This window comes from Triticum aestivum, chromosome 6A, assembly GCF_018294505.1.
Source record: "Triticum aestivum cultivar Chinese Spring chromosome 6A, IWGSC CS RefSeq v2.1, whole genome shotgun sequence".
Taxonomy (NCBI): domain Eukaryota; kingdom Viridiplantae; phylum Streptophyta; class Magnoliopsida; order Poales; family Poaceae; genus Triticum; species Triticum aestivum.
The window spans coordinates 572,704,407-572,776,495 of NC_057809.1; the positions used below are offsets into that span (position 1 = coordinate 572,704,407).

The window sequence follows — 72,089 nt, forward strand, 5'->3', positions numbered from 1 at the left end:
GAACTCGTCTCCCGGCTCTACCCAAACAAGATAACCAAGCAACAAGGATACAATCAACCACGTGCAAGACCAAGCAATATGATGAAATGATGATATGCTATGCGGGATGCGCTACGGGATGCAAAATGCAAGATATGACAGGAAATGCATGAACCTGGCCTCAACTTGGAATTCCAAGTGTGCCACTAGAAAGAGGGGATGAAATCACGTGAAAACGATATAAAGATCATCGGAATCGGAGTTACGGTTTGGAAATGGCAAGCGTTTCAAAAATGACACCGGTCTGCGATTTACAGCAAGTAGGCATCTAAATGCAATGAGATGAACATGCTACAGCACCCAAACATGACAACAAAATACATGGCAGGGATGCACACAAGATGCTTAACAAAAGACTAGCACTGAGCCACGGCCAATTCATCCATTATGGTGTTCAAACAAGCATGGCAAAAACGCAAATGCAAAACAGATTCCAGACTTAGTGAAATTAACACTTGTCTGAAATTTCAGATCACGAAGCCCTCTTCGGAGCAGCAAAACAACATGATACATGACCTGATTAAGAGAATTAAGAACATGGCATGGAGCTACTGAACAAGCTTAACAAAAGACCCAAAGTGACCTGGGGCCAAAAGGGTTCACAAAATATACTAACGGGCACACGAACATAGCTAAATCACAATCAGTTTTCAGACTTAGTGAAAACTGAGACATGCTGAAATATAACTCATGAAGGCATGTAAACGAGCTCGATGCACTCACTACGATGGAAGTCATGGCAAGGCAAGCATACATCCATTAATAAGGCACAAAATGCTAGCTAGACATGGCAAGAACAATGGCATAGCATGCACGGATCAACTACAACAACGCCGGCAAAATCGCAAACGAGTTGACGATCTTCCTAGATTCACCACGAAGCAAAAGTAGAGCTCGATTGAATCAAGCTAGCGTGCTCCATAATTGCAAACAAAGACATGGATGGATAGAGCATAACAAGATTAACAAAACTCCTTTACTGATCATCCTCAAAAGAGGCACGGATCACTAGGAAACAGCAAGAACATATGGCATCATGAACTAAATAATCCCAGACTTAGTGAAAACTACTAAGTCCCTGAAAACAGATTTACCGGGTGCCTTACTTTGCAAGCTTGCACAAGTCACCACACACATCCTAAAAATGCATGGGTTTCACCTCTGGAAATAAGACAAAATCCTTAACAAAATATATGAAGGACTCACAGGCATATCATGCACACATTAATCATGGCAAAAATGACAAAAGTCTAAGATGAACTAGCAGATCTGACAATTAACTCACGAAGCCTCCTTCTAACAGCATTTTGGGTATCAAGATGAACTCAAATGAAAATGATGCAATGGAATGAAATGATGTACTCGTTGAGGTGAACATTTTGATACACTATATGTCCAAAACGGAGCTACGGATTCAAAGTTACGGCAGGTCAAAGTATGCATAAAAAATTAGGGTTCAGGGAGGCAAAAGTCAACCGAGATTCAAAATATCTCAGATCTGAGATCCGGCACTGTTCACGGGCACGGACTTCGAGGTTCGTCGCCGGGGTTGAGGTCGCCGGCATGAGGGGAGGAGGAGGAGGACGGCGGGGCCGGCCGAATCCGGCGATGGGCGGCGGTGGAGCGGCTCTAGGCGACGAGGCGAGGTCCGGGCGAGGTCGGGGCGGCCGGCGGGCCTTGGCGTCGGCGGCGGAGGTCGGCTGCACCGGGCGGCAGTGACCGGCGACGCAGGCGGCGGCGGATGGCGATGGGCGGCGAGGGCGGCGGCCGGGCGCGGGGAAGAAGCTCCCGGGCGGCGGCGGCGGCGATTGGCCCAGTCGGGCGCGGGAGCGGGCCCGCCTCGGGCCTGGGCGGGCCGGCGGGAGCGGCGGCAGGGAAGTGGTCCGCCCGCCACGTGGCGCTTGGTGGTTGGAGGCGGCGGATCCGGACGGTGTCCGGCGCGGGTGGACACGTCCGGCGGCGGCGGGGATCTGTTTTTTTTTTAAACTAGGGTTTCGTGGGGGAGGAGATCCGAAAACGGAGGGGGTGTATTTATAGGCATAAGTGGAGCTAGGAGAGTCCAAATGAGGTGCGGTTTTCGGCCACGCGATCGTGATCGAACGCTCTAGGACATGGAGCAGAGTTTGGTGGGTTTTGGGCCAAAATGGAGGGGTGTTGGGATGCAACACACACGAGGCCTTTTCGGTCCCTCGGTTAACCGTTGGAGTATCAAACAAAGTCCAAATGATACGAAACTTGACAGGTGGTCTACCGGTAGTAAACCAAGGCCGCTTGGCAAGTCTCGGTCCAATCCGGAAATGTTTAATCCCCACACACGAAAGAAAGCTGGAAATGACCACCGGAGGAGAACGAAGCGCCGGAATGCAAAACGGACAACGGGGAAAATGCTCGAATGCATGAGATGAACACGTATGCAAATGCAATGCACATGGTGACATGATATGAGATGCATGAAAACGAAAACAACACACGGAGACAAAGACCCGAACCCGAGAAATAAATATAACTTAACGCCAGAAACGGCAACAGTTGGAGTACAAATTGGGAAAGTTATATCTGGGGCGTTACAAATACGGTGAGGACTAAGTATCCTAAGCTGCGTGTTCAGGACTGGGTGTCCGGGACTGTGTGTCCTTAGGTTTAAATACCTAGCCACCCTAACCAGACGTACAACTGTCACAACACTTGGAACTGGTCTACCAAATCATTGTCTTCACCAAGCTAACTGGTTCCATTTCCTCAATGAAAGTGTGTTATATCGACTAGAGGGGGGGTGAATAGGCGATTTTTATGAAAGTCTTCAAAACATGGAAGTTATGAAGACAAACGATAGAAATAAACCTATTACCCTGCAGCGGAAGGTAGACTACACTAGGCAAGCCATAGTCAAGTATTCAATAGAGTGAAAGCACAATGACTAATAGCAGCAATGTAGTAAGGATCAGGTAGGAAGATATTGTGAAGCCGCACAGAACACGCAGTCACTCAGTGAAGACAAAAGATAGTGCGAACATACAATGACTTCACAAGGAGTAACAATAAGTAAAGGGAAGGGAAGATGAAACCAGTGACTCGCTGAAGACAATGATTTGTTGGACCAGTTCCAGTTGCTGTGACAACTGTACGTCTGGTTAGGGCGGCTAGGTATTTAAACCTTAGGACACACAGTCCCGGACACCCAGTCCTGAACACGCAGCTCAGGACACCCAGTCCTCACCGTATTCCCCTTGAGCTAAGGTCACACAGACCTCGCCCAATCACTCTGGTAAGTCTTCAAGGTAGACTCCCAAACCTTCACAGACTTCGTTCACCGGCAATCCACAATGTCTCTTGGATGCTCAGAACGCGACGCCTAACCGGCTGGAGGATGCACAGTCCTCAAGTGTAATAAGTCTTCAGATCACACAGACAAGAAGACTTAAGTGATGCCTAATTCTCTTTGGCTCTGGGTGGTTAGGGCTTTATCCTCGCAAGGAATTCTCTCTCAAAGGCTTCGAGGTGGGTTGCTCTCAAACGACAAAAGCCGTACTCTGAATCTGAGCAGCCAACCGTTTATGGTTGTAGGGGGTGGGCTATTTATAGCCACTTGGCAACCCGACCTGATTTGTCCGAAATGACCCTGGGTCACTAAGGAACTGACACGTGTTCCAACGGTCAGATTTCAAACTCACACGGCAACTTTACTTGGGCTACAAGCAAAGCTGACTTGTCCGACTCTGGACAAGATTCGCTCTCATAGTCTTCACTCGAAGACATAGGTTTTGGTTAGGCATCACTTCAGTCATTCTGACTGGTTCTCTTGGACCCCACTTAACAGTACGGTGGTTCCTATGACTCAACACAGAAGAAAGAGAACTACGAAAGATCTAAGTCTTCGAGCTCCATAGGCTTCATGTGGTGTCTTCTCTTGTCATAGTCTTCAATGTGAATATCTTCATATACCACCTTTGACTTCAATGTCTTCATACATTTTTAGGGGTCATCTCTGGTAGGAAAACCGAATCAATGAGGGACTTCTACCTGTGTTATCCTGCAATTCTCACAAACACATTAGTCCCTCAACTAGGTTTGTCGTCAATACTCCAAAACCAACTAGGGGTGGCACTAGATGCACTTACAATCTCCCCCTTTTTGGTGATTGATGACAAACTAGTTGAAGTTTTCAACGGGGAATATAATCTGTGAAATTGTAAAGGATAAGGAATTGTCTTCATAAGTTGCAAGGGCTCCCCCTGAAGATGTGCATATAAGTAATTTGCTTTTGGAATGCAAATGCACATGGCAGGTTGTACTTGTGGAGATCCACTTCAACTTATGATGACAATCCACTATGCATGTGAAAGTATATGAAGATAATGACATGCATAATGGAAAATGGACGTCTGCAGAATGATCTAAGTGCGGAATTTATCATCGCAACACAAGGTGGCAGATAAGTAGCAGACGACCATCGAGTTTAAGTGTTACAACTCAAAGAACCAAATGTAGCAAAACGAGAGTTGTAAGCACGAAGCAAAATATAAAGCACCCGCCCATATGGACCCGCTTGAAGACTATCAACCTCATATGCTTCTCCCCCTTTTGTCAGTAAGGACCAAAAAGGTTTGAAGACATAGAGCATCTACTCGTTCCCATGAGGAGTAGGTGAAGCAGCAGGATCGTTGGTGGTGTTTGGCGGTGCTAAAGAGCTTGGAGCAGAGTCGAAGCGTGCTGAAGGAGGTGGCGGTGAAGTAGCATCGTCTTCATCCTCGATCACTCTGGCATTCACAGTTGCAGCAGAGGAAGAGAACTCAGAGTCTTCAAGGGATGGAGTTCGTCGCAGCACTGCCCTTCGAGGAGGTGTGGAGTCAAACTTGAATCGCTCAGTGAAGCCATCCTCTTGAAGATCATCTTCAGAACACATCAGCGTGGGCCCTTTCCATGTGCAGCAAGAGGTTTCATGGGCAACAAAAGCATTCTTGGTGGCAAGATTTCAAATGCGATTAACATCCACCAAGAGGCTTTGCATCTGATGCTTCAGCCAGTCATGATGCCTATCCTATTTCTGATGAAGAGCCACAAGAAGCTCTCGGTCGTTAAGAACATGAGTGCGCTTCTTGGGTCGTGGAGCAGTTGTACTGTCAGTCTTCAGTGAGAGCAGGCTGCGGTGCACGTGTAGTGCTAGCCAAAGGATACACACGTGCGACTGCTTCAACTCCTTCAATGTTCTGAGAAAAACTTTGATGCTCTGCATTCTGAAGACTTAGAGGTTCCTTGGCAGGCTCTGGATAGATGGCTTCAATAGACATATCCACATCAGGCAGAAAAATACGATGATTGCGAGCAGATGGCTGATATGAGATAGTGGAGTGAAGTTTGATCAGCCGCATGACCCATGGGGCGTAGAACTTCAAGCCAAACAAATCAGAGCCTGATGCAGCAAGTTGGCGAATGAAGAAGTCCTGTGCATTGAAGCATTTTCCATGAAGAATATAGAAGACCAAAGTCTTCATTGCACCCTCAAGCTTGGCATGTGGAGAGTGCCCTTTGATGGGCCAGAGAGTTCGCCTGATGATGTGATAAATGGTTCTTGGCAGATACTCAAGGTCTTCAACGAAGAACTCCGTGGGATAAGCAGCATCTTGGGGCAATGGCTTCATCATACTGAGCATCTGACTCATATCAGGTTCAGTCTTCTGAAAGATGCTCTCAATAGCTTCACTATGAAGCTGACAGCCATGCTCGTAGAGATCGCCAGGAGTGGGCAAACCAGTGAGCTCAATGATGTCAAAGGCTTTGGCTTCGTGATGAACGTTTCCTGTCATCCACTCCAGGACCCAAGTCTTCGGATCTCTGCTATACCCGCGGATGTGAAGTGTGGCATAGAATTGGAGCAGCAACTCTTCATCCAATGCTCTTGGTCAGTGACGAATGGCAGCAATCCAACTTCCTTGAAGCAATCCAGAGCTTCTTCCAGACAGGGCAGACCAGCTATAGCTTCAATGTCAAGACGCTTGTGGGGGAAGATGCGACCTTGATTGTATAGAATGCAGGAATAATAGCTTCACTGCGGATAACTCCAGAACCGATCAGATGATATTCTTTCCCTGGAGTAGGGGTTCCTGGAGCTGTTGAAGAATGTGTTGTCTGCTCTGAAGCCATTGATATTGAAGGAGCCAGGTGCTGATGCAGGACCTGGGAACCTTGGCAATCTTGGGATTGGCTTCTGTACCTAAGGCCTGTGCTCAACATGATAGTCGAACTGAGGACCGGCAGCAGACGCAGGAACAGAAGCGGCGGGATCAGTGGCTTCACTGTCTTCTGGTGCTTTTGTTGGTGAGGGCTCCACATTAGCTTCAGCCATGACAGCGTCAGTGGCTTCAGTGGTGTTGGTGGTGGCAGCCTCAAGATGTTCATGGACATATTCTTGGTGGGACAGGGGAGTAGCAGCTTGTGGGACTTCTTCTTCATCGGCTGATGCAGCCGGAATGTCTTCAGCAGTTTCAGCTTCAGACGCAGAGACTGGAGGCCTAGGTCCTTTGCGAAGCCTGCGCAACGCAGGTGAGCCTGTGTAGTTGGAGTTGGCTGGGCCTCAAAGTCTTCTTCCTCCTGTGGGCGATCAGCCCATGAAGCATCCTGAGCGATTGGCGTCAGAGGACGACCAATGCTGATGAGTTCGCTGTGCTCGAGCTGAGGAAGGACTGCACCATCTTCTACATGGTCATGGTGACCAATGTCTTCAGCAGCGATGGGATCAGCTGCTGGAAAGTCTTCAGCTTCATGAGCCTCTGTGAAAGCAGGCTCATGGATTGTCAGTTGGCATTCAGCGTCAGGACGAACCATGGAAATAGGTTCAACTATCAAAGGCTCTGTGGGAGCAGCTCGATCTTTCTTGGTCTTCCGCTTCTTCTTGGAGGGAGTAGTAGCAGAGGCTTCAGGATGTTTCCTCTTTCCTGGCTTCAGCCTCAGCAGTCCTCGTCTTCTTGAGCTCTGAAGCGGTTGACCTGGCCTTTTGGCTTCGAGCCAGTCATTCTAGTTGGGAAGACAATGGGATCTGCTTCCTGCCTTGGTGCGTCGGGTTCAGCCGTAGCGGGCTTCTTCTTCTTCTTTGCGGCCATCCTGGGGTCGATGCCAGGACGCCCAAGGGCCTTGCGCTTCTCAGCCTCATTGTAGGCTTGCACACATCTGTCAGCCAGAACCTTCATGCGCTCACGCGAACCCTGAGCTTCTGCATGTTTCTTTAGAAAGGCTTCCTTGAGCTCATGCAGCATAATCTTGAAGTTCTTCACTTCTTGCACGCTGAGCTTGGCCATATGCTTCTTGAACTGAGCCTTTTCAAAGTCAATCTTCTGCTTCAGTTCAACAATGCGCTGGGCGATAGCTAGTTCTGAAGCAATGGCGCCATGGAACGCGACACTGAGGCCAATGGGTAGTTGCAGATCTTCGAAGTTGATGTTTGGCGTGTCAAACCACTCATCAATGAAGTTGTGGATGATTGTTACATCAAAGAGAGGCAGATCATTGAAGATTTCTGCTTCTTCTTTGCTCTTGATGAGTTGCTCAAGAGCATCATCTGCAAGATCTTCATCACTTGACAAATCAATGGCATCATTGCGCAGAATGGCAGCAGCTGTTAGCTCTTGGCCGGTGTGTGGCAGAGTCATCTTGACCTTCTGTGGCTTGGAGATGCGTGACAAATCTTCAGACTGCACACTGTCTTCAGGAGGTGCAGTTGCTAGTGGCTTCGCCCGTGAGATTTTTGGAGCAGAGGCAGGCTTTGAAGCTTTAGGCTGCTTCTTTGGCTTCGGCGCTGCAGGCGCTTCATCTGATTCAGCGTCATCTGCAGGCTCATTCACGGCTGTCCCTTGAACCAAGATATGGGTGATGAGACCTTCAAGGTTGTAGAAAGGACCGATGACATTGGGTTCTGCATCTCGTGTGCCATCAGCCCTTGGAGCTGAGGGACCAGGGTTGAAGTCTAGTCCCAATGTCTTCTTGTTTTGCTTCGCTGAGTTCTGGGCAAACTGGAAGTTGCGCTTGAACAGAATGTCGTCACGACACCATAGTAGTGACGATGGGTGTGCATCAGCAGGCTGTGGCCCACGGACCATGCAGGGATAGAAGCCTTGTTCAATGGCTTCATCTCTGGACCTGGGTAGAAGATTCTTGTATAGGATGTCTCCCCACGGTCTCTTGATGGCATTTTTCTCAGCATATTCCTGGGTTACAAATCGGTATTTGAACCATTGTTCTGCCCAATATCTTCGAATCCATTGGATTCAGGTCTTGCGTTGATTGTAATCCTCTTCAGGATCTGTCTTGTACAGTTCTGAGAGGTCATCTGGCAGATCTCTAGATGTTTCTCCATGACGCTTTCTGCCACCCTTCCTTGCTGATTTCTCTGAAGCCATGAACTTTAAACTGAAAGGCTTCAACACGTTCAAAGGCTTCAAAGGTTTTCGCTTGCTGGACAAACAGGAACTGGCTTCGGGAGAATTTATGTGATGCTGTAAGAATTCTGCAAATGAATGCAGACTATGAGAACCAAAGGATTCTCCCACGGACATGTACCTGTGACAGCATTAAGGTGCGAGGGAAGGGGAAGAGGTCATATGCATTCTCAGAAGATTTTGAAGATAAATCAGTTTAGAAGACATTGACCTCATCGTGCGAAGACATTCACTCATAGATAAGGAGTTGGTTCCAGATTTGTACGAATCCAGAGATCAGTACAAGTGAGGAATCTAACTACTTTGTGAAGCATAAGTGAATATACTAGGCATGTTATGAGATGCAGTATGAGAGAGATCTAACTTGTGTGAATAGAAACTGCTTGTGGTGGAAAGTGACAAGGCCATAGGATCAACGGTGCCGTAAAAAGGAAGTTTTATTTACCACACTAAGAACTGCTAGACGGAGTGGAAGATGAGGCCGAGCAGTTCGATCTTCCGTGCCCTAACTTGGCGACGGAGGACACCTACGGCGACGGCGGAGAGGATGATGTCCGCAGTCGGCGTGAAGACGGCGTCGGAGAGGTTGCGGCAGCGAAGCGCTTCGTCGCCGGCGTCATCGAGGGCTAGCGGTGGCGCTAGGGTTCGTGCGAGAGTGGAAGAAGAGATAATGACTGTGGTGAGGCGTGTATTTATAGGTACAGGGCGGCACTGCGTTATTACACAGGTGCCCCTGGCGATTCGCATCTGAGGGGTACGTGGCTGTCATGTAGCATATCGGGGGTTGTTCCGCGTCCCACGCACGCCTCGATTGTCGGGTGGTCGTTCCCACTTCTCTGGGTTTCAGGTGAAGGAATGAGCATTGAAAACGGACTTAATGTTTGTCTCTGTATCTTCTGCTGACAAGGACGCAGAGAAGACATTCGACAGTTTCAATAGAATGCATATGATTTGGAGAGATAGAGTTTGAGATAGAAAGCATAGAGAGGTTAGGGTCCGATCAACTTCACTTAGTTCAAAAGATTCAACAAGAAGACATAGCTATAAGTGAATGTTGTAGAGGACAAACACTAGTATATATATATATATATATATATATATATATATATATATATATATATAATCAACATAGTGAAGATAATCATGAAGATATGTTGAGATTGAAGCCAAACCAAATGTGAAGACATAGCAAATGTAACGCCATGAGTGAAACACTTCAAACCAGAACATTTGGTGGTGGCGTTACCCACCGTATAGGAAGTATTAGACCCAGACACGGCGCACAATTATCGTGGCGCTCCGAAGTCAAATTCCACATTAATGTATTCACACTTAGAATGTATGTCTTCATTGATTGAAGATATACTTTACTTCGTGTGTTGCACATCTAAGTCATCAATATGCATAAGGGTTAGGATGAGTGCCTGATCACAGGACATTTGAGGATTCCAAGATATTTAGCTCACACCGTAACTTGCAAAATCTCTTCTCATCCAAGGGCTTGGTGAAGATATCTGCCAATTGCTCTTCAGTGTTGACGTGTATGATATCAATATCTTCCTTCACAACATGATCTCTGAGAAAGTGATGACGAATTTCAATGTGCTTTGTCTTCGAGTGCTGAACTGGGTTGTTGGCAATCTTGATGGCGCTTTCGTTGTCGCAGTAGAGTGGCACTTGCTTCAGATGAATGCCATAGTCTTTGAGCGTTTGCTTCATCCACAGAAGCTGAGCGCAGCAAGATCCAGCAGCAATGTATTCAGATTCAGCAGTGGAGAGAGATACACAGTTCTGCTTCTTTGAAGACCAACATACAAGTGATCGTCCCAGAAAGTGACATGTGCCTGATGTAGACTTGCGATCAACTTTGTCACCAGCATAATCAGCATCCGAGAATCCAACCAGATCAAACTCTGAGCCCTTTGGATACCATAATCCTAGAGTTGGGGTGTGAGCCAAATATCGAAGAATTCGCTTCACAGCTAAGTGATGCGACTCCTTTGGTGCCGCTTGAAATCGAGCACACATGCAAACACTAAGCATAATATCTGGCCTAGATGCACATAGATAAAGTAAAGAACCAATCATGGAGCGGTATACCTTTTGATCGAACTCTTTACCATTGTCGTCAGGACCCAGATGATGCTTGGCTGGCATTGGCATCGTGAAGCCTTTGCAGTCTTGCATACCGAACTTCTTCAGGCAATCTTTGAGATACTTCTCTTGAGATATGAAGATGCCGTTGCGTTGCTGTCGTATTTGAAGACCGAGAAAGAACTTCAGCTCTCCCATCATAGACATTTGATATTGCTCTTGCATCATATATCCAAACTCTTCAATGTACTTCTGATTGGTGCAGCCGAAGATAATGTCATCCACATATATTTGGCACACAAACAGTTCACCATCATATGTCTTCGTGAAGATAGTGGGGTCGAGAGAACCAGGTACGAAGCCTTTGCTCTTCAGGAAGTATTTGAGTGTGTCATACCAGGCCCGAGGGGCTTGTTTGAGGCCATACAGTGCCTTGTTGAGCTTGTATACCATGTCAGGATGTTTTGGATCTTCAAAGCCAGGAGGTTGTGCAACATACACTTCTTCTTCAATCTTGCCATTGAGGAAGGCGCTCTTCACATCCATTTGATAAAGAAGTATGTTGTGATGATTTGCATAGGCCAGCAGTATGTGTATGGCTTCAAGTCTAGCCATAGGAGCAAATGTTTCATCGAAGTCAATGCCTTCCACTTGAGTATATCCTTGAGCAACGAGACGAGATTTGTTTCTGACAACTTGACCATGCTCATCTTGATTGTTGCGGTATATCCATTTGGTGCCTATTATGTTGTGCTTCCGAGGATCGGGACGCTTGACCAGTTCCCGTACATTATTCATCTCAAACTGTTGAAGCTCGTCTTGCATAGCTTGAATCCATTCAGGTTCCATGAAGGCTTCTTCAACTTTCTTGGGTTCTGTTATTGAGACGAATGCGAAGTGCCCACAGAAATTTGCCAGCTGAGTCACCCTTGAACAAGTGAGTGGACCGGGTGCATTGATGCTATCAATTATTCTTTCAATCTGCACTTCATTGGCAACGCGAGGATGTACAGGGCGAAGATTTTGCTCTTGCTGATCATTGTCATTGTTAGAAGGAATGTCTTCAGACTAAGCATTGTCTTCATGTTGATCAGGTGCTGAGATGATAAGTTCTTCTTCAGGATGAGCTTCGGAAGGTATAATTTCTCCAGTTCCCATTAACTTGATTGATTCACTGGATGGAACTTCATCTAGCACATTTGGCAGTTGCTCTCTTTGTGAACCGTTGGTCTCATCGAACCGCACATCCACTGTTTCAACCACTTTGTAATGAAAGAGATTGAAGACTCTGTAGGAGTGCGAATCCTTTCCATATCCAAGCATAAAACCCTCATGTGCTTTTGGTGCAAACTTTGAGGTGTGATGTGGGTCCTTGATCCACCACCTGGCGCCAAATACTCTGAAGTAACTGACATTTGGCTTCTTGCCAGTAAGGAGCTCATAAGATGTCTTGTTCAAAAGCTTGTGAAGATAAACATGATTGATTGTATGGCATGCAGTATCAATGGCTTCAGGCCAGAATTTTCTTGGAGTCTTGTATTCATCTAGCATTGTTCTGGCCATCTCAATGAGTGTTCTGTTCTTGCGTTCGACGACCCCATTCTGCTATGGCGTGTACGGGGCTGAGAATTCATGTGTGATGCCCAAGGTATCAAGATATGTATCAAGGCCAGTGTTCTTGAATTCAGTGCCATTGTCACTTCTGATATGCTTTATCTTGGCACCATAGTTGTTCATTGCTCGATTGGCGAAGCGTCTGAAGATGTCCTGCACTTCAGTCTTGTAAAGGATTATGTGCACCCAAGTATATCTAGAATAATCATCAACAATGACAAAGCCATAGAGACAAGAAGTAGTAGTAAGAGTTGAGTAATGAGTGGGACCGAAAAGATCCATGTGAAGCAGCTCGAAGGGTCGAGTAGTGGTCATGATTGTCTTCAAGGGATGTTTGGCCCTCGTCATCTTTCTTGCCTCACAGGCACCGCATAAGTGATCTTTCTTGAACTTGACACCCTCGATGCCTATGACATGCTTCTTCTTTGCCAGGGTGTGGAGGTTCCTCATGCCAGCATGCCCAAGCCTCCGATGCCAGAGCCAGCATTCTGAAGCTTTTGCTAGAATACATACGGCAAGCTGTGGTCCTACTGAGAAATCTACCACGTATAAATCATCTTTTCGATACCCTTCAAATACTAGAGACTTGTCATATTCCATTAGAACAAGGCAACGATATTTTCCAAATATTACGATCATGTTTAAATCGCAAAGCATTGAGACAGACATTAAGTTGAAGCCAAGGGATTCAACAAGCATGACTTTATCCATGTGTTGATCCCTTGAGATTGCAACTCTACCTAGACCCAATACCTTACTTTTACCAGTGTAAGAAAATGTGATGTGGCTCTTGTCGGATGGACGTAAGGTTGAGTCCATAAGAAGGCTTCTTTTGCCAGTCATGTGATTTGTACACCCACTATCAATAATCCATTCTGAAGACGCTGGTGTCGTACCCTATAGTGCAGTTAGGGGGATAGGCTTCACGAAGAGCATTGTGAAGCAAAAACATTTGACGAACCAGTGGGTTATGAAAGCTTAGATCCAGATTAGGACTAATAGGGAGAGTAGCAAGCGATTCAGGAATGAAGTACATAGTAAGACCATTCGGGCATTTGATCTTGGTTTTCTGCTGGAGACCTTTCCCTGCAAAAGGGAGTTAAGCTTTCCCTGCAAGATGTCCTACAAGATGTTTAAGGTCCCCAGCAATAGCGTCAGACGATTTTGGTTTTCTGCTGGAGACCTTTCCCTGCAAAAGGGAGTTAAGCTTTCTTAGCCACCCACATCTTCAAGGGTGGCTTAGAAGCAATAAGTCTAAGTGCAGCATCTGAGAACTTTGGCTTTGGAGCCCTAGCAAATAGTCTTGCAGGCCGACAATAGTACTCATAAGAATAAGCAGAATAGTTCTTGGTCTTATGAACATGGCGGTTTGATGAACCACTCTCATATTCATATGCCTGAGTATGGTTTCCCTGCAAAACATTTGCGTTAGTGCAACTCAGGTGAGTCATCTGTCTGTATGAAGCCTTTGGACCATATGAATCCTTTGGTCTGAGGTTTGTCTTCTTCACGTGAGGTGTCATGATGACATTCACAGGAAGATTCTCCAGACACCTTTTCGGAACCCAGATCTTCTTCATAGGCGGTCCATTCCTGCATTTAGTACCAATGTACCTGGCAAACACTTCACCATTCTGATTCTTAAACAGTTTATAGTTTGCATCAAGGGATTCATCAATGATAATGGGGTTATCACAAGTGAAGCCAGATAGATTGGATGGATCTGCTGAAGGTTCCTTTGCAGCAACCCACGTGGTTTTGGGGTACTGCTCAGGTTTCCAGTAAAAGCCATCAGCATTCATTTTCCTTACGAACCCAACACCCTCTTTCCTCGGGTTTCGGTTCCGAATCTGATTTTTGAGGACATCACATAGTGTCTGATGCCCTTTAAGACTTTTGTACATCCCTGTTTCAAGCAATGTCTTCAACCTAGCATTCTCATCAGCAATAGCAGTGGTATCCTCAGCAGAGGGGTTAGTTACCACATCAACAGTTGAAGATATTGCAACAGTAGTAGCAGTAGAACATTCAGCAACAGAAGTAGCATTATCATGCTCAATGCATTTAAGACATGGTGGTTCAAATCCGTCCTGAGCGGAACTGATCTGTTTGGCGCGAAGTGACTCATTTTCCTTTTGAAGATCTTCATGAGCCGCTGTCAATTTCTCAAGATCTTGCTTCCTTTGAAGATAATCATAGGAAAGCTTTTCATGAGTTGTTGAGAGAGTTTCATGACGACTTTCAAGTTCCTAATACTTCACGTGAAGATTTTTTATGTCTTCAATTAAGGATTCAGATCGAGTCATTTCAGCACCTAACAGATCATCGCTTCTGTCTAACAGTTTTTGAATATGTTCCATAGCTTTCTGTTGTTCAGTTGCAATTTTAGCAAGTGTTTTGTAGCTAGGTTTTGAACCACAATCAGAGTCATCGTCACTAGATGTTTGATAGTGAGTAGTGCGTGTGTTTACCTTGGCACCGCGTGCCATGAAGCAGTAGGTAGAAGTGGAGTAGTCCTTGTCATTTGCATCGGTGTCGGTGATGAAGTCATTGTCTTCAGTGTTGAAGATGGACTTGGCAACGTATGCTGTAGCCAGACTTGCGACGCCTGAATCGGACTCCTCCTCAGACTCCACCTCCGCCTCCTCAGAAGCGGACTCCTCCTCTGAATCCATTTCCTTGCCAACAAACGCACGTGCCTTGCCAGATGAGCTCTTCTTGTGTGATGAAGACTTTGAGGAAGACCTGGAAGAAGACTTTGAGTATTTATTCTTCTTCTTGTCGTCAGAGTCATATTCCTTGCTCTTCTTCTTCTTTTTGTTCTCATTGTCCCATTGTGGACACTCAGAGATGAAGTGGTCAGGTTTCTTGCACTTGTGACATGTTTTCTTCTTGTAGTCGTGAGCAGAAGCTTCATCATTCCTTGATCTCGATCGGGAAGACTTTCTGAAACCTTTCTTCTTGGTGAATTTTTGGAACTTCTTCACAAGCATAGCAAGTTCCCTTCCAATGTCTTCAGGATCATCCGAACTACTGTCAGATTCTTCTTCAGATGAGGAGACAGCTTTTGCCTTCAAGGCACGAGCTCGCCCATAGTTTGGACCATAGATATCTCTTTTCTCAGAAAGCTGAAACTCACGTGTGTTGAGCCTCTCAAGTATGTCAGACGGATCGAGTGTCTTGAAATCAGGACGTTCTTGAATCATCAGGGCTAGGGTGTCAAACGAACTATCAAGTGATCTCAGTAGTGTCTTGACGACTTCATGTTTGGTGATCTCAGTAGCGCCGAGGGCTTGAAGCTCATTTGTGATGTCAGTGGGTCGGTCAAATGTGAGCTGGACATTCTCATTGTCATTTCTCTTGAAGCGGTTGAAGAGGTTGCGAAGGACACTGATTCTCTGATCTCTCTGGGTTGAGACGCCTTCATTGACCTTGGAGAGCCAGTCCCAGACCAGCTTAGATGTTTCCAAAGCACTCACACGGCCATACTGTCCTTTGGTCAGATGACCACAGATGATATTCTTGGTAGTAGAGTCCAGTTGAACGAACTTCTTGACATCAGCAGCAGTGACACCTTCTCCAGCCTTGGGAACGCCGTTCATGACGACATACCATAGGTCAACGTCAATGGCTTCAAGATGCATGCGCATCTTATTCTTCTAGTAGGGATATTCAGTTCCATTGAAGACGGGCATGCAGCGGAGACTTTAATTATCCCTGTAGTCGACATAGCTAAAACTCCAGGTGGTTAAACCGAATCACACAGAACAAGGGAGCACCTCGCTCTGATATCAATTGAAAGTGCGTTATATCGACTAGAGGGGGGTGAATAGGCGATTTTTATGAAAGTCTTCAAAACATGGAAGTTATGAAGACAAACGATAGAAATAAACCTATTACCCTGTTGTAGGATTGAAAGTATGTCTAGAGGGGGGGTGATTAGACTACTTAACATTTTCCCAATTTTAGTTCTTGGCAGATTTTAGCTATTGTAGAACAAGTCAAGCAATCATCACACAATTCAAGCAAGCATGCAAAGAGTATATTGGCAGCGGAAAGTAAAGCATGCAACTTGCAAGAATGTAAAGGGAAGGGTTTGGAGAATTCAAACGCAATTGGAGACACGGATGTTTTTCCCGTGGTTCGGATAGGTGGTGCTATCCTACATCCACGTTGATGGAGACTTCAACCCACGAAGGGTAACGGTTGCGCGAGTCCACGGAGGGCTCCACCCACGAAGGGTAATGGTTGCGCGAGTCCACGGAGGGCTCCACCCACGAAGGGTCCACGAAGAAGCAACCACCCACAAAGGGTCCACGAAGAAGCAACCTTGTCTATCCCACCATGGCCATCGCCCACGAAGGACTTGCCTCACTAGCGGTAGATCTTCACAAAGTAGGCGATCTCCTTGCCCTTACAAACTCCTTGGTTCAACTCCGCAATCTTGTCGGAGGCTCCCAAGTGACACCTAGCCAATCTAGGAGACACCACTCTCCAAGAAGTAACAAATGGTGTGTTGATGATGAACTCCTTGCTCTTGTGCTTCAAATGATAGTCTCCCCAACACTCAACTCTCTCTCATAGGATTTGGATTTTGTGGAAAGAATATTTGAGTGGAAAGCAACTTGGGGAAGGCTAGAGATCAAGATTCATATGGTAGGAATGGAATATCTTGGTCTCAACACATGAGTAGGTGGTTCTCTCTCAGAACATATGAGTTGGAATTGTGTATGTGTTCTGATGGCTCTCTCCACGAATGAAGAGGAGGTGGAGGGGTATATATAGCCTCCACACAAAATCCAACCGTTACACACAGTTTTCCAATCTCGGTGGGACCGAATCAACAAACTCGGTCGGACCGAAAAGGTAAACCTAGTGACCGTTAGAGATTTTCGGTGGGACTGACATGCAACTCGGTAGGACCGATATGGTTAGGGTTTGGGCATAACGTAATCTCGGTGAGACTGATTACACAAACTCGGTGAGACCGAGTTTGGTAATAAGCTAACCAGAGAGTTGGTCAGGCAAACTCGGTGGGACCGATTTGCTCTTTTAGTGAGACTGAAAAGTTACAAAAAGGAAACAAAGAGTTTACATTGCAATCTCGGTGGGACCGATTCGCTCTTTCGGTGAGACCGAAAAGTTACGAAAGGGAAACAGAGAGTTTGCAATCCCATCTCGGTGAGACCGAGATCCCTATCGGTAGAACCGAATTGCTAGGGTTTGGCAGTGGCTTATGACAAGTGAAACTCGGTGGCGCCGGATAGAAAGAATCGGTAGGACCGAGTTTGGCTTAGGGTTTAGGTCATATGTGGATATGGGAAAGTAGTTGAGGGTTTTGGAGCATATCACTAAGCACATGAAGCAAGAGGCTCATTAAGCAACACCTCATCCCTCCTTGATAGTATTGGCTTTTCCTAAAGACTCAATGTGATCTTGGATCACTAAAATATAAAACGAAGAGTCTTGAGCTTTTGAGCTTGAGCCAATCCTTTGTCCTTAGCATTTTGAGGGTTCCACTTTCACATCCATGCCATGCCAATCATTGAGCTTTCCTGAAATAGTCATCTTGGAATAGCATTAGCTCAGTGAGCTATATGTTGTTATGAATTACCAAAACCACCTAGGGATAGTTGCACTTTCACCTGCAGCGGAAGGTAGACTACACTAGGCAAGCCATAGTCAAGTATTCAATAGAGTGAAAGCACAATGACTAATAGCAGCAATGTAGTAAGGATCAGGTAGGAAGATATTGTGAAGCCACACAGAACACGCGGTCACTCAGTGAAGACAAAAGATAGTGCGAACATACAATGACTTCACAAGGAGTAACAGTAAGTAAAGGGAAGGGAAGATGAAACCAGTGACTCGCTGAAGACAATGATTTGTAGGACCAGTTCCAGTTGCTGTGACAACTGTACGTCTGGTTAGGGCGGCTAGGTATTTAAACCTTAGGACACACAGTCCCGGACACCCAGTCCTGAACACGCAGCTCAGGACACCCAGTCCTCACCGTATTCCCCTTGAGCTAAGGTCACACAGACCTCGCCCAATCACTCTGGTAAGTCTTCAAGGTAGACTCCCAAACCTTCACAGACTTCGTTTACCGGCAATCCACAATGTCTCTTGGATGCTCAGAACGCGACGCCTAACCGGCTGGAGGATGCACAGTCCTCAAGTGTAATAAGTCTTCAGATCACACAGACAAGAAGACTTAAGTGATGCCTAATTCTCTTTGGCTCTGGGTGGTTAGGGCTTTATCCTCGCAAGGAATTCTCTCAAAGGCTTTGAGGTAGGTTGCTCTCAAACGACAAAAGCCGTACTCTAAATCTGAGCAGCCAACCGTTTATGGTTGTAGGGGGTGGGCTATTTATAGCCACTTGGCAACCCGACCTGATTTGTCCGAAATGACCCTGGGTCACTAAGGAACTGACACGTGTTCCAACGGTCAGATTTCAAACTCACACGGTAACTTTACTTGGGCTACAAGCAAAGCTGACTTGTCCGACTTTGGACAAGATTCGCTCTCAAAGTCTTCACTCAAAGACATAGGTTTTGTTTAAGCATCACTTCAGTCATTCTGACTGGTTCTCTTGGACCTCACTTAACAGTACGGTGGTTCCTATGACTCAACACAGAAGAAAGAGAACTACAAAAGATCTAAGTCTTCGAGCTCCATAGGCTTCATGTGGTGTCTTCTCATGTCATAGTCTTCAATGTGAATATCTTCATATACCACCTTTGACTTCAATGTCTTCATACATTTTTAGGGGTCATCTCTGGTAGGAAAACCGAATCAATGAGGGACTTCTACCTGTGTTATCCTGCAATTCTCACAAACACATTAGTCCCTCAACTAGGTTTGTCGTCAATACTCCAAAACCAACTAGGGGTGGCACTAGATGCACTTACACTCAACCCTTCCATTTCCTCATTTCTGTGTTGTGTGCTTGTTCATATCTGTTTGAAGACTTTGACTGAAGACTTTCTCTATTTCCTCAGCTCAATTTCTTCAGTCTGTTGGTCTTCATTCTGTTTATCCTGTGTTTACGCTTTCTGTACTCTATGTTTGATTTCATTTCATCATGAAGACCATGCTCATGTTTTGTTATGTTTACTTCTGAGTACTTATTCTGTTGCAAGTAGTTCTTCATTCAGGAATTTCCACACCTGCAAATTCCTCAGTGAAGACTTCATAAAAATCGCCTATTCACCCCCCCTCTAGTCGATATAACGCACTTTCAATTGGTATCAGAGCAAGGTACTCCCTTGTTCTGTGTGATTTTGGTTTAACCGCCTGGAGTTTTAGTTATGTCGACCGCAGGTATGATCAAGGTTTCTGCTGGGTGTCCTACCTTCGATGGGATGGACTACCCCTACTGGAAGAATAAGATGCGCATGCATCTTAAGGCAATTGATAACGATCTCTGATACGTTGTGGAGAATGGTGTTCCCTCTGTCACTCCCACCATCAACGCTGCTGATGTGAAGAGATTCAAGCAACTCGACTCTCAAGCGAAGAATATCATATATGGCCATCTGAGCAAAGGGCAGTATGGCAGAGTGAGTGCTTTGGAGACAGCAAAGCTTATCTGGGACAGCATGTCCAAGGTCAATGAGGGAGTCTCAACACAGCGTGACTCTCGAGTTGACGTTCTTCGCAATCTCTTCAACCACTTCAAAAGACTCGACAGTGAAAATGTTCAGCAAACCTTCGATCACCTCACTGACATCTCAAATGAGCTTCAAGCACTTGGTGCCACTGATATCACCGGCCATGAGGAGGTGAAGAAATTGCTGAGATCGCTTGATTCCTCATTTGATACCTTGGCATTGATGATACAAGAACGTGGAGACTACAAGTCACTTGATCCCGCTGATATCCTCAAGAGACTAAACACTCATGAGTTCTAGCTTGCTGAGAAGAGAGATCTCTATGGACCAAGTTATGGTAGATCACGGGCTCTGAAGGCCAAGGCAATGTCTGAGTCTGATGGTGAAAATTCTGGCAGCAGCCTTGGTGACCCTGAAGAACTGAGCCAGGACCTAGTAATGCTCGTGAGGAAGTTCCAGAAGTTCTCAAGACGTGGTCGCTTTGGTAAACCCCCAAGAAGTGGTGACTTGAGATCACATTCCTCATCCCATGATTACAAGAAGAGACTCTGTCACAAATGCAAGAAACCTGGACACTATATTCAAGATTGTCCTTAGTGGGAAAAGGAATCAAAGAAGAAGAAGTACAAGGATTACAGTTCAGATGATTCAAAGAAGAAGAAGAAATCTTCAAAGTCCTCGTCATCAAAACCTTCAAGGTCCTCATGTCACAAGAGCAGCTCCAAGAAGGCTCGGGCATTCATTGGCAAGGAAATGGACTCTGAGGATGAATCTAAGGAAAATGAGGAAGAGGAGGAATATGAGGAGTCAGATTCTGGTGTGGCAAGCCTAGTCCTCGCTACCGCGTTCGTCAGCAAGTCCATCTTCAACTCTGAAGAAAAGGACCTCCCCAACACTACTAATGATGGTGATGAGGACTATGCTCCCACTTATTGCTTCATGGCAAAAGGCTCAAAGGTACTCAAATATCCCTCCTCTGAATCTAGTGAGGATGAATATGATGAAAACCTCAAACCCAACTATTCTAAACCTGCTAAGATTGTTGTGAAACTGCAAAAGGCTCTTGAAAAGGTTCAAAACATGCTAGATAAAAGCGACGATATGTTGGGCGAGGAAATGGATCGCACTAAAATTTTGACTGAAAATCTTCAGAGACTTCAGTCCAAGTTTGACAATCTCCAAGGTCATCATAACACTCTCCTATCTGATAATGAGAAGCTTTCTTATGAATTTCTTCAAAGAAAGAAAGATCTTGAGAAATTAAGAGTGAGTTATGAAGATCTTCAGAAGGAGCGTGATTCATTACTTGCTCAACAGATCAGCGCTACTCAGGATGAATTTGTTCCTCCATGTTTGAAGTGCATTGAACGTGAAACTGCTAATTCTTCACCTGAATGCTCAAATACTTCCATTGCTGCAAATTCTTCAACTGCCTCTGCTATCACTAATTCCTCATCTGAGGACATTGCTAGTATCACTGATGATGCAGGGCTGAAGGAATTGTATATGACAGGCATGTACAAAAGCCTCAAAGGGCATCAGGCTCTTTGTGACGTGCTTAAAAAGCAGATCCTCAACAGGAACCCTAGGAAAGAGGGTATTGCCTTTGAGAGGAAACTCAATGCTGATGGGACCTACTGGAAACCTGAGCAGTATCCCAAAACCTCATGGGTTGCTGCAAAGGGACCTTCAGTGGATCCATCTACTTTATCTGGCTTTACATGTGAATCTTCATATTCTTCTGATGAGTCATTTGACTCCAATTATAAACTGTTCAAAAATCAGAATGGTGAAGTATTTGCTAGATATGTTGGCACTAACTGCAGGAACGGTTCTCCTATGAAGAAAATCTGGGTTCCCAAAAGGTGCCTTGAAAATCTTCAGGTGAATGTCATCATGACACCACCTGTGAAGAATAGGAACCCCAGATCAAATTCTTCATATGGACCAAATTCTTCATATGGATCCAAGTCCTCATACGGACCAAACTCCTCACATGGATCAAATTCCTCAAAAGGATCAAAGTCCTCATATGAACATCATCGTGCTAACCCGTCTGTTTCGCAGGGAAGATCTAAGGATTATGGATATGTGCATTATTCTTCAAATCATTATGTTCATAAGTCCTCGAAGAATTTCTCTGCTTACTCCTATGCTTACCCTAACCCCTCTTATGTGAAACGAAGTGGATTGGCATCTATGCCACCTTTCTCTTATGGAGCTCGCAGAATGATGAACTCTTTGCCACCCCTTCAGATGTGGGTGGTGAAGAAAAAGAACTAACCTCTTATGCAGGGTCAAGTCTCTAGATGAACTTAATCGTCTGAAGAATTTGCTGGAGACCTGAATTTGCTTGAAAGGACGCAAGCTAATCATGAAGAAATGAATTTTCATTTCTCACGTCCTCATACTGCTTTATCTGTTCTATTGCTTGATGAAATTGATCTGATGAAATTGATACCATATTCTTCACTGCTGAAGTATATGAGTTCGTAAGTTGCACTAATTCATCTGCAGGATGATCAACCCAAAGCCACTGAGTGGGTCCTCGATAGTGGATGTACAAATCACATGACTGGTGACATGAGCTTATTGATGGACTCTGCTTTATCTCCATCACATCCGAAGCATATCACCTTCGCTGACAAAGGCAAAAGCAAGGTATTGGGTCTAGGTAAGGTTGCAATCTCAAAGGATCGACACATGGACAAAGTCATGCTTGTCGAGTCCTTAGGGTTCAACCTCATGTCTGTCTCAATGCTTTGTGATCTTGATATGGTTGTTGTATTTGGCAAGTATCATTGTGTTGTGATCATGGAAGCTGACAATTCCAAAGTCTTCGAAGGCTTTAGGAGAGGAGATTTGTATATTGTTGATTTCTCTACAGGACCACAACCTGCTACATGTCTACTTGCAAAAGCTTCAGAAGGCTGGCTATGGCATCGACGACTTGGTCATGCTGGCATGAGGAATCTGCACACGCTCGCGAAGAAGAAGCATGTCATTGGCATCGAGGGTGTCAAATTCCTCAAGGACCATTTGTGTGGAGCTTGTGAAGCTGGAAAGATGACCAAGGCCAAGCATCCAGCGAAGACTATCATGACTACTACTCAACCATTTGAATTGCTTCACATGGATCTCTTTGGCCCTACTCACTATGCCACTTTTACTAATGATGCATCTTTATATGGCTTTGTCATTGTTGATGGTTATTCTCGATATACATGGGTGCATATCATCACTTAAAAAACTAAAGTGCAGGAAGTCTTCAAACGATTTTCATCGAGGGCTTCAACCAACTTTGGTGTGAAAATCAAGCACATCAGAAGTGATAATGGAACTGAGTTCAAGAACACTGGTCTTGATGACTATCTTGATGAACTTGGTATTACTCATGAGTTATCTGCTCCTTATACTCCTCAGCAAAATGGTGTCGTGGAGCGCAAGAACAGGACTCTTATTGAGATGGCCCGCACTATGCTTGATGAGTACAAGACGCATCCTCTCTTTTGGCCTGAGGCAATTGATACTGCGTGCCACATCATCAACAGGGTATATCTTCACAAACTCTTCAAGAAGACTGCATATGAACTCCTCACCGACAAGAAACCCAATGTGAGTTATTTCAAAGTCTTCGGTGCTAAATGTTGGATTAGAGATCCTCATCACAATTCTAAATTTGCACCGAAAGCACATGAAGGTTTTATGCTCGGTTATGGTAAGGACTCGCACACCTACAGAGTCTTCAACACCTATCACCACAAGGTTGTTGAAACTGTAGATGTGCGGTTCGATGAGACTAATGGCTCGCAAAGAGAGCACCTACCTCCTGTGACAGATGAAATACCTCCTGAGGAATCTATTAAGTTCAAGGCTACTGAGGATGTCATTCCTACCGAAGAATCTGCTGAAGAAGTCATTCCAGAACATGAAGAACGTCATGCTGATGCACCTGAGGAAAATGGTGCTGAAGAAAATACTGATCAAATTCCTCAACGACAACCCGCTCATCCTCGCGTTGCAAATGAAGTGCAAATTGAGAAAATCATCAGCGACATCAACATTCCAGGTCCTCTCACACGCTCAAGAGCTTCACATTTATCTAACTTTTGTGGGCACTTTGCTTTCGTCTCTATCACAGAGCCCACTAAGGTAGATGAAGCATTTCTGGAGCCTGAGTGGATTCAAGCTATGCAAGAGGAATTACATCAATTCGAGCTCAACAACGTCTGGGAACTGGTCAAACGTCCAGATCCTCGCAAGCACAACATCATCGGCACAAAGTGGATCTACCGCAACAAGCAAGATGAAAATGGCCTTGTGGTGAGGAATAAGGCACGGCTTGTAGCTCAAGGCTACACACAGGTTGAAGGAATTGATTTCGATGAAACTTTTGCACCTGTTGCTAGACTTGAAGCTATTCGCATATTACTTGCTTATGCTAACCATCATGATATCATCTTATATAAAAAAGATGTGAAAAGTGCATTCCTCAATGGTAAGCTTGAGGAAGAAGTATATGTTTCTCTACCCCCCAGGTTTTGAAGATCCAAAGCATCCTGACAAAGTCTTCAGTCTCAATAAGGCTCTCTATGGCCTCAAGCAGGCCCCACGGGCGTGGTATGATACTTTGAAGGAATTCCTCATGAAGAAAGGCTTCAAACCCGATTCACTTGACCTAACTCTTTTCACTAAATCTTATGATGGTAAACTGTTTGTGTGCCAAATTTATGTTGATGACAACATTTTTGGCTGTACTGACCAACGTTACAGTGATGAATTTGCCTATATGATGAGTGAAGAATATCAAATGTCTATGATGGGAGAATTGAAATCTTCTTAGGTCTTCAGATTCGTCAACAGCGCAATGGCATATTCATATCTCAGGAGAAATACCTCAAGGATGTACTGAGAAAATTCGGCATGCAAGATTGCAAAGGAGTCAAAATCCCTATGCCCACAAATGGCCATCTATGCACTGATGAAATGGTATTGACTTCGATCAAAAGGTATACCGCTCCATGATTGGTTCTTTATTGTACTTATGTGCATCTAGGGCAGATATTATGCTTAGTGCTTGCATGTGTGCCCGATTTCAAGCTACACCGAAGGAATCACACCACAAGGCTGTGAAGCATATTCTTCGATATCTAGCTCACACACCAACACTTGGATTATGGTATCCCAAGGGCTCACATTTTGATCTCATTGGATATTCAGACTCTCACTATGATGGTGATCGTGTGGACTGCAAGTCAACATCTGGCACACGCCATTTCCTCGGACGATCCTTGGTCTATTGGTCCTCGAAGAAACAGAACTGCGTATCATAGTCTATTGTTGAAGCTGAGTACATTGATGCTGGTTCTTGCTGTGCTCAACTGCTATGGATGAAGCAAACTCTCAAGGACTACGATGTCAACATGAAGAATGTGCCACCCTACTGTGACAATGAGAGTGCCATCAAGATTGCTCATAACCCAGTTCAGCACTCGAAGACAAAGCACATTCAGATTCGTCATCATTTTCTTCATGATCATGTGTTGAAGGGCGACATCTGTATTGAGCATGTGAAGACTGAAGAACAACTAGCCGATATCTTCACTAAGCCCTTGGATGAGAAGAGATTTAGCAAGTTGCGGTGTGAGCTAAATATCCTAGAATCTTTGAATGTTCTTTGAAAAGGACTCTCATCCTAACACTTATGCAAAATTAATGACTTAGATGTGCAACACATGAAGAAACATTTTTCTTCAATCAATGAAGAATAACACTCTAAGTGTGAAGAAATTAACGAAGAATTTGATTTTCAGAACCCTACGACAATTTTACGCGGTGTTTGAAATCATCATTCTTATACGGTGGGTCACGCCACCACCAAAAGTTGAAAATCTTCAATTTGAGTTTTTCCTCAGCTTTGAAATTCCTCTGTTGTTTTTCAACTTGCATTGTCTTCACCATTTCCATCGTTTTTCTTCATTGGCTATATGTGTGTGTGTGTGAGAGAGAGTTTATGTCCTCTACAGCATTCACTTATTGCTATTTCTTCAAGTTGCTTGTTCTGCTAAGTGAATGTGATTGGACCCTTTCCCCCTCTATGCTAAACTCAACCCAGTCTATTCACAAATTCTTCATGTGCTTTCTATTTGAAACTCGTTCAAAATCTTCATTGTGTCCTTGTCAGCTGAAGAAATTGCGAACGGAACTTTAAACTTATCTTATCTGAATTTTCGGCCTTTGCCGCTCAAACTGTTACACATTCTACGATAATACTTATCCTATTCACCCACAATCGCACAGGGTTGTCACCTCTCAGTACGTGGGTGACACATGTCAAGCGAATGAGAAGGGTGAGGGGCACGTTCGTCCTATTTCTTCGGGCGAGCAGTTTTTCACTTCGGGTATAAATACCCCTCTCCCTTCCTCACTTCACTTTTACTCCGCTCGACCTCACTCCCTCGCTCGAGCTCTCAAACCCTAGCGCCGCCGCTACTTCCATCGTCGCCGGTGAGGAAGAGCTTCACTGCCTCGACCTCGTCGCCGCCGTACTCACGCTGGACGCGGATTTCTTCACTCCGCCGCCGCCGTAGCTGTCTTCCTCAGCCAAGTTAGGGCGTGGAAGATCTGAACCGATGAGCTTCAAATCTACACTTCCCAGTTCCTCGTGTTCTTCGTCCAGGGTAATTAAAAGTTACTTTTACTACCCTTGTTGATTTGGATGTTTTTCTTCAAATCTTCAAAAGGTGTTTTCTTCAAATCCTCACACACTGGACATCTCACATATCATCTGTTCTTGATCTGTTTCTCTAAGCAACATTTTTCTTCAAGATTCCTCAATTGTGTGGATTTTCAAATCTGTACAACTCTGGAACCTAAGACAAAGAACACTTAGTGAAATTCTTCAAGACTCAACTGGTCAAATCCCTCAAACTTGTTCTTATTGAAAAAACCTTCTGAGAACGCATATGACCTCTCCAAATTCCTCGCAACTATACTCTGTTCACGGGTACACATGTCCGCTACTGAATCATTAGGTTCTCATCAACTTAACTCATTTGCAGCGTTCCTCGAAGAAAAGTTGCATACCTCTTCAGAGAACTCAATCGTTCAAAACCCTCAGCTGAAGAAAATGGAAGATGGCAAGAAGCCACGGAAGGGAGGAAAGAGGCCTGAGGTCAACACTGCGTTTGAAATCCCTGAGGATATCTACAAGGATTACTGCACTCCTGATGAGGCCAAACATGGCAAGAAGGACAAAAATCAACGCAAGGTGCGCATACAAAGGATAGAGAGGAGATGAGAACGGGAATGGAGGGTGTACAGATATGTTACTCCCAAATATATGAAGAAATTCGCTCTTAATCCTCCATGCCCAGGACCTCCGTTGGCACCTGGACAAGAAGCTGATCCCACCAGCCTCAAGCGTGGTGAGGATTACCCTGATGAATGGGCCAAGCGCCAGGCCAAGCTAGCCACAGTAGCTAAGGAAGCAGTGAGGAAGTTTAATGAAGACTCTACTACTGCTGCTGCCACTGCTAAGGCCTCTTCAAGCAAGACAAAGAAGGTCATGCCAAAGAAGCCTGCTCATAAGCCAAGTGCTTCAACCCCAATGCCCTCACGGCCAAGTTCCTCAGCTATGCCCTCACGGCCAGATTCTTCAAAGCCCTCATGACCAATTCCTCAAGCCGCACCAGCTCCTCCAAAGTCCTCAGCTCCTCCGTCAAAATCCTCAGCACCTGTGCATCTCGCCACGTGCCAAAGGACAACAGGCATCTCTATTGCCTTAGGAGCTTCTGCTAGTACTTCGGCTGCACCGAATTCATCAAATGGCCCCTCTCTGCTGAAGACAAAGGCCACTGCTGGACGAGGCTCTCGACCAAGTCCTCACAAGAAGCAGGTCGCCTTTCAAGTGTCGTCTGATGAAGACGAAGCTGATGATGAAGAACTTGTTGAAATCATCATGGGCATGCAACTCAGGGCCGCTAGAGCCAAAGGCACAAGTGTGCCTCTGCTTTTGGATTCAAAATTGATCCTTGATTACATTGATCTCTGGCACAAGGACCCCAACACTCCTATGCCTGACTTCAAGTTGACTCCTGGCCAAAGTCATATGTTGACTCACTTCATTTAGGAAGAAAAATGGAAATTTGACAAGGCCAGGCAATTGAAGAAAGCGCAGTACAAAAGGAGCGTTTCCTAAAGAAAAATGTTGTCTCTATAACAACTGAAGAACTTGTCACTATTCAATCTGAGATCAAGAAACTCAGTGATAAATTTGATGCATACTGTGCTGATTGGCTGGGAGCCAAGGTCTGTTTTGTGAAACTAACTGAACAGTTCACTTCCAATGTTGCAGCCCCAACGCAACAAGAAAATCCTCAGGATGAAGCATCTGCTCAGCCTACTGAAGAAAATGCCAGCACCGCTGATGATACTCATGCTGCTGAAGAAAATGCTAGTACCAGGGCTGATGACTGCATTCCAGCCGCTGAAGAAATTGCCAGGGCAACCACTAGTGTTACACCTGAAGAAAATGCAGAAGTCAGGGCAACTGCATCAGTTGTGCCTGAAGATCTTAAACCAAATTCCTCTGCTCCTCCTGCGCCTACACCAACTCCGATCATTCCATCTGCATCATATGTGAAAAAGACCAAGGCTGCAGAGCGTACAGCTGTGAAGAAAAGGAAGGCATCAACTGCATCAGATTCTTCAGCTCCGAAGAAAATGAAGCCACCGACCAGCTCATTTGAAAATCCAATTGATGTTGTTCCTGTCTCATCTATGCCATCAAAGGACCTTGTTCCTTTTGAGGAAGAATGCGTGATCCCAAGCGGATCCGATGAAGACATTTCTTCTGCTGCTTCCTCAGAGCAGTTGGATGAAGAAATTGAAGCGGATGCGATCGCTTCAACCCCAATAGTCTCATCGCCCACACCTCAGTTCATTGCTGAAGAGGCCGGCGTTGAAGAAATGAATGAATAAGAAGATGTGGATATTGGGTGCACCACTCCAGTGTTGAACGATGACTTTTGGGAAAGTCAGCATCCCAACTCTCCTCTGTTCACACCCCTACAACAAATTCCTCAGTCCCCTGTCACTACTGAAGTACAAATGGGATCTGAAGAACCTCATGCAACCTCGTCTATCCATAAAGAGATTCCAGCCACTAGTGCTGAAGAAAATGTAAATGAAGAATTGAAGTCCCAGGCTGCCACTAAAGAAGAACCTGAAATTCCTCAGCCTGCGGAACCTGAGATCGAGATCCCTGAGGTTGTGATGCAATTGACTGACACTCCTCACCCCAAGCCAAAGGACCCTTTCTCAAAGAAGCAAAAATTCAATGTTGATGACTTCTTTGGCGAGCATGTATTCTTCACGGACTACAATCCTTATGACTTTGCTCGTCTTAGGAGGAAGCGCTTCTGGACTGCCAGCTAGGCCAATTTCTATTCTTCACTGCTCTTCAACAAGGATAAAGTCTTCTACCACGAGCATATTCCTCACGTGGATATGGAATCACTGCCTTGCTTCTCTCCTGTCCTTAGTGTGCTTCATGACGCAGGCCTCCTCAACTTTTGCTCTGACGTTGTTGATTGGAATGAAGAGCTTATTCTTCAGTTCTACGCTACACTGCACATCATAGGTGATCCTAGTGATATCAACACTTGGGTATTGGACTGGATGACCGATAACACTCATTATAAGCCACCGGCCTCTGAATTACTTCACGCCCTGCCCATCAGTCCACCCCTTGAAGGAGCTTGCTGTCTGTACCAGGATCCTGAACTCACTGCCCATTACATGCAAGTGCGGATGAAGCCCCTAAAGCCCGGTCAAGCCCCAAGGACCAAATTCCTCGTGAAGGAATTGCTATATGTGCCCAAAACAGTCTATCACATTCTGACGAGGAAAATGAGTCCTATCAAAGGCCACGACTCGTCTGATGAAGAAATTCTTGGCATCATGAAGAATCTGCTATTCAACATCATACATGGCATTTCTGTCAATTATCATGATTTCTTCATGAGGACTCTGGCAAATGTTGCACTCTCTCCGTTTGAGTTGAAACCTTATGCTCCTTGGATTATGAGATTCCTCAAAACAAGGTCTTCACTAAACTACAAGGCTGACTTTCAGAATCACCTCAGCTACCTGCCCCCAATTGAAGTCCTCAAGCAGACTTATTCCTCAGCTGATGAAAACGGCAAGGCACCTGCTGTCATAGATGAAGGCATTCGTCCATTGGATGGTTAGTTTCGCAAAGCTGCATCTTACTCCACCAATGATGAATCTGCCACTCATGATTCTGCTGCACATGCATCCAAGCCAAATCCTCAAGCCACAGCTCCCAGGGTGATGACTGACCGTGAGCTGCTTCTTAGTCTTCACCAGAAGGTGGATCGAAATCATAAATGGGTTAAGCGTCAGTTTGGTTCTCTTCTTCACAACATGACTGCTACACATAATGCAGTGAAGAAAAACCATTACTACCTCCATGAAGTTTTCGGTCGCACCTGGGCTATCTTATCACATCTGTATGGTGAAGAAGATCTGGAGCAAATGGGTCTTAAGTAGAACTTTGATTGGTATGCTCCTCCAGCGAAGAAATTCAAGAAAGTCAAAGTTCCTTCCTTGGTGGCCAGCTCATATTCTTCATCCTGCGACACCGACGAGTTTGAAGACTTGGACGACACTGCAGCAGGCCCTACAACAACCAACGACCCCAACAATGCTGGTGCTCCTCCATCAACTTGATATTCTTCAGGAGTGTTAGTCCTTATTTTTCGTCCCTTTTGGTCATTTGATGACAAAGGGGGAGAAATTTGAGTTAGTCTTCAAGCGGGTCTACTTATATGGGTGTTTTTTAAGTTTCAACTCTCATTCTTTTGAAGACTTTGCTGGATCGAGTTGTAAACTTCAACACTATGGTGGTCTGGTACTTTTGCTGAGTTCTTCTGCATGCTTATTCCTCATTAATGTTAATGCACGCATGCTGAATTACATCAGTCACCATATTTCATCATGCATGGTGCCGGTCCGATATGATTCATACCTCCCTAGCCCCAATCACCTTCTCCCTCACATGACCTATGAAACACTCCCAGTTCTCTTGGTTCTCAGAAGGCACCAAAGCAAATGCCACTAGCAACACATTGTCATTGGAGGAGTGCGCCATTGCTACCATTAGCGTGCCATTGTATGTGCCGTTCAAGAAGGTTTCATCTATGGACAAGATTGTGCAACAATGTGCAAATGCTGCCACACGTTGCCCATAACTCTAGAAGGCACAGTGAAGCACTCCGTCGTTTCATCGACCATATGATACATGCCCAGGTTTGTAAGTGCATCTAGTGCCCCTTAGTGATTTTGGTGTATTGAAGACTTATAGGTTAAGGGACTAATGCGTTTGTGAGTGTACACAGGTCTATAAGTCTATGAGGAGTTTGATATTTACGGAGAAATCTGACCCCCAAAAATGAAGTTCTTCAACTGAAGACTTTGGATTTCTGAAGACTTTGAAAGTGAAGAAATTGGTGTGATCCTGAAGACTTGGTATTCATTCGAGGAACATGAAGCATGAAGACTTTTGTTTTCTTTGTTTTATTTTTCTCTTTCTTGAGTCATAGGAAACACCGTACTGTTAAAGGGGGTCGAGGAAATACTAAGGAAAAATTTCCAAGTGATGCTCAACTCAAATCCTACACCTACCAATCCCTTCGAGTGAAGCCATTGGAAATCTCATACAGCTCAGTCAATTTCTTTAGTGACAGAGATGAAGTTCTTCTGCTCTCTGAGGAATTTGTTCTGACTGAGGAGTTAGGAATTCGCCAGTGTGGATTGCCTACACAGTGAGGAACATGATAGCCCTGAGGAATTTGATACTCAAAATTCCGACTATTGCTGTGCTATGCGCCAACTGTCCCAAAAATATCTACCCACCTAACGGTCATATCATTGAAGGGCATTTATGTCTTATCATGTCGGGCTGCTCCCTAGGCTATAAATAGCCACCCCCTACAACCACTAGATGGTTGGATGCCCCGAGAGAAACTGACACTTGTCATTTGAGATCATCCCATCCTCCGAGGACTTTGAGTGAAAATCATCAAGTGAGGAAAACCCATACCCAAACACCTTCAAACCCAAAGTGTTTGAGCATCATTGAAGAGATTGATCATGCGTGGATCCGACGCTTGTTACCTTTGAAGATTGTGCATCTTCCAGACGGTTAGGTGTCATGGTCTAGAGCATCCAAGAGGAAATTGTGGATCGCCGAGTGACCGAGTCTGTGAAGGTTTGGAAGTCACCTGAAGACTTACCACGAGTGATTGGGCGAGGTCTGTGTGACCTTAGCTCAAGGGGAATACGGTGAGGACTAAGTGTCCTGAGCTGCATGTTCAGGACTGGGTGTCCTCAGGTTTAAATACCTAGCCGCCCTAACCAGACGTACAATTGTCATAGCAGTTGGAACTGGTCTACCAAATCATTATCTTCACCGAGCTAACTGGTTCCATTTCCTCAACCCTTCCATTCCCTCATTTCTGTGTTGTGTGCTTGTTCATATCTGTTTGAAGACTTTGACTAAAGACTTTCTCTATTTCCTCAGCTCAATTTCTTCAGTCTGTTGGTCTTCATTCTGTTTATCTTGTGTTTACAATTTCTGTACTCTGTGTTTGATTTCACTTCATCATGAAGACCATGCTCATGTTTTGTTATGTTTACTTCTGAGTACTTATTCCGCTGCAAGTAGTTCTTCATTCAGGAATTTCCTCACCTGCAAATTCCTTAGTGAAGAATTCATAAAAATCGCCTATTCACCCCCCTCTAGTCGATATAACGCACTTTCAAGGTTCCTATGTGCAATCGCTCCCAACAACCTCGGAAGGCGGTTGTATGCTTCTTCGTAATCACCATACAACATCCTAATAGCATTTGCCTTGGCCTTCCATGCCTTTCCATACTTGACTTTGTAACCAAATTGTTTTTTCACCGTCAGCATGAGAAACCTCACTTTGATAGTGGGATCAACGGCTATGTCTTCCATAAATTTGTATCTGAGATACTCGAACATTAGTTGACAGTGTGTCTTATGAAGTCATTTTGATGGCGGCTTGCACCTATGAGTGGCTACACAACTTCTTAACACCCATTCTCCGGTATCTTCAAGATTTCTTGCACGAAACGTCCATGGGTATCCTTCTTGCTAACACTTCACGGTATAACAAAACTTGATGTCGGAGTGCTCAACATAATATGGCCTATGCTTCCGAATGGCATAGTCAGACAACGAAACCTTCAGCCTAGCCAAACTTAGGAACTTCACTCCTTCCTTAAAATAAGCATTCTCTTCCTTGTTCTCCTCCCTTGGTTTGCCTGGATCCGGGTATGGTGTTGGCTCAATCGCCGTCATTCTCATGCCACCATCAACTATGGCTTTATGGGCAAGGTTGAGATCTCGAAACATGTGAGTTCTTTTTTCTAAGCCCGTCAACTCAAAGTAAATTTGGTTTCATCCTTCGTGTATCCATCCTTGTCCATTCTTCCTCTAGACCTTCGTCATCCGAGTCATACCCATATAGACGCCTAAAAGGCAATTCACGGTCCATGTCCTTTTGCGCTATGTACGCATCCAAGTCACCAACATCATTACCATGAAACCCTTCCTCCTGCTCATCGTCATCACCATGAGCATCACCATCCTCTTGAATTACTTTGTCACTAGCAACCACCTCGACTTCATTTGCTTGGCTAATTGGTGGTTGGCTAGAAGCATTGGGGTCACACAACTCAAACTCATTTGCTTCAATAGTTGGATGTTGGGGACGTGGTTGGTGATAAGCATTGGGGGCATCAACCACGACGCTATGCTCAACAAGCGGCACACTTGTCCTCTTGGTCATGTCATTCATTCGGGAAGATCTATACCGGTTCAAGTCCATTGCAAACCAAGGAGGTTCAACGTTGGTGGCAAACAATTCAAGTGACTTGTCTTCTGATTGGGCAACTTTTTCCTTGTATACATCTCAATGCAAATCCGAGGTGATAGGCATACTTTTCATGCGAGATTTGGATCCAACTCCAACACCATACCTTCCCATTAATTTAACACCATAATTGGGGTCCATCCACTTTAATACATGTCTCACTTTTGCAACAACCTCCTCATAGCTAGGGCTTGTATCAAAAACCATTGGTTCCTCACCCGTGTTGGCATTGTTACTCAAAGAATGCCTCCTTGTCCATATAATGAACATTAACATGTCTCTCCATCTAAAAATAGTATGAATGAATTTAAGGCATCAATGACAATTGTTGGTTATCCAAAAACAACCCATTATATCCAACTAGCAAATATGCGCGTGCGTTGCAGCGGGAGAAAAAAATAGCTTTGTATTGTCCTACTAAAAATCACAACGTGCCAAACGAAAGAATCGGAATATAGTAGAACTTTCCAGAATTCTTGAGCACCAACGTTAACCGGTTTGTCCAAATTTGAATAATCATTGAAGACGCATAGAACTGATTGAAGAATGAATGATACAAAGTTCATTACCATTCACTAGAATGGCACATTTCTTTTGACTGCAAGTTTATTAATTAACATTACAAAATTGAGATGAATTTAAAATTTTCAGAATTCTCGGGCATGAATGTTCACAGGACCGAGGGTGTTACATTAGAAAAAAATAATGAATTTAATTTTTTTATAGAATTATTTTTCATGTTGTTCATTGACTTAGAAATAACAATTACTAAATTATCAAGAAATAGCTCATTGATATTACTTTGTGCAATTTTGAAATAATCTATAACGAAGCTTTGCATAGGTCATTTTCAAAGTTAGAGAAATTTGCAAATTCCGAACCTAAAGAAATTATTACAAAATTTTCATTTGTGATATTTTTGTCCCGAGCGTATCTAATGACTTGAGGAAAACATTATCCTGAAGTTTGTCAAAGAAATACACAAACTTTGATGTTTTTATCCTTTTTTTTTTGCCTACATTGTAAACATCTACAAGACTTCACATCATTTCATTAGAAGTTGATACAATAACTAACAAAACCATGTACTCCTACAAACCCTGAGATGTTAAAATTTAGCACAACAAAATTCTAATTATCCTTATGGTTACTAAGAAAAAAAATTGCCTTTTTCCCCACATAACTTACATCCACAATTTCTCTGCTGGTCTATCCCAACACTAATTTATTTATTGTTGAAATTAACCCCGTCTATATATGTCATGAAAGCATCCAAATTAACCCTATCTATTTATATCCACCTCTAAATAAATTATTTTACGTGTATGTTTAGAAAAGAAGGGGTGTGGACATGTTTGTATGCCTTTTTTTAACTTTACCTTTAATATGTATATGGTGTGCAACATCTTCTCCTTTATTAATGAGGTAAAAGCACGGCAGACCCAGGAACTTGTCCGGCCCGTGATGTTTCAGCCCACAAACTTGCAAAACTCCACTCCGCCACCCACAAACTTGCAGCCCATGTGCAAAAACACCCAAAGCCAATCCCGTTGCGACATCTGGTCGAGGCAGAGCCGAGGCGTTCGTCGCTCCCTTTTGCAGAAACCCCCCTGACATTTACCAGTACTGAACCCGCACTCCACATCTATGGCGACAGTTGATTCAGTATAGAAAGAAGACTGGCTGTACTAACACAAAACGCTACTCGTATTCAGTTGGCAAAGGACAATATTGCACAACGGCAGATCCTGGGTTTGAAACCCGGGCCAAACCCTTTTTTTTTGCCATTTTTAACATAGAAAAGATTCAGACTGAAACATAGAAATCAGTTCAGAATTTGCTGTACATATGTGCCATGACTGAAAAAATTCAGAATTTGCTGTACATATGTACCATGACAGTAAAAATTCAGAATTTGATGTACATATGTACAATGACTGAAAAATGCAGAAATTGAGCACATATTTTAAGCAGCAGAGATTAGTTCAAACATCATTTAAACAAGTACAGCATAAAAGAGTTTGCTGTCACAGAATACACTTAAGTTTAGCAGCAGCACCATGGAGTTTGCTGTCACAAAATACATCACTAAAAAAAGTTCATCCATGAACTCTTACATTTGGTGAGACAAAATGAAGTTCATTCATGAACTTGTAGGTGTACTAATGGAATGGCCTACAAGTTGAGATCTGGAATTTCTGTAGCCCTGTCATCTCCAAACAACCAGTAATATGCACCTCTTCCAGTACCAAATCCAAGTCCTAAAGATGTGTCAACACCTGAAGATATTCCAGCACCTCTTCCAGTACTAGCTGCTGCAGTGTTCCTTCCCCTTCCAGCTCCTCTTCCAGCTCTACCTCCTGCAGTTCTTCCAGAGATCCTTCCCCTTCCAGCTCCTCTTCCCCTAGCAGCTACAGATGTGCCTGCAATATCAGCAGCTCCTCTTCCAGCTCCCCTCTGTCTTTTATTACCTCTTGCAACATGTTGTGATCCTTCCCCTGTTTCAGCTCTTCGGGTTGCTCTTGTACTCCTGCCTATGTTCATTTCGGTTGTAATAACTCTAGGTTGTGGAATGGAATCACCTGCAGCTGCAACAAAAGAGGATTGCTGAGGCAATGGTCCATGCTCTCTATGAGGAGCTCTGAATGATCTCTCTCTTTGTGCCATGTTGAAGACCATTGATTGTGGCTGCCGTGAGGGATCTAGTGTAGGATGTGCCAGCCCAGGGAAAATGTTGTGCACATAGCATACAATCATCATCAGAAGGAGCTCTAACATTTTAACAACAAAGTGAGAAAAAATGTCATATTTGTAGAAGTTACCTGAAGAAAAGAAGGGTCATCATAATTTTCATCTATTTCATATCCTCCTCCAAGTAGGGCCTCCTGGTACTTGTAGTGGCCCTTCCTGTTGTGGTCAGGCTTGCCACAAACCGAAATTCCCTAAAGCTGTAGCTCCTAAATCAGGAGAAAAATCTGTGGTCAGAACAGAGCACAGATTCATAGAGCCAGGCCAATGCAGATACTGTGGGCAGAGATGGTGTCTAGGGCATAGATGTGCCCAATATAAAAATCTCAACCTTATGGCCACAGAAGAGGACACTGATAATGATGAGTGGGTAATGCTACAGAATATGACAGTCCTGTTACTTCACCCACTGAAGAAGAGCAACTGATGCAGGTATCAGTACAAGTAGTGCGTGGAAAAAGCATAGTAGCGGTATTCACATCGCCTGTGGAAATTGGAGGAAAAAGCGGAATTGCTCTGGTGGACTCTGGCAGTACACAAACCTTCATAGACATTTAGTTTACGACAAAAACCAGTTGTTCTACAGTGAAAAATACTCTGCAATCTGTTCTTAGAGGGGGGGGGGGGGGGGTTAAAAGCAGGATCCCATATACCTGCTGCCAAGTACAAGATCCAAGGCCATGAATTCTCTAATGATTTCAAAGTATTACCACTGAAAGGCTATGGCATAATCCTACGATGTGAATGGCTGCCTACACATAGTCCAATCTCCATGGATTTTAATGCAAAAATCATGGTTATTAATTGGAAGGGTCAACAACAGATAACTCTATATGACAGAGCATTTGCAAAAGGGATATTACCAGTGAGAATGTCAAAACTGACGTCATTGCAAACTAAAGCGGTTGAAGGATACTACCTTTTCCCCTTAACAACATGGAAAGCAACTCCCACCCAGCAATACAAGCTCTCCTAGAGGAATTCCAAGATGTCTTTGCTGAACCAACAGGATTGCCCTTTCCACTTAACAACATGGAAAGCAACTCCTACCCAGCAATACAAGCTCTCCTAGAGCAATTCCAAGATGTCTTTGCTGAACCAACAGGATTGCCCCCTGTCTGACAATTTGATCAAACGATTCCTCTAAAAAAAAGGGTGCAGAACCACCTACGTTGAGACCTTATAGTCTCACATCAACAAAAAGGAGAAATGGAAAAACAAGTTAAACAGCTGCTGGCTTCCTCAATTATAAGACCTAGTGACAGGCCATATGCGGCGCCTGCACTATTGTTTAGAAATAAGGACTGCACGTGGAGATTGTGTACTGATTTTAAGAAACTCAATGACCAAACTGTGAAAAACAAATTTCCTATACCCATCATAGAATATCTGCTGGATGAACTGCATGGAGCTACTTATTTCTCCAAGCTGGACTCGAGATCAGGGTATTACCAAATTAGGATGAGGGAGGAAGATGTGCACAAAACTGCATTTACCACCTAGTACTTTGGTCATTATATTATCCTATTTGCTACTGCAGTAAACAATTATACATGTACAGTTATAATGATCTTAAACTTTGAGGTAATGTTGTCCACGACTCCATGTAGAATTAGTCCATAAGATCGTCTAAAACTCTAAACCATATGGTGGTAGCTTGTCATACACGCACACAGTGACATATATAGCAGCGAGAGGCATCGAACAGAAATCAGAAAAGTATCCCGGTGCTCCGGTGGTCGTCCTCCTCCCGTCCCCATTCTCAGGCGGGGGCTACCCACAAGCAGATGTATCCCTTCGTGGCAACTCTCCACAAGCTGTAGGTGTCTCCTCGACCTCACGTCCAGCGACGCAGTGGCTTACAATCGCCTTGATCTGCCTTGTTCCCGTCGCATAACTGCAGCCCTGGTCCGACCCCCTTTCATCAGCACCCAAATTCCCCACCAATCCCCCTTCCCGATTTCCCACCTCTGGCGACAACTCCGGGGCAGGCTCGAGATTCGTATGAAACTTATCCATCAACTGGTGGCTCGAGGCAGAGAAGTAAAACCCTAGGAGGAGGGGCGGGGGGTTCACCTTTGCGGGTTCGACCCTCACAGCTCCACCCGAGGCGAAGAACCGGGAGCTGTCGATGGGAGAGCGGCGGAGGAAGGTCGACGGCGGGGTAGGTCGGCGAAGGATGGCAACGGCGGACCTCAGCAGGTACGGAGCCATCCTGCCGCGCGCGTCGCCGGCGAATCGGAGCTGACGTTGCCGCGTCGGCACGAATGGGCGAGGGGAGAGAAAGGATGGGTTTTTTTTTTTTTTTGAGGCTAGGGAGAGAAAGGATGGTGGAACCGACTCTCGATCTTTCCAGTACCTGGTCTCGGCCCGCAATATTTCGTTCGGCTGTTATGGTCTCGGCCCGCAATATTTCGGCGCTTTTTTTCCCACTAATTTGAGGACCGGCCTACCTGGGAGCCGAACACGACGGCCCAGTCAGGGAACAAACAAACCGCAGCGCCTGTCCATTGCAATATTTAATACCTTTTTTTTGCGGGTGGCAATAATTAATACCGGGAGCAACTAGTTAACCAGCGCTTCTTCGGGAGCCTCGCAACGATCAGCGTCACCGGCGCGCTCTCAGCCATTCGTCACGTGTCGCGCTCTGGGCGCTTCCTTCGGATTTTATTTTTTTATTTTTTCGCACGCATTTTTGGCTTTTTAAATGGTTTTTTTTGTTTTTCTACATTTTGGTTTTTCACCGGTCTCCCTTAGATTTTCAATAAAAAAATTAAATAAAATATTTTGCGTGAAAAAACGCGTATTTTTTTTTCATGAGAGTCACGATTTTGCTTCCGCGAGAGGCACGGTTTTGCTTTCTCGAGAGTCACGGTCGTGCCTCTCAAAAACAGAAAAAACACGTTTTCTATTTCTTTTTCTTTCGCGAGAGTCACGGTTTTGCTTCCGCGAGAGGCACGGGTGTGCTTTTGCGAGAGTCACGGCCGTGCCTCTCGGAAACGGAAAAAAACGCGTTTTCTATATTTTTTTTCTTTCGCGAGAGTCATGGTTTTGCTTCCGCGAGAAGCATGGTTGTGCTTTCGCGAGAGTCACGACCGTGCCTCTCGGGAAGGGAAAAAACGCATTTTTTGTTTTTTTCCTTTCGCGAGAGTCACGGTTTTGCTTCCGCAAAAGTCACGGTTGTGCTTTCACGAGAGTCACAGTCGTGCCTCCTCGGAAACGAAAAGAAACGTGTTTTCTCTCTCTTTTTTTCACAAGAGTCGCATTTTTACTTCCGCGAGAGGCGCGGTTGTGATTTTGTGAGAGGCGCAGGCGTGCCTTTTTCGGAAAGGGAAAAAATCCGTGCTCCCGGTTCGGTTTTTCGTTCGGTTTTTTTCATGAAAAAAAAGTTTGTCAAAATCTATCAACATGGGATCTAATTTTGAAGATCTCGACGCGAGGAATCCAATAGTGAAAGTGATTCAAGATTTGGACGCACGATTTGAGAGATAAAACGTTTTGAATAACGGATCTACGAAAAAAGGAAAACTCCCAGGTTGCGACAAGTGGCGCTGCATGTGGGCCACTTGTCGCAACCAGGGCAATTGGAGTAATCTTTGCAATGAGTACTCCTTAATTAGTGATTTCGTTTAATACCACATTGCTCGGCTCACAATATACTAAAAAGAAAAAAAAATGTTTCGAAAAAAACTAAAAATAAAAAATACTAAAAAGTGGATTTTCAGAACATGGGTGCAGGTGGAGGACTTTATTTTAAATAGTTTAAAAACCATATTAAAAAATTTGAAAGATCTCAAAAAAAATTCGGCATGATCATATGGATGGATATTACTCATGTGTAAAGTTTGGTGATGAAATTTGGTTCTAGCCACACTTTGTCACACCTAACCTTAGGCAAGTTTGATCAAGTTAGGTATGTGTTTGGTTCTAGCCACACTTGAGGCAAGAAATTTTTTATGAGCAGTGAACCCCACATGTCAGACATAAAAAGTGTGGCAAAATTCCCTTAGGCAAGCCAAAGTGTGGCTAACAATTTAAACAACTCAGGTAAGGCAAGTGTGGCAAAAATCATGTGGCAACATATGGCAAAGATAGTTACAATCCAAACAGCCCCAAGTAAACATGTGAGCTATGCAAAAATGACAAAATGATGATATTTAAAAAGTGAATAATACATGCACGGTTCATCTTTCCAAAATCACGATTTTATCATTTGTGTGTAACTCACATGGTCACTTATTTCATCATCATAATTTGTACATGTGCAACATATATCCATACGAACATGTAGAATTGTTTTTAGAATTTTTTGAAAAATCAAAAATATCGTTTTGACACTATTCAAAATATAAAATATAGTGCTCCAATGCACTCATCCACCAAAGTGTTTTTTTTGGGTGCTGACCGCTGCTTCGTCGACAACGCACAATTGATTCATTGGCTCTGCCGAGGCAAGGAGCAATCGCTACGCACTTCGGGCTAAGCCTGTGACCCTAGGTCTCTCTCTAGGAGAGTAGGGATGGCAACGGGGCCCATACCCGCCAAACCTATTGGGATTTCATCTATTAGAGGGTGGGGATGGGTGAAAAACATCCCCATGGGGATATTTACCAAACTATTTTATTCCCCATAGGGTACAACGGGGATGGGGACGATATCCTATTCCCCAGATCCAATACCCATCGGGGACCCGATTAGTAACTGTGATACTGTGGTTAACCTTAAAATATTCACAAACAAACTTGCGAAAACAAAAAAAGCTCTGAAAAAACCTTAAACCTATCTCATATCCTCACTTCAGCTGCCACCATGACCAAGAAGTCAATACGACCTAGATAGGCGTTAGCAGGACAAGGTAAACACCATGTATGTATGTTGATTATAGGGTGTCATATTATGTATATGAGTATTTGCTTATGGGGATGGGGACCCTAATGGGGCCCCGTTCCCCAGTGGGGCATGGGTATGGGGAAATTTCATCCCCAGTCACGTAAACAGGGATGGGGATGGGCTGATAGGGAATAGATGGGGATGGGGATGTTGTAGGTATCCCCATAGGGGACTGTCCCCATTGCCATCCCTATAGGAGAGGTGCGAAGTACGGTGCGATGTCAGTCTTTTTTCTCCTAATCTGTAATATTTTGTATTTTCTTTTATTATTAGTCTTTTTTTTCGAAACGGAGGCAAAAGATTTGCCTCATCGATTAATTAAGCAGAAGAGAATTGCCCAGTTAATTAATGGAAAACCGGGCGAAAACCAATACAGACCAACAACACGTGAACTACTCACAAAGTATGCAACCCCTAAGCACAAGATCGCCTCACAACCAAACCCAACACCTAACGTCCACCAACCCCACACTGCTACATCGCAAAGACACCCCAATGAGGGTAACTCGGCCGAAGACCACAGGCGCCACCAAATCCACGAAGACAAGCCAGACCATAAGGACAACCTAAGAGACTGATAACCATCCATCAAGTTGCTGCGGACGCCTTTCCTGTGGCTTCACTCTTCTTTCCTTTGCTCCTGAGAGCCTCCTCCACAATCGCCTTGCCAGATCCAGGGCTCACCCTCTCCAAACGTTTGAGCAAGCTGTGAAGCTCTAAATCGAAGAGAATGTCATTGACTTTGTCACGCACAGAAACCTGCCCAACGGTCACGTGCGAGTGGGTGACTACAACATCGGAACCTCCATGCTCCACAGAGATGAGCGGCTGGTTGCGCACCGAAGGATCGGGCGCCAACATACCAACCACCTCAACATCATCAGTCACAGGTACCACTGACACGATGGACTCGGGCGTCTCCAGTTGCTCACATGATAGAGCCTCGGAGTTAGGCGCCAACACACCTAACTCATCAACCTCGCCACTCAAAGACGCCACATGCCCAATGGCCATAGATGAAGCAGTGACAGAACCAACCAAGTCTCCACAGTCCGCAAAGGCGGGCGGCTGACAGGACTCTGACGGTGGAAGTGAGGGTGTCATGGCCACCGCCAACGACTCCAATGCGCTCAGCTCCAATGGTAACACTATAAATGATTCCCCACAAAGCTCGTGCAACTCTGGCATAATCTGCAGAACCGGAGCTACGACCTCAGTGATAACCGCGCTCCCACGAACAAGCGGCGTCACATGCAAAGCACGAGGAGAAAAATCTCCAAAGAAACCTTCTGCATCCTCAACAATGGAACCAACCTGGAGCTCAGGTAGCAAAGGCACAACCGACGCAACCTCAAGCTTGGCTAGAGCGTCGCGAAGCTCAGCACGGAGCAGCTCAACCTCCTGAAGGAGCTCCGTGCGCAGCAGGGCAAGCTGCGACTCCAAAGCAGAGACCAAAGAGGCGTTGACATTGGAATCCTTGCAACACCCATATTGGGACCTTGGCGGCACCGACACACACAACGACGTGTGGCCCACAACCTCAGCCCAACTCCTGGCCAGCGAAGGACAAGGCTGGACGGACGAGGAGCGGCTCCGCTGGAGAGGAGCACGAGTGACCGGAGAGCGATTGCAAGCGACCGGAGAGGAAGCACGACAGAACCTCTCCCGATGTCCAGAGCGACGACAGCGAATGCATCTGAAAGGCTCACGACATGCATTGACTTGATGGCCACGCGCGAGGCAACGAAAGCACCTCCCTCGAGCCCAACGCTTGAAGGCGAGGCTACGCTCGAGACCTTTCCTCGATGGCTCGAGAGGAGTGCCCTGGCCGGAACGGCGCCCCCGACCCACATGCTCCCAGCCCGCCTCGGCTTCAAGAGCGGCAGCAGCAGCAGAGAGGCCCTTGCATGCCGACGCCGAAGATGGACCAAGCAGATGAGACTCCAACTTCTCTGGCATCGTCGCGTCATCGCACCCATCGTCGGTTCCACGAGCTTCGCCAGAATCCACACCTCCGGAGGCGGTCGGTGCTGCTGCACGGGAGGCCAGCATGGTCACAGCTACCAGAGACACCAGCGGTGGGGGTTGCAGCTGGTCGATGGCACCCCCGGTGGCAGCAACAAGGATGGCAGGCAGGGGTGTCGGAGGCGAAGACGACGACGCAGACCCGAGCTCCATCACCACCCCGACCCCATCCATGGGGCTGCGGCCTGCCAAAGGCGGCTCGGTCAGCGGAACGACCAGAACCAGTCCCTCCCGAACCGGATCTGGCAGGGGACGGGCCGTCGCGGACTTGGGGATGGGGCGAGCTTGAGCCATCCGACCCCCAATGGCCGGATCAGACCCACGGACGGCGAGGGCGACCGCGGCCAGCGCGGCGGCAGGAGCGGTGGCCGCGGGCGGCGTGGTCAGAGTTGCCGTCGCGAGCTCGGAGAGACGTGAGCACGAGAGCATGCGCGCAGCCTTCTGCAGCTGCCGAGGGGAAGGAAGAGAGCAGGCGAAGCAGTCCCCGGATCTGGTCTCAGCAGGGACAGAGGCGGACGGGACGGAGAGATCAGGCGGCGGCGGCCGCCGCGCTTACCCAGCGCCCAGCGCGGTCGCGGGAGCTCCCATCTCGAGTTGAATGGATCATTAGTCCTTTTTCATCAATGGTCAACAGGATGAAGAACCACCGGACGCAGCGTGAGCCGACGGGCTTTGCCAAGCACCATGTCGGCAAGGAGCACAGGTGTGGTGCCTGGCGCCAGGAACCATCATGGTTTTGGGCCGCAACATCAAGTGCATCGACATGCACCATGCACACAACGACATACTCGCTGGGGACGGATCTCGAGCGCTCGCCGCATGAAGCCGCACTTCCTCGTCGCAGCGGGCCCCTTGCACACCCCACCGACCACGCAGCAAACAACACCACTCGACCCCCTTGCATGTCCAGTGCACCAGCACCCTTGCCACGGCGCCCACGTAGCATATCCGCGCTGATAGGACACCCGCACACCCTCCTGGACCCTCCACGTGCAGATCCGCGCCAGCACGCCTCCCCTCGCCGGAGCGCCAGATCCACGCCAACTAGCCGCCAGCCGCGAGCAGCCAGCAGCTGCGACTCCCCTTGTTGCCCCTCGCCTTGGCGACGCTCCAGCTCTGCGTTGCCCAGCCGTCAGCAGTCGCGACGGATGCACCTCCTAGCGTCGGCGCTGCCTAGGCCTCCCTGCCACCTCGGGGCGCCTTCTGAGCTTGGCTCCGCCAGGCACGATGGCGGCCGTCCCGCACCACCTAGCCCCGAGCGGCAGGAGAAAATGGTCCCGCCGCCGCCGTGCGGGCTTTGCCAAGTGACGACTGCCGCCGGCGCCGAGGGAAAGAGGGGTGTGGCGCTCGCGATGGTGGCTAGGTTTGTGATCCTGGCCGCCTGGGGAGCGACCGAGGAGCGTCTAAGGACAACTCCAAGCACGACCCTAAATGGTCCGGCCGCATCCGTTTGGGGTTAAACGCAAACAAATCACGGCCCAACGCGCCGGAGCAAACGTACAAACATTCATTTTTGTTCGCCGTTGATCCATTTTCGGCTCAAATTTAGACCGCGTTTGCGTCAAAACAGGGAGAGCACGGACAGGCGAAACGTGCGCCCTTGTCCTCCCCTGGCCCACCCGTAAGGGACACATCCCCCTCTTTCTCTTCCACTACGCGGCCTGCCCCGCCCCCCGCCATAGCCACCACCACCCCATTTTTCCGGCCGCTTCCTCGCGGTCTAGCCCGACCGCGCAAACCACGACCACCCCCATGCCATAGCCGCCCCGCGCCCACGTTTCATAGGAGTTCTTTCCGGCGTTTGTGGCTTTTTGTCGTCGCATCCGGTACCAGGGAAACTATGACTGTCGGTGATGCCCATCGACCCAAACACCTTCAGGCAGGTGCTGCAAAAGTCGCCCGACCGTCAACGCCAACCTCCCCTACTGCCTGCGCAGGGAGCCCGAGGTGGTCTTCACCGGCCACGTCTCTACTCGCGACCTCAAGGTGTTTGACACTTTGCTCACAAGGTACCATGGATAGTCGGGGTGAGTATTTTTTCCACAACTTCATTTGTGCATCGGAAGATTCGTCCTCGGATGACGAAGAGCTTATGGTTGCCGCATTGGTCATCAATGACCATATTGCTAGGCAGTGGCCTCGGTTCAGGGATCAATCTCGTCCATGCTCCAGCCTTGAACCGCAATAGGGAGAGCGGCCACGCCCTGCTCTATGCTGATTACTTTGAGGATTCCCCGCTTTTCAAGCCACATCTTTTCCGCCACTGATTCCGGATGGCGATACATGTGTTCAATCGTATTCGAGAGGGAGTGGTAGCATATGACCCATACTTTGAGTGCAAAGAGGATGCCCTTGGCAAGCTTGACTTCTCCTCTTACAAGAAATGCACTACGACTATTCGCATGCTTGCATATAGAATTCTGGGCGATCTTGTGGATGAGTATGTATGTATGTATGAGTGAGTGAGTCCACATGTCTCACACCAATGTACAGTTTCTGCAAGGTTGTGGTGACAGTTTTTGTTGGATACGCGGTAATTTCAAAAAAAAATCTACGCACACGCAAGATCTATCTAGGTGATGCATAGCAACGAGAGAAGAGTGTTGTCCACATACCCTTGTAGACCGTAAGCAGAAGCGTTATGACAACGTGGTTGATGTAGTCGAACGTCTTCACGATCCGACCGATCTTAGCACCGAAGATACGGCACCTCCGCGATCTGCACATGTTCAGCTTGGTGACGTCCCGCGAACTCTAGATCTAGCTGAGTGTCGAGGGAGAGTTTCGTCAGCATGATGACGTGATGACGGTGATGATGAAGCTACCGGCGCAGGGCTTCGCCTAAGCACTGTAATGATATGACTGAGGTGGATTATGGTGGAGGGGGCACCGCACACGGCTAAATAATGTCAACTTGTGTGTCCTAGGGTTCCCCCTGCCCCCGTATATAAAGGAGCAAGGGGGGAGGTCGGCCGGCCCTTGGGGCACCCAAGGAGGGGAGACTCCTAGTAGGAGTAGGATCCATCCTTTTCTAGTCCTACTAGGAGGGGGAAGGAAGGAGTGGGAGAGGGGAAGGAAAAGGGGGGGCGCCCCCCTCCTAGTCCAATTCGGACTCAAGGGGGAGGGTACGCGCGGCCTTCCCTAGCCGCCCCTCTTTCTCTCTCCACTAAGGCCCATCTAGGCCCATTAGTTCCCCGAGGGGGGTTCCGGTAACCCTGTGGCACTCTGGTTTTATCCGAAACCACCCGGAACACTTCCGGTGTCCGAATATAGTCGTCCAATATATCAATCTTTATGTCTCGACCATTTCGAGACTCCTCGTCATGTCCATGATCATATCCGGGACACAGAACTACCTTCGGTACATCAAAACACATAAACTCATAATACCGATTGTCATCGAATGTTAAGCGTGCGGACCCTACAGGTTCGAGAACTATGTAGACATGACCGAGACTCATCTCTGGTCAATAATCAATAGCGGAACCTAGATGCCCATATTGGTTCCTACATATTCTACAAAGATCTTTATCGGTCAAACCGCATAACAACATACGTTGTTCCCTTTGTCATCGGTATGTTACTTTCTCGAGATTCGATCGTCGGTATCTCAATACCTAGTTCAATCTCGTTACCGGCAAATCTCTTTACTCGTTCCGTAATGCTACATCCCATAACTAACTCATTAGTTACATTGCTTGCAAGGCTTATAGTGATGTGCATTACCGAGAGGGCCCAGAGATACCTCTCCGATACACGGAGTGACAAATCCTAATCTCGATATATGCCAACTCAACAAACACCATCGGAGACACCTGTAGAGCATCTTTATAGTCACCCAGTTACGTTGTGACGTTTGATAGCACACTAAGTGTTCCTCCGGTATTCGGGAGTTGCATAATCTCATAGTCATAGGAACATGTATAAGTTATGGAGAAAGCAATAGCAACAAACTAAACGATCATCGTGCTAAGCTAATGGATGGGTCAAGTCAATCACATCATTTTCTAATGATGTGATACCGTTTATCAAATGACAACTCTTTGTCCATGGCTAGGAAACTTAACCATCTTTGATCAACGAGCTAGTCAAGTAGAGGCATACTAGTGACACTCTGTTTGTCTATGTATTCACACATGTACTAAGTTTCCGGTTAATACAATTCTAGCATGAATAATAAACATTTATCATGATATAAGGAAATATAAATAACAACTTTATTATTACCTCTAGGGCATATTTCCTTCAGTCTCCCACTTGCACTAGAATCAATAATCTAGATTACATTGTAATGATTCTAACACCCATGGAGTCTTGGTGCTGATCATGTTTTGCTTGTGAGAGAGGCTTAGTCATCGGGTCTGCAACATTCAGATCCGTGTGTATCTTGCAAATCTCTATGTCTCCCTCCTTGACTTGATCGCGGATGGAGTTGAAGCGTCTCTTGATGTGCTTGGTTCTCTTGTGAAATCTAGATTCCTTTGCCAAGGCAATTGCACCAGTATTGTCACAAAAGATTTTCATTGGACCCGATGCACTAGGTATGACACCTAGATCGGATATGAACTCCTTCATCCAGACTCCTTCATTTGCTGCTTCCGAAGCAGCTATGTACTCCGCTTCACATGTAGATCCTGCCACGACGCTCTGCTTGGAACTGCACCAACTGATAGCTCCACCATTTAATAAAAATACGTATCCGGTTTGTGACTTAGAGTCATCCGAGTCAGTGTCAAAGCTTGCATCGACGTAACCTTTTACGACGAGCTCTTTGTCACCTCCATAAACGAGAAACATATTCTTAGAGCTTTTCAGGTATTTCAGGATGTTCTTGACCGCTGTCCAGTGATCCACTCCTGGATTACTTTGGTACCTCTCTGCTAAACTAATAGCAAGGCACACATCAGGTCTGGTACACAGCATTGCATACATGATGGAACCTATGGCTGAAGCATAGGTAATGACTTTCATTTTCTTTCTATCTTCTGCAGTGGTCGGGCATTGAGTCTGACTCAACTTCACACCTTGTAACACAGGCAAGAACCCTTTCTTTGCCTGATCCATTTTGAACTTCTTCAAAACTTTATCAAGGTATGTGCTTTGCGAAAGTCCAATTAAGTGTCTTGATCTATCTCTATAGATCTTGATGCCCAATATATAAGCAGCTTCACCGAGGTCTTTCATTGAAAAATTCTTATTCAAGTATCCTTTTATGCTATTCAGAAATTCAGTATCATTTCCGATCAACAATATGCCATCCGCATATAATATCAGAAATGCTACAGAGCTCCCACTCACTTTCTTGTAAATACAGGCTTCTCCAAAAGTATGTATAAAACCATATGCTTTGATCACACTATCAAAGCGTATATTCCAACTCCGAGAGGCTTGCACCAGTCCATAAATGGATCGCTGGAGCTTGCACACTTTGTTAGCACCTTTTGGATCGACGGAACCTTCTGGTTGCATCATATACAACTCTTCTTTAAGATATCCATTAAGGAATGCAGTTTTGACATCCATTTGCCAAATTTCATAATCATAAAATGCGACAATCGCTAACATGATTCGGACGGGCTTAAGCATCGCTACAGGTGAGAAGGTCTCATCATAGTCAACTCCTTGAACTTGTCGAAAACCTTTCGCAACAAGTCGAGCTTTGTAGACAGTAATATTACCATCAGCGTCAGTCTTCTTCTTGAAGATCCATTTATTCTCTATGGTTTGCCGATCAACGGGCAAATCAACCAAAGTCCACACTTTGTTCTCATACATGGATCCCACTCAGATTTCATGGCCTCAAGCCATTTTGCGGAATCTGGGCTCATCATCGCTTCCTCATAGTTTGTAGATTCGTCATGGTCAAGTAACATGGCCTCTAGAACAGGATTATCGTACCACTCTGGTGTGGATCTTACTCTGGTTGACCTACGAGGTTCGGTAGTAACTTGATCAGAAGTTTCATGATCATCATCATTAGCTTCCTCACTTACTGGTGTAGGAATCACTAGAACTAATTTCTTTGATGAACTACTTTCCAATAAGGGAGTAGGTACAATTACCTCGTCAAGTTCTACTTTCCTCCCACTCACTTCTTTCGAGAGAAACTCCTTCTCTAGAAAGGACCCATTCTTAGCAACGAATATCTTGCCTTCGGATCTGTGATAGAAGGTGTACCCAACAGTCTCCTTTGGGTATCCTATGAAGACACATTTCTCCGATTTGGGTTCGAGCTTATCAGGTTCAAGCTTTTTCACATAAGCGTCGCAGCCCCAAACTTTAAGAAACAACAACTTTGGTTTCTTGCCAAACCATAGTTCATAAGGTGTCGTCTCAACGGATTTTGATGGTGCCCTATTTAATGTGAATGCGGCCGTCTCTAAAGCATAACCCCAAAATGATAGCGGTAAATCAGTAAAAGAGATCATAGATCGCACCATATCTAGTAAAGTATGATTACGACGTTCGGACACACCATTATGTTGTGGTGTTCCGGGTGGCATGAGTTGCGAAACTATTCCGCATTGTTTCAAATGTAGACCAAACTCGTAACTCAAATATTCTCCTCCACGATTAGATCGTAGAAACTTTATTTTCTTGTTATGATGATTTTCAACTTCACTCTGAAATTCTTTGAACTTTTCAAATGTTTCAGACTTATGTTTCATTAAGTAGATATACCCATATCTGCTTAAATCATCTGTGAAGGTAAGAAAAAAACGATACCCACCGCGAGCATCAACACTCATCGGACCGCATACATCAGTATGTATTATTTCCAACAAGTCTGTTGCTCGCTCAATTGTTCCGGAGAAGAAGGTTTTAGTCATCTTGCCCATGAGGCATGGTTCGCAAGCATGAAGTGATTCCAAAAGTTCATCAGCATGGAATTTCTTCATGCGCTTTACACCAATATGACCTAAACAGTAGTGCCACAAATAAGTTGCACTATCATTATTAAACTTATATCTTTTGGCTTCAATACTATGAACATGTGTATCACTACTATCAAGATTTAGTAAAAACAGACCACTCATCAAGGGTGCATGACCATAAAAGATATTATTCATTTAAATAGAACAACCATTATTCTCTGATTTAAATGAATAACCGTCTCGCATCAAACAAGATTCAGATATAATGTTCATGCTCAATGCTGGCACCAAATAACAATTATTTAGGTCTAAAAACTAATCCTGAAGGTAGATGTAGAGGTAGCGTGCCGATGGCGGTCACATCGACTTTGGAACCATTTCCCACATGCATCATCACCTCGTCCTTAGCCAATCTTTGCTTAATCCGTAGCCCCTGTTTCGAGTTGTAAATATTGGCAACAGAACCAGTATCAAATACCCATGCGCTACTACGAGCATTAGTAAGATACACATCAATAACATGTATATCAAATATGCCTTTCACTTTGCCATCCTTCTTCTCCGCCAAATACTTGGGGCAGTTCCGCTTCCAGTGACCAGTCCCTTTGTAGTAGAAGCACTCAGTCTCAGGCTTAGGTCCAGACTTGGGCTTCTTCACTTGAGCAAAAACTTGTTTGCTGTTCTTTTTGAAGTTCCCCTTCTTCTCTTTACCCTTTTTCTTGAAACTGGTGGTCTTGTTGATCATCAACACTTGATGCTCCTTCTTGATTTCTACCTCCACAGCCTTTAGCATTGCGAAGAGCTCGGGAATTGCCTTATTCATCCCTTGCATATTATAGTTCATCACGAAGCTCTTGTAGCTTGGTGACAGTGATTGAAGAACTTTGTCAATGACACTATCATCCGGAAGATTAACTCCCAGCTGAGTCAAGTGGTTGTGGTACCCAGACATTCTGAGTACATGTTCGCTGGTAGAACTATTCTCCTCCATTTTGCAGCTGTAGAACTTATTGGAGACTTCATATCTCTCAATCTGAGCATTTGCTTGAAATATTAACTTCAACTCTTGTATCATCTCATATGCTCCATGACGTTCAAAACGTCGTTGAAGTCCCGGTTCTAAGCCGTAAAGCATGGCACACTGAACTATCAAGTAGTCATCAGCTTTGCTCTGCCAGGTGTTCACAACATCTGGCGTTGCTCCTGCAGCCGGTTTGTCACCTAGTGGTGCTTCTAGGACGTAATTCTTCTGTGCACCAATGAGGATAATCCTCAAGTTACGGACCCAGTCCATGTAATTGCTACCATCATCTTTCAACTTAGCTTTCTCTAGGAACGCATTAAAATTCAACGGAACAACAACATGGGTCATCTATCTACAACAACATAGATATGCAAAATACTATCAGGTACTAAGTTCATGATAAATTAAAGTTCAATTAATCAAATTATTTAAAAACTCCCACTTAGATAGACATCCCTCTAATCATCTAAGTGATCACGTGATCCATGTCAACTAAACCATGTCTGATCATCACGTGAGATGGAATAGTTTTCAATGGTGAACATCACTATGTTGATCATATCTACTATATGATTCACGCTCGACCTTTCGGTCTCAGTGTTCTGAGGCCATATCTGCATATGCTAGGCTCGTCAAGTTTAATCCGAGTATTCCGCGTGTGCAAAACTGGCTTGCACCCATTGTATGTGAACGTAGAGCTTATCACACCCGATCATCACGTCGTGTCTCGGCACGACGAACTGTAGCAACGGTGCATACTCAGGGAGAACACTTGTACCTTGAAATTTAGTGAGAGATCATCTTATAATGCTACCGCCGAGCTAAGAAAAATAGGATGCATAAAGGATAAACATCACATGCAATCAATATAAGTCATATGATATGGCCATTATCATCTTGTGCCTTTGATCTCCATCTCCAAAGCACCGTCATGGTCACCATCGTTACCGGCTTGACACCTTGATCTTCATCGAAGCATCGTTGTCGTCTCGCCAACTATTGCTTCTACGACTATCACTACCGCTTAGTGATAAAGTAAAGCAATTACATGGCGATTGCATTTCATACAATAAAGCGATAACCATATGGCTCCTGCCAGTTGCCGATAACTCCATTAAAAAACATGATTATCTCATACAATAAAATTTAGCATCATGTCTTGACCATATCACATCACAACATGCCCTGCAAAAACAAGTCAGACGTCCTCTACTTTGTTGTTTCAAGTTTTACGTGGCTGCTATGGGCTGAGCAAGAACCATTCTTACCTACGCTTCAAAAACCACAATGCGATATACTGATTGCTTTTTGATCTTCATAAAGAACCCTGTTCATTGAATCTGATTCAACTAAAGTTGGAGAAATTGACACCCACCAGCCACCTATGTGCGAAGCACGTCGGTAGAACCAGTCTCGCGTAAGCGTACGCGTAATGTCGGTCTGAGCCGCTTCATCCAATAATACCGCTGAATCAAGAATCAACTAGTGATGGCAAGCAATATGTATATACCTATGCCCACAACTCCTTTGTGTTCTACTCGTGCATATAACATCTACGCATAGACCTGGCTCGGATGCCACTGTTGGGGAACGTAGTAATTTCAAAAAAAATCCTACGCACACGCAAGATCTATCTAGGTGATGCATAGAAACGAGAGGGAAGAGTGTTGTCCACGTACCCTCATAGACCATAAGTGGAAGCATTATGACAACGCGGTTGATGTAGTCGAACATCTTCACGATCCGACCCATCCTAGCACCAAAGGTACGACACCTCCGCGATCTGCACACGTTCAGCTCGGTGACGTCCCGCGAACTCTAGATCCACAGCTGGGTGTCGAGGGAGAGTTTCATCAGCACGATGGCGTGATGACGGTGATGATGAAGCTACCAACGCAGGGCCTCGCCTAAGCACTGCAATGATATGATCGAGGTGGATTATGGTGGAGGGGGGCACCGCACACGGCTAAACAATGTCAACTTGTGTGTCCTAGGGTGCCCCCTGCCCCGTATATAAAGGAGCAAGGGGGGAGGCCGGCCGGCCCTTGGGGCGCCCAAGGAGGGGAGGAATCCTCCTCCTAGTAGGACTAGGATTCATCCTTTCCTAGTTCTACTAGGAGGGAGAAGGAAGGAGTGGGAGAGGGGAAGGAAAAGGGGGCTCCCCCCTCCTAGTCCAATTCGGACTCAAGGGGGAGGGGCGCGCGGCCTGCCTTGGCCGCCCCTCTCTCTCTCCACTAAGGCCCATCTAGGCCCATTAGTTCCCGGGGGGGGGGGGTTCCGGTAACCCTCCAGCACTTCGGTTTTATCTAAAACCATCTGGAACACTTCCGGTGTCCGAATATAGCCGTCTAATATATCAATCTTTATGTATCAACCATTTCGAGACTCCTCGTCATGTCCGTGATCACATCCAGAACTCCAAACTACCTTCGGTACATCAAAACACATAAACTCATAATACCGATCGTCATCGAACGTTAAGCGTGCGGACCCTACAGGTTCAAGAACCATGTAGACATGACTGAGACTCATCTCCGGTCAATAACCAATAGCGGAACCTGGATGCTCATATTGGTTCCTACATATTCTACGAAGATCTTTATCGGTCAAACAGCATAACAACATACGTTGTTCCCTTTGTCATCGGTATGTTACTTGCCCGAGATTCGATTGTCGGTATCTCAATACCTAGTTCAATCTCAGTACCGACAAGTCTCTTTACTTCTTCCGTAATGCTACATCCCTTAACTAACTCATTAGTTACATTTCTTGCAAGGCTTATAGTGATGTGCATTACCGAGAGGGCCCAGAGATACCTCTCCGATACACGGAGTGACAAATCCTAATATCGATCTATGCCAACTCAACAAACACCATTGGAGACACCTGTAGAGCATCTTTATAGTCACCCAGTTACGTTGTGACGTTTGATAGCACACTAAGTGTTCCTCCGGTATTCGGGAGTTGCATAATCTCATAGTCATAGGAACATGTATAAGTTATGGAGAAAGCAATAGCAACAAACTAAACGATCATCGTGCTAAGCTAATGGATGAGTCAAGTCAATCACATCATTCTCCAACGATGTGATCCCATTTATCAAATGACAACTCTTTGTCCATGGCTAGAAAACTTAACCATCTTTGATCAACTAGCTAGTCAAGTAGAGGCATACTAGTGACATTATGTTTGTCTATGTATTCACACATGTACTAAGATTCCGGTTAATACAATTCTAGCATGAATAATAAACATTTATCATGATATAAGGAAATATAAATAACAACTTTATTATTGCCTCTAGGGCATATTTCCTTCATTTTTTGGCCCTGAGTACCTGAGAGAGCTGACTACTGCTGATACAACCCGGTTGTTAGCGATCAATGCCGATAGGGACTTTCCGAGGATGGTTGGTAGCATAGATTGTATGCGCTGGAAGTGGAGGAACTGTCCATTTTCTTGGCAGGGATAGTACAAGGGGTAGTACAAGAGGCATGTGAATGGTGCCACTATCGTACTAGAAGCGGTGGCTTCGCAAGATCTATGGATATAGCATTCTTTCTTCGGCATGGCTGGATCTCACAATGATATCAACTTGCTTCAACGTTCTCCAGTATTTGCAAGGCCTGCAGAAGGCCACTCCTCAGAGATTAACTTTAAGATCAATGGTGACCATTACAACAAGGGATACTACCTAGCTGACGGTATTTATCCTCAGTGGTCAACTCTTGTGAAGTCAATATCCAACCCAGAAGGAGAGAACAAACAGAGATTTGCCCAATCACAAGTGATGTATACTACACAACCTTCTTCTTGTAGACGTTGTTGGGCCTCCAGGTGCAGAGGTTTGTAGGACATTAGCAAATTTCCCTCAAGTGGATGACCTAAGGTTTATCAATCCGTGGGAGGCGTAGGATGAATATGGTCTCTCTCAAACAACCCCGCAACCAAATAACAAAGAGTCTCTTGTGTCCCCAACACACCCAATACAATGGTAAATTATATAGGTGCACTAGTTCGGCGAAGAGATGGTGATACAAGTGCAATATGGATAGTAGATATAGATTTTTGTAATCTGAAAATATAAAACAGCAAGGTAACTAATGATAAAAGTGAGCACAAATGGTATTGCAATGCTAGGAAACAAGGCCTAGGGTTCATACTTTCACTAGTGCAAGTTCTCTCAATAATAATAACATAATTGGATCATATAACTATCCCTCAACATGCAATAAAGAGTCGCTCCAAAGTCACTAATAGTGGAAAACAAACGAACAGATTATTGTAGGGTATGAAACCACCTCAAAGTTATCCTTTCTGATTGATCTATTCAAGAGTCCGTAGTAAAATAACATGAAGCTATTCTTTCTGTTCAATCTATCATAGAGTTCGTACTAGAATAACACCTTAAGACACAAATCAACCAAAACCCTAATGTCACCTAGATACTCCAATGTCACCTCAAGTATCCGTGGGTATAAATTACACGATATGCATCACACAATCTCAGATTCATCTATTCAACCAACACAAAGAACTTCAAAGAGTGCCCCAAAGTTTCTACCGGAGAGTCGAGACAAAAACGTGTGCCAACCCCTATGCATAAGTTCACGAGGTCACGGAACTCGCAAGTTGATCACCAAAACATACATCAAGTGGATCACGTGATATCCCATTGTCACCACAGATAAGCACATGCAAGACATACATCAAGTGTTCTCAAATCCTTAAAGACTCAATCCGATAAGATAACTTCAAAGGGAAAACTCAATTCATCACAAGAGAGTAGAGGGGGAGAAACATCATAAGATCCAACTATAATAGCAAAGCTCGTGATACATCAAGATCATGCCACCTCAAGAACACGAGAGAGAGAGAGAGATCAAACACATAGCTACTGGTACATACCCTCAGCTTCGAGGGAGAACTACTCCCTCCTCGTCATGGAGAGCACCGTGATGATGAAGATGGCCACCGGAGAGGGATTCCCCCCTCCGGCAGGGTGCCGGAACGGGTCTAGATTGGTTTTCGGTGGCTACGGAGGCTTTTGGCGGCGGAACTCCCGATCTATTCTGTTCCCCGATGTTTCTAGGATATATGGATATATATATAGGTGAAAGAAGTCGGCCAGGGGAGCCACGAGGGGCCCATGAGGTAGGGGGGCGCGCCTAGGGGGGTAGGGCGCGCCCCCACCCTCGTGGTGGCCTCGGGACTCTTCTGGCCCAGCCCCGGTACTCCGTGGGCTTCTTCTGGTCCAAAAATGATCTCCGTGAAGTTTCAGGTCAATTGGACTCCATTTGGTTTTCCTTTTCTGCGATACTCAAAATCAACGCAAAAACAGAAACTGGCACTGGGCTCTGGGTTAATAGGCTAGTCCCAAAAATCATATAAAATAGCATATAAATGCATATAAAACATCCAAGGGTGATAATATAATAGCATGGAACAATCAAAAATTATAGATACGTTGGAGACATATCAAGCATCCCCAAGCTTAATTCCTGGTCATCCTCGAGTAGGTAAATGATAAAAACAGAATTTTTGATGTGGAATGCTACCTAACATATTTCTCTAAGTAATTCTCTTTATTGTGGCATGAATGTTCAGATCCATAAGATTCAAGACAAAAGTTTAATATTGACATAAAAATAATAATACTTCAAGCATACTAACTAAGCAATTATGTCTTCTCAAAATAACATGGCCAAAGAAAGTTATCCCTACAAAATCATATAGTATGGCTATGCTCTATCTTCACCACACAAAATATTTTAATCATGCACAACCCCGATGACAAGCCAAGCAATTGTTTCATACTTTTGATGTTCTCAAACTTTTTCAATCTTCACGCAATACATGAGCGTGAGCCATGGATATAGCACTATATGTGGAATAGAATGGTGGTTGTGGAGAAGACAAAAAGGAGAAGATAGTCTCACATCAACTAGGCGTATCAACGGGCTATGGAGATGCCCATCAATAGATATCAATGTGAGTGAGTAGGGATTGCCATGCAACGGATGCACTAGAGCTATGAGTATATGAAAGCTCAACAAAAGAAACTAAGTGGGTGTGCATCCAACTTGCTTGCTCACGAAGACCTAGGGCATTTTGAGGAAGCCCATCATTGGAATATACAAGCCAAGTTCTATAATGAAAAATTCCCACTAGTATATGAAAGTGATATCATAGGAGACTCTCTATATGAAGAACATGGTGCTACTTTGAAGCACAAGTGTGGAAAAAGCATAGTAGCATTGTCCCTTCTCTCTTTTTCTCTCATTTTTTTGGGCCTTTTTTTCTTTTTGGTCTCTTTTCTTTCTTTTTTTCTGTCTGGAGTCTCATCCCGACTTGTGGGGGAATCATAGTCTCCATCATCCTTTCCTCACTGGGACAATGCTCTAATAATGATGATCATCACACTTTATTTACTTACAACTCAAGAATTACAACTCAATACTTAGAACAAAATATGACTCTATGTGAATGCCTCCGGCGGTGTACCGGCATGTGCAATGATGCATGAGTGACATGTATGAAGAATTATGAATGGTAGCTTTGCCACAAATATGATGTCAACTACATGATCATGCAAGCAATATGACAATGATGAAGCGTGTCATAATAATGGAACGGTGGAAAGTTGCATGGCAATATATCTCGGAATGGCTATGAAAATGTCATAATAGGTAGGTATGGTGGCTGTTTTGAGGAAGGTATATGGTGGGTTTATGGTACCGACAAAAGTTGCGCGATAGTAGAGAGGCTAGCAATGGTGAAAGGGTGAGAGTGCGTATAATCCATGGACTCAACATTAGTCATAAAGAACTCACATACTTATTGCAAAAATCTATTAGTTATCGAAACAAAGTATTACGCGCATGCTCCTAGGGGGATAGATTGGTAGGAAAATACCATTGCTCGTCCCCGACCGCCACTCATAAGGAAGACAACCAATAAATAAATTATGCTCCGACTTCATCACATAACGGTTCACCATACGTGCATGCTACGGGAATCACAAACTTCAACACAAGTATTTCTCAAATTCATAACTACTCAACTAGCATGACTCTAATATCACCATCTCCATATCTCAAAACAATTATCAAGTATCAAACTTCTCATAGTATTCAATGCACTTCTATGAAAGTCTTTATATTATAGAAAATTTCCATGTTGTTCTAAAGGACTCTCAAAATAATATAAGTGAAGCATGAGAGAACAATAGTTTCTGTAAAACAAAACCACAACCGTGCTCTAAAATATACTCGCTCCGTTCCAAATTACTCGTCGTGGTTTTAGTTCAAAGGGAGTATAAGTGAAGCACTAGAGCAAAAACTATATAACTCAAAAGATATAAGTGAAGCACATAGAGTATTCTAATAAATTTCAAATCATGTGAGTCTCTCTCAAAAGGTGTGTACAGTAAGGATGATTGTGTTAAACTAAAAAGCAAAGACTCAAATCATACAAGACACTCCAAGCAAAACACATATCATATGGTAAATAAAAATATAGCTCCAAGTAAAGTTACCGATGAACGAAGACGAAAGAGGGGATGCCTTCCGGGGCATCCCCAAGCTTTGGCTTTGTGGTGTCCTTGGATTTACCTTGGGGTGCCTTGGGCATCCCCAAGCTTAGGCTCTTGCCACTCCTTATTCCATAGTCCATCGAATCTTTACCCAAAACTTGAAAACTTCACAACACAAAACTTAACAGAAAACTCGTAAGCTCCGTTAGTATAAGAAAATAAATCACCACTTAGGTACTGTTGTGAACTCATTCTAAATTCATATTTGTGTAATATCTACTGTATTCCAACTTCTCTATGGTTCATACCCTCCAATACTACTCATAGCTTCATCAAAATAAGCAAACAACACATAGAAAACAGAATCTGTCAAAAATAGAATAGTCTGTAGTAACTGTAGGTTCCGAATACTTCTGTAACTCAAAAAATCCTTAGAAATTAGGAAGTCCTAGGCAATTTGTTTATTGATATACTGCATTTGGAATTGGTATTTTATCGCTCTCTGGTAAAAAATGAAAATTATTCTCGTGAGCACATACTTTCTGTTTTTTACAGCAAGATCAAATAACAATCACCCAAGAAGGTCCTATAGGCTTTACTTGGCACAAACACTAATTAAAACATAAAACCACATCTAAACATAGGCTAGATGAATTATTTATTACTAAACAGAAACAAAAAGCAAGGAACTAAAAATAAAATTGGGTTGCCTTCCAACAAGCGCTATCGTTTAACGCCCCTAGCTAGGCATGATGATTTCAATGATGCTCACATAAAAGGTAATAATTGAAACATAAAGAGAGCATCATGAAGAATATGACTAGCACATTTAAGTCTAACCCACTTCCTATGCATAGGGATTTTGTGAGCAAACAATTTATGGGAACAATAATCAACTAGCATAGGAGGGCAAAACAAGCATAACTTTAAAACTTTAAGCACACAGAGAGGAAACTTGATATTATTGCAATTCCTACAAGCATATGTTCCTCCCTCATAATAATTTTCAGTAGCATCATAAATAAATTCAACAATATAACCATCACATAAAGCATTATTTTCATGATCTACAAGAATAGAAATTTTATTACTCTCCACATAAGCAAAATTCTTCTCATTTGGAATAGTGGGAGTATCATAAGAAACTCGAATACTATAAATTGTTTCCATATTAAAAGAGTAATGTTCAGAAAAGGGGTAACCGTAATCATGGCAAGTTTTATAAATATAATCATCACTACTTTTTATAGCATAAGTATCATCACAATAATCATCATAGGTAGCAACTTTGTTCTCATCATAATCGATTGAAACCTCTTCCAAGATAGTGGAATCATTACTAAATAAAGTCATGTCCTCTCCAAATCCACTTTCATAATTATCATAATAAGATTCAATATCCTCCAACATATTGGGATCATTACTTCCTAAATTTGACACTCTTCCAAACCCACTTTCATCAATATAATCATCATAAGTAGGAGGCATGCTATCATCATTATAAATTTGCATATCAAAACTTGGGAGACTAAAAATATCATCTTCATTAAACGTAGCATCCCCAAGCTTGGGACAAACATTAATTGCAGCAAATATATTCTCAAAAACATCATCTTCATCAAACATAGCATCCCCAAGCTTGGGCCTTTTCATATCATAAGCATAATCACTCTCATCATTAATAGTATGGACAACACCAATAGTATAGCAATTATCATCATCACAAGGAGTAATAGGAGCAACATCATTTGGGAGGGATACCTTTTTACCTTTGCTTCTCCGTCTTTTCTTTTTCTTCTTCACATCATGTGTGGGTTTAATCCTCTTTTCGGAGCTCCTTATTAATGAGATTGGTTGAATAGGAGGCTCCTCCTCGTTACCTGATTCATCATAAGAAATAATAGGAGGATATTGGGAAGTCGCTTCCCTTTCATTAGTATTCTCTTCATCCTCTATTTGTTTTCTTTTCTTTATGTAATTGGCAATATAAGGATTTTCAATGCAATTCACCGCACAATACATATAAATTTCCTCTAGATCAAAATTAAGAACTCTATGAAGGGAAAATTTTGGAATAACCTTAGATATATGTTTCATTTCTTCATAACCCAAGAGCAAACTAAGTTCAATATGATGTGCAAGGGAAATCAAGTCATCACAGTTTTTGGACACGATACGATCATGAAACAATTTTCATTGGGTACTGAAATGATCATGTTCATTGCAAAGTTCACAAGTAGGGCCAAGAAAGTTTAAATTTTCAACACAAACATCTAGACTTTCTTGCAACCATTTAGTTTCCAAATACTTATGCCTCTTGCAAAATCTATCTTCCCTGTTTGGTATGTAATTGCAAACTCTATGCACTGCACAAAAATTGACATGCTTATAAGAGATATTTTCATCATGACTAGTGCAATCATCATTAGTACTATGGATATTCAAAGAGTTCATACTAATAACATTGCAATCATGCTCATCATTCAAAGATTTAGTGCCAAGCATTTTATACACTTCTTCTCCTAGCACTTGAGCACAATTTTCCTTTCCATCATTCTCACGAAAGATATTAAAAAGATGAAGCGTATGAGACAAACTCAATTCCATTTTTTTTGTAGTTTTCTTTTATAAACTAAACTAGTGATAAAACAAGAAACTAAAAGATTCGATTCCAAGATCTAAAGATATACCTTCAAGCACTCACCTCCCCGGCAATGGCGCCAGAAAGAGCTTGATGTCTACTACACAACCTTCTTCTTGTAGACGTTGTTGGGCCTCCAAGTGTAGAGGTTTGTAGGACAGTAGCAAATTTCCCTCAAGTGGATGACCTAAGGTTTATCAATCCGTGGGAGGCGTAGGATGAAGATGGTCTCTCTCAAACAACCCTGCAACCAAATAACAAAGAGTCTCTTGTGTCCCCAACACACCCAATACAATGGTAAATTATATAGGTGCACTAGTTCGGCGAAGAGATGGTGATACAAGTGCAATATGATAGTAGATATAGGTTTTTGTAATCTGAAATATATAAAAACAGCAAGGTAACTAATGATAAAAGTGAGCACAAACGGTATTGCAATGCTAGGAAACAAGGCCTAGGGTTCATACTTTCACTAGTGCAAGTTCTCTCAACAATAATAATATAATTGGATCATATAACTATCCCTCAACATGCAACAAAGAGTCACTCCAAAGTCACTAATAGCGGAAAACAAATGAAGAGATTATTGTAGGGTACGAAACCACCTCAAAGTTATCCTTTCTGGTTGATCTATTCAAGAGTCCGTAGTAAAATAACATGAAGCTATTCTTTCCATTCAATCTATCATAGAGTTCGTACTAGAATAACACCTTAAGATATAAATCAACCAAAACCCTAATGTCACCTAAATACTCCAATGTCACCTCAGGTATCCGTGGGTATGATTATACGATATGCATCACACAATCTCAGATTCATCTATTCAACCAACACAAAGAACTTCAAAGAGTGCCCCAAAGTTTCTACCGGAGAGTCGAGACGAAAATGTGTGCCAACCCCTATGCATAAGTTCATGAGGTCACGGAACTCGCAAGTTGATCGCCAAAATATGCATCAAGTGGATCACGTGATATCCCATTGTCACCACAGATAAACGCATGCAAGACATACATCAAGTGCTCTCAAATCCTTAAAGACTCAATCCGATAAGATAACTTCAAAGGGAAAACTCAATTCATCACAAGAGAGTAGAGGGGGAGAAACATCATAAGATCCAACTATAATAGCAAAGCTCACGATACATCAAGATCATGCCACCTCAAGAACACGAGAGAGAGAGAGAGAGAGAGAGAGAGAGAGAGAGAGAGATCAAACACATAGCTACTGGTACATACCCTCAGCCCCGAGGGAGAACTACTCCCTCCTCGTCATGGAGAGCACCGGGATGATGAAGATGGCCACCGGAGAGGGATTCCCCCCTCCGGCAGGGTGCCGGAATGGGTCTAGATTGGTTTTCGGTGGCTACGGAGGCTTCTGACGGCGGAACTCCCAATCTATTCTGTTCCCCGATGTTTCTAGGGTATATGGATATATATAGGCGAAAGAAGTCGGTCAGGGGAGCCACGAGGGGCCCACGAGGTAGGGGGCGTGCCTAGGGGTAGGGCGCGCCCCCACACTCGTGGTGGCCTCGGGACTCTTCTGGCCCAGCTCCGGTACTCTGTGGGTTTCTTCTGGTCCAAAAATGATCTTCATGAAGTTTCAGGTCAATTGGACTCCGTTTGTTTTTCCTTTTCTGCGATACTCAAAATCAACAAAAAACAGAAACTGGCATTGGGCTTTGGGTTAATAGGTTACTCCCAAAAATCATATAAAATAGCATATAAATGCATATAAAACATCCAAGGTTGATAATACAATAGCATGGAACAATCAAAAATTATAGATACGTTGAAGACGTATCAACAAGAGAGTGCCAGGAAGGACGTGGAGCGTGCTTTTGGTGTGCTTCAATCTCGATGGGGTATCGTTCGACACCCTGCACTGACATGGAGCACCGAGAAGCTTTGGAGGTGATGATTGTTTGTATGATCATGCACAACATGATCGTGGAGAACGAGCGTAATGACTGCATCTACGACCAAGGGTTTGAATATCAGGGTGAAACTGTTGTGTCTGAGCATCAAGAACAGGCAAAGTTTGAACACTTCACCCAATTTCATCGTGAAATGTGTGCTCATATGCAGCTCAAAAATGACTTGGTTGCACATGTGAAATCACATTGACAATCAGTAGATGTCTCGGTTCATTTCCTTTTTATGTATTTAAGACAATTTCGATTGGGCTGTAAAACTATTTGATTGTGTTTTTATTCAGATGTGGAACTATTTTATTGAAAAACTATTTGCAATGTTTGATTTATTTGGTTGTAGAAATATTTACAATGTGTATAGTTCAAAAAATGTATACCTAGGGCCTCCAGCCGGCCCGGACGCGTCCGCCCATTGGGCCTTCTACTAGCGCAAACATGAAAATGGCCAGACGCCGCCCCTTTGTCTTATACAAACGGAGAAAACAGACGTCTGTTTGGGGTCGTGCGTTAGAGTTGGCCTAATGACATTTCTAACCAATCCCTTAAAAATAACAGAGGATCCGGTGAAGTAAACCCTTAATGAAGTATATTTATCCCACTAAATTTTCACCGGACCTAACCAATTTCCTAAATTTAGTGGACTAAAGTTACTTTTTGATTTATGCATATAGTCGAACATCTGCCACGCGTGTTCTCGCAGTCTAGCTGCTTGTCGGAGGCGCCCCGGCATGTCTCGCGGTCCACTCCCGCAGTAGCGCAATGGGACGCTGCCAAGTCTGGCACCCCGTTCTGCCCCACCTGCCGCGCCGCCACGGACACCACGACGTTGCTCCAGCTAGATCACGCACAAGTCTGAACTTCTGAACTCATTGACCTGGTTCTTTTCTTTTCTGACGAAACGCCGACGGGTGCGTGTGTCCGGCGTTGCTCCAGCTAGCTAGCGAGTGCGTGCACCGGACGCTGTTAGCACTCTGATGCGCCCTGTTGCTGGCTTGCTGCACCCTATTGGCTGCTGATGCGTCCTCTTGCGCCTGTTGCTTCCCGCTGTCGCCGCTTGCTGTTGTGCCTGCTGCTGCCCTCGTCGGATCAGATGAGGATCAGGACGACGGCGCCGCAGCCGCAGCCGGCCGGCGGCCGGCGCAGTGAGGCCCGAGGACGGGACCGCCGGCTGCGCCATTAAGCAGATGCCGCCCACCCTCACCATCCGTGCGATGATCACGCCGAGCCCGAGAGCGAGCCAGCTGGACGAGGGCCAGGCGGACCCAGTACGCCATGGCACGGAAGTACACCGGGTACAACTTGCTGTGCACCACGCCGAGCTGCTGCCGGGGCAGCGACGCAGCGAGGACATGACTCGACACGAACTTCACCCACACGCACGCGCCCTACGCCGTTGCGGTGCGTGGCGCCTCCATGGGCGAGGTCACCGTATCGATGCCGGCCACAACGAGGCCTTTGCGTGAAGAAAATTTATCCTCGGCCACCAAAAACCGAGTATATTTGGGATGAGATAGGGGCCGGAGGATAATTTTTACTCCACTAACCGTTTTAGGGATGAGTGTGGCGTAAGAAAGGAAAACCTAATTTACCCTCACTTAACGACCGGATAGAGTGCCAGGATTGTTGGGAGCGCCTTCCCTGCTAAGGCCTTGTACAATGCTAGATGCTTAGAAAAATAAATCAATTTTTTAAAGCATCAGTGCTTATTTATACAGAAGAGACGTCTAATTAAATGTCTACCATATACAAATAAGAGTCGATGCTTAAAAAATGCTTGATTTATTTGTCTAAACACCTCCGCTAAACACCTTGCATTGTACAAGGCCTAAGGAAATGTACACGGTAGGGCCGAGAGATGACGTATCACACAATACGCGCACAACCCATCGGTTGCATCAACAACGATCAGAGGATAGTAGCTCCCCATACCATCATACCTTGTTTGGTACTAGTGTATTTTAGGAAATTTGTGAGGATTATCCAGGTCAAACTCCTAAATCCTCATACACCCCAAAACATCGTTTGGTTCTAGTGTATTTGACATGTTTCATCCCCGCATTTCCCCACAAATCCCTAAACTCTAGTGTATTTTTCTCAATACCCAATACGCTACCCATATCTAGTGGATTGGGGATAAATGGAGATTTGAAGGGATTGGGTGAAGGTCCGGGTTTCACCCAAGCCCTGTGGGGATTATCCCCACCAATCCCCTCAAAAACCCTAGTACCAAACAAGGCCTCAAGCGGAATAAAAAGCCACAGCAATTCTCAGTGCCATGGCCCAGCACAGGCTCCTTTCCTCAATGCCAGCATTCCATCCAGCGACACACCGATAAAACCACATTCGAAGCCTGTTTCAACTTCCAAATGCCAACACCCTGGAAACAAAAGTAACTTGTTCCTAGCTTTCCAGGTGCTCCAACACAAAACCGAACCAACACCCCGACTGCTGGAAACATAGGATCGACGACGTCCGCCACCGAACAGCAAACCGCGCTGACTAACTAAACCCAGCAACCATATACAGTTTAAAGGAACCTCCCATCACCAGAAAATCCTCCTTGCCAAGGCACCCTAAGTCGATCTCATGGGACGAAGCTAGATGTCTAACTGCTCCTTTGCTTTCTTCTCTGGACCGAACACATACAAGGCGATGGTGGCGGGAATAAGGACGCACGCCAGCCTCTTGTGAAACTGCTGGCTACGCTGGAACCTACAAGTTAAGAAGAGAGCATGGGTCTGAGTATTGGAGCATTAACATGAGAGCATATGTATCATGCATGAACAATGACGAGTTCTTGCTTTACCGTCTCTCATGTTCTTCCAGAAAGTCAATCCTTTCCTCCAACTCACGCAAGTTCATAAGTATCTTCTCCATGTCCGCCTAGATACAAAGGAAAGTACACTTAAGAGTATTATAACTCGTAGGAACATACAACTTTTCTTAATCTGAGTAACTATTCGTTCTTACCGGAGCCCATGCATTCATTACAGCATTAATAAACATAGAACATGTTTTCTCAACCAGAATGATGATGCATATTGCATCTAATGGTGCAAGTAGATTCCATGATATTAGACAATAATGAAGCAGTTGAATACTAAGATAAGATGTTTTTGCAAGCTACGTTAGCTTGCAAAAACGTCTTATATTATGGGAAGGAGGGAGTAGCTTATTCATAGAACTTTCAGGACATTTGCTGGACCGTGAGCAATTGTGCCGGAGACAAATGGAAGTATTTAATTTACATGTTTCTTGTTTCGAGCTTCAAGTCATCACTATCACAAACAATCCACATATGGCTGATTGGTTGTCCCTGCTCATGGCGCCATGTTACATATACCACTAATTTGTCCTATTGACAACATCACACATTTCATTATCTGTAAACAACATGCATTATATTATCCTATTTGCTACTGCAGTAAACAATTATACATGTATGGTTATAATAATCTTAAACTTTCAGCAAATGTTGTCCACGACTCCATGTAGAATTAGTCCATAAGAATGTCTAAAACTCTAAACCATATTCAACTACTACCTCCATTCCTAAATATAAGACGTTTGGCAGTTTAACCCAAACATCTTATATTTAGGAATGGAGGTAGTATAAGGTGGTAGCTTGTCATGCTCGCACACTGACATACTCCTCCATATCAAAATATAAGACGTTTATGCAGTTCAATTTAAACTGCTAAAACATCTAATATTATGATACAGAGATACTTCCAAAACTTAGTTCAAAGCTGCAACACTTATTTTGGATCAGAGGGAGTAGTATATAGCAGCGAGAGGCATCGCTTATTTTGGATCAGAGGGAGTAGTATATAGCAGCGAGAGGCACGGAATAGAAATCAGAGAAGTATCCTGGTGCTTCTCACATCCCCTTCCTCAGGTGGCTGCTATGCACAAACAGATGTATCCCTCGGTGGCAGCTCTCCACAAGCTGTAGTTGTCTCCTCGATCTCTCGTCCGGGGACATGGCCACAGGCAATACAGTTGGTATTAAGAGCTAGCAAATCCTACAAATTTTGCTTCCAATCGCCTTGATCTGCCTTGTTCCCATAGCATACATGCAGCCCTACCCCGACCGCTTTCATCAGCGCCCAAATCCCCCACCAATCCCCCTCTAATTTCATTCCACCGTCCTCCTCTAAAAAAAATTCCCCCAAATTTCCCACCTCCGGCGACGACTCCCGGGGCTCTGACGAGGCTCGAGATTTAGATGAAGCCTGACTCCATTAACCGGTGGCTCAAGATTAGGATGACGCTTGACTCCATAAACTGGTGGCTCGAGGCAGAGAAGTAAAACCCTAGGAGGAGGGGCGGGGGTTTATCTTTGCGGGTTCGACCCTCACAGCTCCACCCGAGGCGAAGAACCCGGAGCTGTCTGTCAGGACTGACTGTCGAAGATTCAGTAAACACCTTCAGTCTTCAGTTAGCGAGCTGTAGCAATTCAGACAATACCGCTTCGGTAGCAATGGACGGCTACGATGACTCCGCCGTCACCTCGCATCTCCACCGTCCGATGACCGTTACCGTTACTATAGCATTTCAGTTACTTTACCGCTACTCTAGTTACTTTATGACTAGAGGTTAAAACCCTGCTTATAACCAGCCGGGCTGTGGCTGGAAAGGCATGGTGAATTCCATTTGCTATGATGGGCTTGAACCCTAAACACCATAGTTCCTCTTATAGCTCAATATACATCTAAGATCTCGAATTACTCTGCCAATTTCCTGTTCTTAATCCCTAGTAGCGATCGCAATTCCTCTTTGGTCCTGACAAATTGGTATACAGAGCCATCGTTCCTCGGAGCAAATTTTTTTTCTCAAATCTCAGATCCACGATTCCCACCCTTCCCTCCCTTCTCTGGCGGCGTAGTTGGCGGCAGTGAGGAGGCGCTGGTGGCGGTGTTTATTCGGGCACAAATCGGTAGAGCAGAGGCGGTTGTTCGAGCACCTTGCTTGATCTGTAAAATTCCGCGCTCGAGCACCGATCCGTGTGCCAAGGAGGCGTGGATCGCGACAGCGGAAGGATCTGTGGTCAGGGACGGGTTGCTGGCGGGCCAGTAGTAAAATTCCTTACCCTCACCTTAGATCAAGGCGATGGGGCGCACCAAGGCGACCGACGATGCAGATCTGCAAGAAGTACTTTTCATGCGCGATGATTTTGGTGCTCTTCAGAAAGACAATTCTCTGATACATGCGGAAGTGGCAAAACTTCAGAGTGATGTCCAATCCATGAGCAACAAGCAAGGAGAAATATCTCTGCAAGTTGGGAGCGTAGAGAAAGCTGTAATCGACCTGGGCAAGCAGTTGTCAGTCATCAGTTCCGTTCTTAAGAACATAGTTCAGCCAGGGACGTCTACTCAAGTGGACACACAAAATCCCAGTTCCAGTCAGGCAGTCAGATCCCCTACTCTGCATCAGGAACAACCACTTGATCAGGAAAACAGAATCGACCAATTAAGAAAGCAGTTAGCAGCAGAGAAGGAAAAATCCAAGCAGCTAGAAGAGATGCAGTCACATAACCTACCACCCATCAGAACTACCAGACCTGTTGTTCCTCCAGGATATGAAACGCAGGACAGACAAGAGCCTCCTAGTGCTATGGGCACACCAGCAACTGCCAGACAGAGAGAACAGACACCAGTTTTCAATCAATACTTTCAGCAAAACAGAGAGAGACAACTCTGGCAAGGATACTATAGAACATATGAGCAAGACATGCAGGCACAGTTCATGAAATCCATTACTAAAGGACCTAAATTGGATTTCCCAAAGTTCAATGGTGAAGATCCAGTGGGCTGGATAAGACAATGCAACAAATATTTTCAGATGTCAGGTGCACCTGAAGAATATAAAGTTTCTTTAGCCCAGATGTATATCACTGATGAAGCTGATGTTTGGCTGAGAAGATCTGGTCTGTTAAAGAAAAGATTGTCCTGGAAAGAGTTTGGAAAGGAAATAGTTAAAAGATTTTCTGAGCAAGGATCTTATGACCTAACTGAAAAATTCAATAGTTTGAAGCAGAACAACAATTCAGTGTCTGTGTATACAAAAACTTTTGAGAACCTGATGGCAGAAGTTCAAGAGGAAAACCTAGAGTTAAGTGAATTATGGTTTGTGAGGTGTTATGTCAATGGACTCAGAGAAGGAATTAAATTTCAGCTCAGACCACACAAACCACAAACACTTACTGATGCTTACTGTTTGGCTAAAGAAGTGGAACCATGTCATCCCCCAGTGCAAACTACAGCAAAGAAACAGGGTGTTCCTTATAACAACTACTACCAGAAACAACAGTATACAGGATCTGGTAAAACAACTCCTGCTCTTTCACAGCAACAAACGGTTCCTTTTAAACCACCTAAGACAACTATTGCTAGTAATCAGAAATTCAGGAAACATGGAGAATGCTGGAAGTGTGGTGACAAGTGGATCCATGGGCACAAATGTAAATTAATTCCAAATGTGCATTTAATGCAACAAGAAACAATAGAGCAAACTGACAGTGCTGAGGAAGAACAAACTCCAGAACAGGATGAAATAGTTGAAGAAGAAGAACAAGCAATGTTCATTTCTGCTCATGCCCTAGGGCAGCAACTAGCTGTTCCAACCCCAACAGTAATTGTATATGTTAATGGGAAAAGAGTTGTAGCTCTGTTGGATTCTGGCAGTACCACTTCTTTTATGAGCCAAGAGTTTGCTGTAAAGTGTGGATGTCAGTTGCTACCTGTTAAACCTAGAGCTATTGCAGTAGCTGGTGGTGGGCAACTAATCTCCTCTGCTGTAGCACCTCAGTGTGAATTTTTAATGGCAAAACTCAAGTTATCTCATAACTTCAGAGTATTACCTCTACCCAGCCATGATCTAATACTGGGCTATGACTGGTTCTCATTAGTCAGCCCAGTATCATTTGATGTGCCAGCAAAATCCTTCAGCTTCACTGTACAGGGCAAACAAACAGTGTCTACTGCAATTTTCAGTAATACAGGAAGTGCCAGCAGAAACAACAGCTAAGTTACTGAACAAGGGAGCAGAATGGTTTCTCTTACAAATGCACAATATTGTACTAGCAGCTCCTGAGGGATTTAAAACCCCACCACAACTCCAGAAACTACTAATGGACTATGCTGATCTATTTGAAGAGCCATCAACTCTGCCTCCTCATAGAGAAAGTGATCACACTATTCCATTAAAACCTGGAACAGACCCACCTCATGCTAGACCCTATAGAGTTCCTCAACACCAAAAACAGGAAATGAAAGAACAAATTAAGAAATTACTGGCTGCTCACTTCATCAGGCACAGCCAAAGCCCTTATGCAGCTTCTGTCATTTTGGTGAAGAAAAAAAGATGGATCTATGAGACTTTGCACTGATTTCATGAAACTTAATGCTGCAACTATTAAAAACAAATTTCCTATACCAGTCATAGAGGACCTGCTGGATGAATTACATGGAGCCCAATATTTTTCCAAAATTGATCTGAGGGCTAGATACCACTAGATCAGAATGCACCCTGATGATGTGCACAAAACTGCTTTCAGAACTTTTTTGGGCCATTTTGAATATCTGGTTATGCCTTTTGGCCTCTCTAATGCTCCAGGCACATTTCAAGCAGTAATGAACAAGATATTTGGACCTCATCTCAGGAAATTTGTACTAGTTTTCTTTGATGACATCTTAATTTACAGCAAAACACTCAAGGAGCACATGGATCATATCCACACAGTCTTGCAGATTTTGAGAGAAAATCAGATGTGTGCCAAACAATCTAAGTGTGTCTTTGCTATTCAACAAGTGAAATATCTTGGCCATGTCATATCTGCAGAAGGAGTGGCAACAGAACCCAAAAAGATCAAAGCTATTGCTGAGTGGCCCACTCCAGATAATGTGACCAAACTGAGAAATTTTCTGGGTTTGGCAGGGTATTATAGAAGGTTTATACAAGGATATGAGATCATTTATAGGCCATTGCATGATCTTTTAAAGAAAGGGCAGTTCTCATGGACACAAACTCATGACAAAGTACTTGCCCAGCTGCAGCAAGCATTAATTACGGCACCAGTGCTAGCACTCCCTAATTTTTCTCTGGCATTTGTCCTGGAAACTGATGCATCAGGGAAAGGGATTGGAGCAGTTCTAATGCAACAAGGCAGACCAATAGCATTTTACAGCTCTTCCCTCTGTCCTAAAAATGTTGCTATGTCAACATATGAGAAAGAAGCACTGGCTATCCTAGAAGCTCTCAAAAGATGGAGACATTATTTACTGGGCAGGGAATTAATAATCAAAACAGATCAGCAGTCACTAAAGTTCATAACAGATCAGAAAATCACTGAGGGAGTGCAACATAAGTTGATGATGAAATTATTAGAATTCAACTTCCAAATTCAGTATAAAAAGGGTGCTCTGAATAAAGTAGCTGATGCCCTCTCAAGAGCCCTTCCAGCTTGTATGACATTGTCAACTATCACACCTGTGTGGGCAGAAGAATTGGTACAGAGTTACCAACAAGACCCAGAAGTGAAGCAATTACTGGAGAAACTCCTGCTACACCCAAACCACACAATTGCAGACCATCAAGTAACAACTGGGATCATCAGGTACAAAGGAAGGATTTTAGTTGGAAATGA

The 72,089-nt window shown here is 44.6% G+C and overlaps 1 long non-coding RNA gene across 1 annotated transcript; it reads right to left on the minus strand.

The window, feature by feature from the left end:
* Positions 1-35,739: 35,739 nt before the first annotated feature.
* On the minus strand, positions 35,740-38,821 carry LOC123128608 (uncharacterized). The gene is made up of 3 exons (XR_006463328.1): positions 38,600-38,821; positions 36,598-36,732; positions 35,740-36,477 (listed from the first exon to the last, which is right to left on the minus strand). It is a non-coding gene; the product is annotated as an uncharacterized lncRNA (long non-coding RNA).
* Between the last annotated feature and the right edge of the window lie 33,268 nt (positions 38,822-72,089).